Raw genomic sequence first — 60,948 nt, forward strand, 5'->3', positions numbered from 1 at the left:
CAACTGTCATTTTCCCCTCCAGAAAGCTCAGGCTACACTCTGCACAGCATGTCGCGCTGTTCGCTGGTGGTACTACCAGCCAAGGGATGGGGGTCTAAATTTCAGTTCAGCACTGCATTTACTTCCTGGAGTCATCTGCCTGTCCTCTGTTCCTAGCCTGACCCCAGTGCTCCGGTCCTAAAGCGTAAAGCAAGACAGTGTCTCAGAAAGGCTGTGCTAAGTGAGGCAGAAATGGCAAAGGACATTCTGCCCATTGACGAATGCAGCTGACTGCTTCAACACTTCACTCCAAAAACATCTGGATGTGGGCCAGACTTGGTATACTTGGCCTATATTCTAGTTATTCTTTTCCCCATGAACTATGGTTCTATTAATTACAGGGGAAATTGGAGGAAATAAATTGGCACATGAAGTTTTCAAGTCGTCCTTGTGTTATTAAGGAACTGGAATCAAGCTAGTGGTAATAACACACTGATGAGATGCACAGATGTGGAGACACGAGCTTAAACCTCCCTTTTTTTTCTTTTCCTTTAAAAAAATTTTTTTACTCTGGTAAATACACTTAACACAAAATTTACCTTCTTAATCATCTGTAACTGTATAGTTCAGTGATATTATATATTAATTACATACACATTGTAGGGCAATCATCACTAGTATCTATCTCCTGAACTCTTTTCATCTAACAAAACTGAAATTCCATACTCATTTAACAATGACTTCCCATTTCCTCCACCACCCCCAGCCTCTGACAGCCATTACTTTACTTTCTTTTTTTTTCTTTTCTTTTTTTAAAAATTTTATTTTTTTTATACAGCAGGTTCTTATTAGTTAACCATTTTATACATATTAGTGTATATGTGTCAGTCCCAATCTCCCAATTCATCACACCACCACCACCCCCTCCCACTTTCCCCCCTTGGTGTCCAGACGTTTGTTCTCTACATCCGTGTCTCAATTTCTGCCCTGCAAACCAGTTCATCTGTACCATTTTTCTAGGTTCCACATATATGCGTTAATATGCGATATTTGTTTTTCTCCTTCTGACTTACTTCACTCTGTATGACAGTCTCTAGATTCATCCACATCTCTACAAATGAGCCAATTTCGTTCCTTTTTATGGCTGAGTAATACTCTATTGTATATATGTACCACATCTTCTTTATCCATTTGTCTGTCGATGGGCATTTAGATTGCTTCCATGACCTGGTTATTGTAAACAGTGGTGCAATGAACATTGGGGTGCATGTGCCTTTTTGAATTATGGTTTTCTCTGGGTATATGCCCAGTAGTGGGATTGCTGGGTCATATGGTAATTCTACTTTTAGTTTTTTAAGGAACCTCCATACTGTTCTCCATAGTGGTTGTATCAATTTACATTCCCACCAACAGTGCAAGAGGGTTCCCTTTTCTCCACACACTCTCCAGCATTTGTTGTTTGTAGATTTTCTGATGATGGCCATTCTGACTGATGTGAGATGATACCTCAATGTAGTTTTGATTTGCATTTCTGTAATAATCAGTGATGTTGAGCATCTTTCCATGTGCTTCTTGGCCATCTGTATGTCTTCTTTGGAGAAATGTCTATTTAGGTCTTCTGCCCATTTTTTGATTGGGTGCTTTACTTTCTGTCTCTGTGATTTTGGTACCTGTGAATCTAATACCTCATATTAGTGGAATCATACAGTATTTGTCCTTTTATGATTGGCTTAGTTCACTTGGCATAATGTCTTCAATGTTCATCCATTTTGCAGCATGTGTCAGCATTTCCTTCTTTTTTAAGGTTCAATAATATTTCATTGTAATATACCATATTTTGTTTATCCATTTATCTGTTGATGGGCACCTGGGTTGCTTCCACCTTTTGGCTACTGTGAATATGTTGCTATAAACATGGGTGTAATAGCACAGGGAGATCAGCTCGGTGCTTTGCGACCACCTAGAGGGGTGGGATAGGGAGGGTGGGAGGGAGATGAAAGAGGGAGGAGATATGGGGATATATGTATATGTACAGCTGATTCACTTTGTTATAAAGCAGAAAATAACACACCATTGTAAAGCAATTATACTCCAATAAAGATGTTTATTAAAAAAAAGTGGGTGTATAAATGTCTCTTCATGTCCCTACTTACAATTTTTTTGGCTATATATGCAGAAGAGAAATAGCTGGATTATATGGTAATTCTATTTTTAATTCCTGGAGGGACAGCCATACTATTTTCCATAGTGGTTGCACTATCTTACATTCCCACCAGCAGCGTACAAAGTTCCAATTTCTACACGTCCTCATCAACACTTGTTAATTCCCATTTTTTGATAGTAGCCATTCTAATTAGTTGAGGTGGTTGAAACCCCACTCTTAATCCATAATCTTCTACTGGATTCCTTCTCCTGCCTCTGCTCAGAGACTTGGCCTTCTAAGGAAGGGACCCAGGTGGGGAATTCTCTCAATGCTTGTATCTGGTCTACAGAGTTCAAGAAAAACCAACAAAAACATCAGCTTTTCTTCCTTAGTAAGGGCTTTACCTGTCTGATTTGAATACTTGCCTCAGGGCAGAAGATGTTGAAGGACCACAGTGGAGAAAGTAGCCTATGAAGATGGAGAGTGTGGGATGAAGAACCTAGAGAACATACTGAGTATGGGGAGGCTGGTGAGAGGACCAGGGTGGGTCATGGGATGGGAAAGAGGAAGGACCAGGAGGTGCTGGCTAAAGGTGGTTATCCCAGACCCTCAGAAGCAGAGTGTGCTGAGAACCTGGTGCTGACCCAACTTCTGCACGAAATGGACAAGCACAGGGAAGTTAAATCATAAACCACAGGACTGACCGAGTATAAAACAGTAAACGGAATTATTTGGGAACCCAGTTATCCTCAGAAGCCTTGGACAGACTTTGAAAATTTATATATTTTTCCAACTATTTGCTCCATATAATTTTCAAGTGATTCTCTTACTTTTGCCTGATGTGACATAGCCTGAGGGTGACCCTAAAATTACATTGTCAGTTAATGCTCTCCTAGAAGATTCCATTTGAATTATTTCCCTAAATCTCAAGTTATTAGACAATATAATGAAAACATTTGTTAATGTCTATCAAGACAAAGGGTTCTCACTAGCTACCAGGTCTTCCATCCTTCAGGAGGCTGATTACTTCCTCCCAGGGTGCTGGATGTGGCACCTAGATTATATCTCTATTGTGGTTAGTCTTTTAAAACTTGGCTGGTATCTGTGAATTTGGTGCTTTATGATGAAGAAATAGGTGCCCCTAATGCTGTGCTGAGGAAGGTTCCTGTCTGAGGCTCGTATACAGATGCTGGGACCAGTGCTGCTCCATCCTGTACTGCAGCTTCTGGTTCCTCAAATCCCTCACCACGGAGCAGTCACATTTGTGTGAAATGTCTTTGTTGCATATGGTATCAGTGATTTTGCCAGACAGAATGCTGAGCTGAGTAGGAGTGTGATTCAGTGTAGCCCAAGGGGCTATCACTTCTGAGAGGAAAAGACAGGAACTCTGGGCGACTGTGTCAAGGACACAGGGATGTGTGGAAACTTGCTCTTTGACAAAAATGAGCCCCACCAGGGCATCAAAAATTCTTTTCAAATGTTTCCCAGGTGACTAAGTGAACAAAGCCACAACTGTGCGTGCACTTACAATCCGCCTGAAACATCGTCACCATGTAGTTGTAATTACAGTGCACTACACTACTTCGCCCCTTATCCTGGGGAAACAATCCACCACCCCTAGTGGATGCCTGAAAACTTGGATAGTACTGAACCCTATATGTGCAATCCTTTTTTCCTATGTATACATACGTGTGGTAAAGATTAATTTATAAATTAGGCACAGTAAGAAATTACCAGTAACTAATAATAGAACAAATATGATAATATTCTGTAATAAGAGTTATGTGAATGTGGCCTTTTTCTCTCTCTCTCAAAATATCTTGCACTAATTTTATGCCTTTTCCAATTTAATAAGCATTTACCACACATTGTGGCCGTAACTTTTTGTTTGTTTCTTTATTTTTGGCTGCGTTGGGTCTTTGTTGCTGTGCAAGGGCTTTCTCTAGTTGCGGTGAGCGGGGGCTACTCTTCATTGTGGTGTGTGGGCTTCTCATTGCGGTGGCTTCTCTTGTTGCAGAGCATGGGCTCTAGGCACACGGGCTTTAGTAGTTGTGGCACACGGGCTCAGTAGTTGTGGCGCACGGGCTTAGTTGCTCCGCGGCATGTGGGATCTTCCCGGACCAGGGCTCGAACCCGTGTCCCCTGCACTGGCAGGCAGATTCTTAACCACTGCTCCACCAGGGAAGCCCTGTGGCCGTAACTCTGCAGTTTGAGATCAGACAGCAAAACTAGCATGAATTTCTTCTTCCTTCTTCATAATTTCACAGACAGAAGATTCTTTCTTACCATAGATCTTAGAAACCTCAGCATACATTTTTTTTTCTTTACTTCGTAATTTGAAAACTTTCATATGAAGGAAGCACTTTACATCTTCTCTTTGGTATATCCGATTTGCTAGCATTGCTACTCTTGCACTTGGGGACTTTATTAAGGGTGATTTTAAACCCTTTTAAAATAAGGGTGATTTTAACACAAGTATCATGATAACATGATAGTGGATGGAAACTGAGGCAGCTGTGAAGTGATCAATGGGGCAGGATATGCTGGACAAAGGGGTGATTCACGTGCCGGGAGGGACCAAGCCAGACAACCCGAGATCTCACCAAGCAATCAGAATGACACTCAATTTAAAACTTATGAATTGTTTGCTTCTGGAATTGTCCATTTAATATTTTCAGACCCTGGTTGACTGCAGGTACCTGAACCCACGGAAAGCAAAACCTCTGATAAGGCGAGACTGCTGTACCTTGTAATTTTATTGTAACAGTCTTAAGCACTGTTTAAATCCTTAGTGGTGTTCGGAGTCTTTGATTATTTTAGATGGGTCATCGAAAGCGTTAATAGTTCAAAGTGTGCCATGAACACAGAAAGTTGGACAATTTTTCTGATATTGTAACTATGTTCTACTTTAAGTAGGAAAACAATACTTCTCGTGATGCTGAGAGCTGAATACCATTCCTCAGAGCTCCCTGGCTGTCAGCATAAACAAACATATTTATTGTGACTGTGTTTTGGTAAATGTGATGTTGACAAATAAAGTGCTAAGAATTTTCTTCTTTTGTACCTTGTAGAAACTCCTTAAAAAGCCCAATCTCTATTGTAACTATGAACATTAGTTTTATCTCCATAGAATCCAGAAGAAAGAATTTACAAGCTGGAGTTCACGATGAGATAAACACAGATATGGAGAGTCAGCTTTTCAACATTTTACAGCAATGTGACACAGCCACATTATTTAAGTACATGAGCAGAGGACTTGTCTCAGTGAAGAGACAGAGACTGATTTGAGCATTTCTCATTTCATTTTCTAATTTATTTTTGTTGTATTTTTAAAGTATCAGACAACCATGGGTTGAAATTAAGAAAAATAATTTGTCCTTCACCACAGGTGCCCTACCTTAGGCTCTATCTGGGGCTGAATAAATGTGTATGCTGTATGTGTGCTCAGTAAAAAACAATTTTTGGATGTTCTTGTTTTCCCAGATAATGGCAGTAGTAACTCTGTGAGCCAAAAGGTGTATGCTGGAACCATAAATTGGAAACTACCAAAATGTCTATCAATCATAGACTGGAAAATAAATTACATTTTCATACAGCAGTGAGATGAACAAACTACAACTACATTCAATATGAATCTCAAACAGAATATTAAATGAAAGAAGCCAGACACAAAAGAATGCAGACGATGTGGTTACCTTTACATAAGGATCAAAGGCAAGTGGCACTATGGTGTTAGCAGTTAGGGTGGTGGTTACCCTTGGGGTAGTGACTGGCAGACAGCACAAGCTGGTTTCTGGGGTGCCAGTCAAGTTCTGTTTCTTTATCTGCTGCTTAAATGCATATGCATTCACTTTGTGAAAATTCACTGAGCTGTGCCTTTTTCTACAAGTTTTATATTAGGTTTCAATAAAAAAATAAAAACAACACAAGCAGATCTTGGGGTCTTAACACAGCAGGTTTCAGGGAGAGCACTGAGCCACATGGCACCCACCCCAGTGCCAAACAGGGGTGGAGTGACCAGGCAGTGAGGTGTGACCACCAACTCCATAGCTGGCTTCCTAGGGTAGTCAGCCAACTCACTCATGTCAAGATGTGGTTGGATTAAAGAAACTAAGCAGGGACTCCTCTGGGGGCGCAGTGGCTAAGAATCTGCCTGCCAATGCAGGGGACACAAGTTTGATCCCTGTTCTGGGAAGATCCCACATGCTGTGGAGCAACTAAGCCCGTGTGCCACAACTACTGAGCCCGCGCACCACAACTACTGAAGCCTGTGCGCCTAGAGCCTGTGCTCCACAACAAGAGAAGCCACTGCAATGAGAAGCCTGAGCACCGCAATGAAGACCCAATGCAGCCAAAAATAAATAAATAAATAAATAAATTGTTTTTAAAAAGAAACTAAGCGGTGCCATGGCACCTTCATTTCCTGAGTGCAGGCTGAGTGTTGCAGCAGAACCAGCTGGCCTGGGTTTGAATTTCGGCTCCACCACATGACTGAACAGCATAACCCTGGGTCAGTGCCTTAAACACCCAGTGCCTTCAGTTTCCACATCTCTAAAATAGGGGTAGTGATAGGTTTGACTACGTTAAATTTGGGTCCACGTCCCACACAGAGTAAGTAGCAAGTAAGGGTTTGGTTCTGTTATATCTATGTACCAGGCACTTTAATCCTCACATCCATTGTAAGAAGTGGACTCAGTGAAGGAGGGATTTCAATGAGGCCCCATACCTAGTAAATGCAGAATTGAGGTCTGAACCCCAGGCTTGCCTGGTTCCCAAGTCCACAATCTAAGGCTTCCTGACAAAGAGTTAAACTCTCTCTTAGAAACCAGGAAATGGAAAAGATGATCAAGAAAATCATTCAAGTGTGAGGAAACATGTAAGATTTTGGAATAAGTAAAGGAAATTACTTTCCTTTACTGGATAGCCTTTCAATGAGATGTTAGAACCTTCTCAAATTATTCGATTCTATGAGGGCTTCGTGCCTTTTTTGCCTTTAGTTACTTTACAACTCTGAAAATTATAAATAAGGGACAGCAATACAAAGAATTCTTGACTAAAGACATGAAAATAAATTCTGGACCCCCAAGAAAATAATACAGCAAGTTGCAAGTCCATATGCAAAGTTACTTCAACATTTCTTTACCCCATTCAAACCTGCGGTCTTTTGAATTCTTCTTTGAACCAGTTACAATATCTTATAAGTGTCCTCATTCAATCAGTGAATTTGATAAAATCTTTCACATGTGTTTGTTTTATGTTTGCATGAGAATCATGATTTTATTTTTTTTAATCCTCTAACACACAGATGAGGACAGGTTCAGATGTGTGCCCCAGTGTCTTCTGAGGAAGGTACACTGTTTGCCATAAACACAGTATTTTAATGGACACCCAAGTAGCCTATCTTTATTTATTTAATTTTTGTCCTCACAGTGCAGCTTGTGGGATCTTAGTTCCCCAACCAAGGATTAAACCCAGGCCCTCAGCAGTGAAAGTGCCAAGTCCTGACCACTGGACCTCCAGGGAATTCCTATAAGTAGCCTATCTTTAGATTTGGCCATGACTGTTTCTATTTTATGAAAGTCTGTATTTTTTTAACTGACATAAGTTTCAGCCTATAGCCACATCTCTTTGAAATATTTTCTACATTTTTGTCCTTACAAATTAATATTTTGTCTCTCATGCTATAATTCCAGTCAAAGTTGTCCACAGTCTGAGGAACATCTACACTGGACAAGCATATTATTAGACATATCAGTGTTCAGGTTGAGGTTTTCCTTTGGAAAATAACTTGTATATTGTAGCTGGAGGATGTTTCCTGAGCTATTATGCCACTAAAACCTCTTAATGAAGAACAAGAAGTGAAATAGTTGGATAAGGGTGTTGGCACTGTAATGTGGACCCAGGTGAAGGACCTAGAAATATGGATGGAGGCTGCCTTGAAATGACTGAAATTCTCTGACCAGAGAGTCAGGAATGGGGAGGTGAAGAATTTATTGACCCTGCATTCAGGAGCAGAGGGTAGGCTCAGCCCTCTTGGATGTTCCAATCCAGGCCCTGAAAATCCTGACAGAGATTCCTGAGTCCTTGGAATACACCAGGGCCTCTTTCAGCTCCCCATCATGGAAGGAGGGCCAGAGAGCGCAGGTCACAATGCCACTCCCCACCTACGCTCAACTGAAGATGCGTCCCTCTCTAGGGGAAACGAGCTGAGACATCTGCCCCTGCCTGAAAGTTCTGGGGTCTACCACCCCTGCCCTCATCCGAATTTAGACATTCCCTGTCCCTGGCTGGATATGGCCCCTGAGATGTTCCATGGTGCTGTTTGAAACAAAGGAACAAGAAGCTTTTAGGGCCAAGGAACACACTGCACTCACCAGGAGGCCCCAGCAGCTCCTAATGGAATCAGCATGGGCCATGACACAGACTCCTTCGTTTTAACTCCTGATCTGCTACCAACTGTGAGATCTTAAGCAAGTTGCTTCATCTCTCTCATGAGGCCCACATTTCTTCATCTATAAAGTGCAGATAATACCGTATAGGGGTGTGGTGGCCATACTGAAAGTACGTACAAAGGAAAGTATTATGAAAACACCCAGTACAATTGTTGGTCTGGCAATATGTTGATGCTAGCCTTGAACAGTCTAAAAATAACTTTCTAAAAATAAAAAAGGCTGCTAGGAAAATTTTATGAGAATTCATCTTTCCACTTGTATAATTTTCATAAAAACTCTGGGAGTGTTAGCATGTAAAGAATGCCAGATACTCATTTTCTTTATAAATATATCAGCTTTACAAAACAGAACAAACCCAAGTAAATTATATGCACATGATTAATTATAAACCTTTTGTCTCATTGATAAAAGCTTATCGAAATGTGAATTAGGAATGTAAGGAGCATCCTGGAACTTTCTGATACATTTCTTCAAGCTTAATTGCAAAAATCTTAAGAACCATACAACATTCTCCCTCCCTGAACTAAATTCAAAGGAAGAGAGAGAATGGAGAATGAGCCAAACCCCAAGACTTGGGGATGTCTATGGTTAAAAAGTTGGGGAAGAATGCTCCAAGTCATTGCCATTCAAAAAAATAAAAATTAAAACTACCAGAATAGCTAAAATTAAAAGGACTGAAAATACCAAATGTTGATTAGGATGTGAAGCAACTGAAACTCTCATAAACTGCTGGTGGGAGTTTAAAATGGTACAACTTTGGAAAGGTTATTTTCTTATACAGTTGAGCATGTACCTATTGCACATCTGCACCAAAGTGTTTGCTCAAAAGAAATGAAAATGTATATCCACAAAAAGACTTGCATAAGAATAGTCATAGCAGTTTATTCATAATGGTCAAAAAAGAACACAACCCAAACTAATACCCCCAGGAAAATAGATAAATGAACTGTGGATACGATACATACTACTCAGCAATAATCATGAACAAACTACTCATAGATGATGGGTGAATTTCATAGACATTATGCTGAGTGAAATAAGCCGGTCATAAAAGAGTAGACAATGTGTGAATCTATTTACATGAAGTTTTACAAAAGACAAAACTATCTATAGTGAAAAAAAATCAGAAAAGTGGTTTACTCCGGAGAGGCATGAGGGGACTTTCTGGGGTGACGGGATGTTCTATGCCTCAGTAGGAGGAGGATGTGTGTGCTCATGTGTCATAGCAGACTGTACACTTATGATACGTGCATTTTACACTATATAAATTTTACCTAAAAAATGACTGAAAACAAATGCTGAACTACAGTTAGTAGACTGCATTTCTCAGTTCATGGGTGAGTAACTCTGAAACTACTTTCTGTGTATCCTAGTTTTGAGCAAATGAGTATATTTTTTAAGAGGACTCAGGGCCAGATTTCTTACTATCAGAGAAAAGAGTTACAAACATGGATAAAGGAAACATTAGCATGTTCCCTGAGGTTATAGATTGAAATTGGAGGTATCCATATGAACTCATGCTTTTTAACAGATAAATAGGTATATAAATAATTTTCTAGCTCTGTCCACTGAGAGCACTTAAAGCAATGACACCCCAATAGCAATGAACACATCTAGCACTTATGTCTTGTTTTCTAGCTACCATTATTCACTAAAATGACCAGGGCTCCTTGGAGAAAAGCCTTGTATTCCAGAACTGGACCATGAAAAGCACAAGATGAGCCTGGGACATCTTTTTGTACCAGAAACTAAGGAGATGCTCAATGAGTACTTGGGAAAATGACCCAGGATCAGCTCAGAGGAACTTCTACTGGCCAAATCTGCCAACAATTTGAGCATCAATAATAAAAGTGTGTTTTATTCCACTGTGTAAAATAAGAATCCATAAGACCACACAGTTATGAATAGATACATACATACATTCATAAGTAGGGGAACGGATAAAACTCTTCCTTATAGAAAAATGCTAACTAATAAATACAGAAGGAATGATGGAATTAAAAAATCATCAAAGGACACTAAAACTAGTTTGATAAGGGTGAAAACTTAATGAGGAACAGATATTTATCTAGTCTCAAAGTATTTCCTAGCAAATTATTTACTTCTTACAAAGGAAAAAATGGTAACTTTATGGTGGAGAAATTTGGCAGATGCCACCTGTTCCAGTTACTAGGGCTACATAACAAATTATCCCCAAACTCACCACCATTGATCAGCCATTCATTATGCTCATGGATTCTGGGGTTTAGGAATTTGGACAAGGTACATCAGTAATGGCTTGTCTCTGCTCCATGATGTTGGAGTTCTCAGCTGGAAAACTTGAAATCTAAAGGCTGGGATCATCCAAAGGCTCCTTTACTCACATACATCACGTACTTGATGTCTGTCACCGGGAGCTTCAGATCTTCTACGTGTGGCAAGTCGGGCTTCCTTACAGGATGGTGGCTGCCTGGATTCACTACTGTACAGTTACTACCTCTCACTTTGTTATTAATAAGTAGCTTATAGGGAGGTAGTTTGAAACTGTATAAATACTCTATATCTCAGTCATGACTTTTCCACTCTTTAGCATCTACTGATGATTTTTGCCTGCTACAATTATAGTTGTAGTAATGTTGCAAACTCTATTTTTAAAATAAATTTATTTATTTATTTATTTATTTATTTTTGGCTGTGTTGGGTCTCTGTTGCTGTGCACGGGCTTTCTCTAGTTGCTGCGAACGGGGGCTACTCTTCATTGCAATACACCAGCTTCTCAATGTGGCGTCTTCTCTTGTTGTGGAGCACCGGCTGTAGGCACATGGGATTCAGTAGCTGCAGCACGCAGGCTCAGTAGTTGTGGCTCTCGGGCTCTAGAGCGCAGGCTCAGTAGTTGTGGCGCATGGGCTTAGCTGCTCCGTGGCATGTGGGATCTTCCCAGACCAGGGCTCGAACCCATGTCCCCTGCATGGGCAGGCGGATTCTTAACCACTGCACCACGAAGGAAGGCCGCAAACTCTATTTTTAAATGGCAGTTTACTTCACAGACATCTGCATTTCGTCAAGAAGTCCAAAATCCAAACAGAGTATAGGTTGAATCTTGAAAGCATAGAATTCATTTGTTTGGCTCACTAGACTTCATCTTTGATAAAGCCCCTAGTTTTTCTAGTTTGACAATCTTTGTTAATCCAAAAGGCAACCAAAAAAGATATCTCATACATTAAATTGCATTTCTATTATTATACACTGAAGTTGAGCATCTTTTCATGTTTGAATCATTTATATTTCCTTTTTTGATAACTATTTGTTCTTATCATTTATCCATTTCATGTTTACTTACAGGAGTTTTTTTATATATGAAGAAGTAATTATCGAACAAAGAAATATATTATGGAAGACAGCTCTTTATCAGTTACACAGGTTGCAAGCATTTTTCTCAGTTCTGTGTTTGACCTTTCTCTTTTAATTTTGCTTGAGTATTCTTTATTTTTTGGGGGGGGGACCATAGCATAGTTTTAATAGGTACCACTTTGGACATTTTTTTTCTTGAATTTTTGAATTTTATTTTATTTATTTTTTTATACAGCAGGTCCTTATTAGTCATCAATTTTACACACATCAGTGTATACATGTCAACCCCAATCTCCGAATTCATCACACCACCATGCCCCCCCTCACCGCTTTCCCCCCTTGGTGTCCATACGTTTGTTCTCTACATCTGTGTCTCAATTTCTGCCCTGCAAACCAATTCATCTGTACCATTTTTCTAGGTTCCATATATATGCGTTAATATGTGATATTTGTTTTTCTCCTTCTGACTTACTTCGCTCTGTATGACAGTCTCTGGATCCATCCACGTCTCTAAAAATAACCCAGTTTCGTTCCTTTTTATGGCTGAGTAATATTCCATTGTATATATGTACCACATCTTCTTTCTCTATTCGTCTGTCAATGGGCAATTAGGTTGCTTCCATGACCTGGCTATTGTAAACAGTGCTGCAATGAACATTGGGGTGCATGTGCCTTTTTGAATTATGGTTTTCTCTGGGTATATGCGTGGTAGTGGGATTGCTGGGTCATATGGTAATTCTATTTTTAGTTTTTTAAGGAACCTCCATACTGTTCTCCATAGTGGCTGTATCAATTTACATTCCCACCAACAGTGCAAGAGGGTTCCCTTTTCTCCACACCCTCTCCAGCATTTGTTGTTTGTAGATTTTCTGATGATGCTCAATCTAACTGGTGTGAGGTGATACCCCATTGTAGTTTTGATTTGCATTTCTCTAATAATTAGTGATGTTGAGCAGCTTTCCATGTGCTTCTTGGCCATCAGTATGTCCTCTTTGGAGAAATGTCTATTTAGGTCTTCTGCCCATTTTTGGATTGGGTTGTTTGTTTTTTTAATATTGAGCTGCATGAGCTGTTGATATATTTTGGAGATTATTCCTTTGTCTGTTGATTTGTTTGCAAATATTTTCTCCCATTCTGAGGGTTGTCTTTTCGTCTTGTTTGTAGTTTCCTTTGCCTTGCAAAAGCTTTTAAGTTTCATTAGGTCCCATTTGTTTATTTTTGTTTTTATTTCCATTACTCTAGGAGGTGGATCAAAAAAGATCTTGCTGTGATTTATGTCAAAGAGTGTTCTTCCTATGCTTTCCTCTAAGAGTTTGATAGTGTCCGGTCTTACATTTAGGTCTCGAATCCAGTTTATTTTTGTGTATGGTGTTAGGGAGTGTTCTAATTTCATTCTCTTACATGTACCTGTCCAGTTGTCCCAGCCCCACTTACTGAAGAGACTTTCTTTTCTCCATTGTATATCCTTGCCTCCTTTGTTATAGATTAGTTGACCATAGGTGCGTGGGTGTATCTCTGGGCTTTCTATCTTGTTCCATTGATCTATGTTTCTGTTTTTGTGCCAGTACCATATTGTCTTCATTACTGTAGCTTTGTAGTATAGTCTGAAGTCAGGGAGTCTGATTCCTCCAGCTCCATTTTTTTCCCTCAAGACTGCTTTGGCTATTCAGGGTCTTTTGTGTCTCTATACAAATTTTAAGATTTTTTTATTTTAGTTCTGTAAAAAATGCCATTGGTAATTTGATAGGGATTGCACTGAATCTGTAGATTGCTTTGGGTAGTATAGTCATTTTCACAATATTGATTCTTCCAATCCAAGAACATGGTATATCTCTCCATCTGTCATTATCATCTTTAATTTCTTTCAACAGTGTCTTATAGTTTTCTGCATACAGGTCTTTTGTCTCCTTAGGTAGGTTTATTCCTAGGTATTTTATTCTTTTTGTTGCAATGGTAAGTGGGAGTGTTTCCTTAATTTCTCTTTCAGATTTTTCATCATTACTGTATAGGAATGCAAGAGATTTCTGTGCATTAATTTTGTATCCTGCAAATTTACCAAATTCATTGGTTAGCTCTAGTAGTTTTCTGGTGGCATCTTTAGGATTCTCTATGTATAGTATCATGTCATCTGCAAACAGTGACAGTTTTACTTCTTCTTTTCCAATTTGTATTACTTTTATTTCTTTTTCTTCTCTGATTGCCACGGCTAGGACTTCCAAAATTATGGTGAATAATAGTGGCGAGAGTGGACATGCTTGCCTTGTTCCTGATCTGAGAGGAAATGCTTTCAGTTTTTCACCATTGAGAATGATGTTTGCTGTGGGTTTGTCATATATGGCCTTTATTATGTTGAGGTAGGTTCCCTCTATGCCCACTTCCTGGAGAGTTTTTATCATAACTGGGTGTTGAATTTTGTCCAAAGCTTTTTCTGCATCTATTGAGATGATCATATGGTTTTTATTCTTCAGTTTGTTAATATGGTGTATCACCTTGATTGATTTGCGTATATTGAAGAATCCTTGCATCCCTGGGATAAATCCCACTTGATCATGGTGTATGATCCTTTTAATGTGTTGTTGGATTCTGTTTGCTAGTATTTTGTTGAGGATTTTTGCATCTATATTCATCAGTGGCATTGGTCTGTAATTTTCTTTTTTTGTTGTTTCTTTGTCTGGTTTTGGTATCAGAGTGATGGTGGCCTCATAGAATGAGTTTGGGAGTGTTCCTTCCTCTGCAATTTTTTGGAAGAGTTAGAGAGGATGGGTGTTAGCTCTTCTCTAAATGTTTGATAGAATTCACCTGTGAAGCCATCTGGTCCTGGACTTTTGTTTGTTGGAAGATTTTTAATCACAGTTTCAATTTCATTACTTGTGATTGGTCTGTTCATATTTTCTATTTCTTCCTGGTCCAGTCTTGGAAGGTTATACCTTTCTAAGAATTTGTCCATTTCTTTCAGGTTGTCCATTTTATTGGCATAGAGCTGCTTGTAGTAGTCTCTTAGGATGCTGTGTATTTCTGTGGTGTCTGTTGTAACTTCTCCTTTTTCATTTCTAATTTTATTGATTTGAGTCCTCTCCCTCTTTTTCTTGATGAGTCTGGCTAATGGTTTATCAATTTTGTTTATCTTCTCAAAGAACCACCTTTTAGTTTTATTGATCTTTGCTATTGTTTTGTTTCTATTTCATTTATTTCTGCTCTGATCTTTATGATTTCTTTCTTTCTGCTAACTTTGGGTTTTGTTTGTTCTTCTTTCTCTAGTTCCTTTAGGTGTAAGGTTAGATTGTTTATTTGAGATTTTTCTTGTTTCTTGAGGTAGACTTGTATAGCTATAAACTTCCCTCTTAGAACTGCTTTTGCTGCATCCCATAGGTTTTGGATCATCGTGTTTTCATTGTCATTTGTCTCTAGGTATTTTTTGATTTCCTCTTTGATTTCTTCAGTGATCTCTTGGTTATTATGTAGTGTATTGTTTAGCCTCCATGTGTTTGTGTTTTTTACGGTTTTTTACCTGTAATTCATTTCTAATCTCATAGTGTTGTGGTCAGAAAAGATGCTTGATATGATTTCAATTTTCTTAAATTTACTGAGGCTTGGTTTGTGACCCAAGATGCGATCTATCCTGAAGAATGTTCCATGCGCACTTGAGAAGAAAGTGTAATCTGCTGGTTTTGGATGAAATGTCCTATAAATATCAATTAAATCTATCTGGTTTATTGTGTCATTTAAAGCTTGTGTTTCCTTATTAATTTTCTGTTTGGATGATCTGTCCACTGGTGTAAGTGAGGTGATAAAGTCCCCCACTATTATTGTGTTAGTGTCGATTTCCTCTTTTATAGCTGTTAGCAGTTGCCTTATGTATTAAGTTGCTCCTATGTTGGGTGCATAAATATTTACAATTGTTATATCTTCAGCTTGGGTTGATTCCTTGATCATTATGTAGTGTCCTTCCTTGTCTCTTGTAACATTCTTTATTTTAAAGTGTATTTTATCTGATATGAGTATTGCTACTCCAGCTTTCTTTTGATTTCCATTTGCATGGAATATCTTTTTCCATGCCCTCACTTTCAGTCTGACTCTGTCCCTAGGTCTGAAGTGGGTCTTTTGTAGACAACATATACATATGGGTCTTGTTTTTGTATCCATTCAGCAAGCCTGTGTGTTCCGGGTGGAGTATTTAATCCGTTCACATTTAAGGTAATTATTGATATGTATGTTCCTATGACCATTTTCTTAATTGTTTTGGGTTTGTGTTTGTAGGTCCTTTTCTTCTCTTGTGTTTCCCACTTAGAGAAGTTCCTTTAGCATTTGTTGTAGAGCTGGTTTGGTGGTGCTGAATTCTCTTAGCTTTTGCTTGTCTGTAAAGCTTTTGATTTCTCCATCGAATGTGAATGAGATCCTTGCCGGGTAGACTAATCTTGGTAGTAGGTTCTTCCCTCTCATCACTTTAAGTATATCATGCCACTCCCTTCTGGCTTGTAGAGTTTCTGCTGAGAAATCAGCTGTTAACCTTATGGGAGTTCCCTTGTATGTTATTTGTCAATTTTCCCTTGCTGCTTTCAATAATTTTTCTTTGTCTTTAATTTTTGCCAATTTGATCACTATGTGTCTCGGCGTGTTTCTCCTTGGGTGTATCCTGTATGGGACTCTCTGCACTTACTGGACTTGGGTGGCTATTTCCTTTCCCATGTTAGGGAAGTTTTCAACTATAGTCTCTTCAAATATTTTCTTGGGTCCTTTCTCTCTCTCTTCTCCTTCTGGGACCCCTATAATGTGAATGTTGTTGCGTTTAATGTTGTCCCAGAGGTCTCTTAGGCTGTCTTCAATTCTTTTCATTCTTTTTTCTTTATTCTGTTCCACAGCAGTGAATTCCACCATTCTGTTTTCCAAGTCACTTATCCATTCTTCTGCCTCAGTTATTCTGCTATTGATTCCTTCTAGTGTACTTTTCATTTCAGTTATTGTGTTGTTCATCTCTGTTTATTCGTTCTTTAATTCTCTAAATCTTTGTTAAGCATTTGTTGCATCTTCTTGATCTTTGCCTCCATTCTTTTCCCAATGTCCTGGATCATCTTCACTATCATTATTCTGAATTCTTTTTCTGGAAGGTTGCCTATCTCCACTTCACTTAGTTGTTTTTCTGGGGTTTTATCTTGTTCCTTCATCTGGTACATAGTCCTCTGCCTTTTCATCTTTTCTATCTTTCTGTGAATGTGGTTTTTGTTCCACAGGCTGCAGGATTGTAGTTCTTCTTGCTTCTGCTGTCTGCCCTCTGAGTATTCTTTCTTATGCACACCTTTTTGTTATATATATGTAGTAGAATTTATCAATTTGTGTGTGTGTGTGTGTGTTTGTGGTTTAATAAAAGATCCTTGAAAATTCTGCTATTATTAGTCAAATCACTCATATTTTCACATACTACTTTTATTATTTTATTCTTCATGGTTTTTTTTGGTCTATCTGGAACTTAATTTGGTGCGAAAAGTGATTTAGAGATCCACCTTTTTTTTCATATAATGATCTAGTTGTCTGAACACCATTAAATGAATAAGTTACATTTTCCTTAACTGATGCAACTTTAATAATGTAACAAATTCCCAATATGTATATGCCTTACTTTCTATTCTATATTAATGATCTAGTCATGAATTTTACCATGTTTTAATTATTACAGATTTATAACATTATAATATTTGATATGACCAGTACCTTTTCATTTACAGTTTTCTACAATTTTTCTGTCCAAGAATATGTTTCTTTTTCATGTGAACTTAGATTCAATCTATATGCATAAAAATGTGAATTTTGTCATGAAAGTAATTAAGTTTCGATTAATTTAGGGAGACTTTACATCTTTTGATATGGATGTATCAGTATCAAAGTCTTCTCAAATATACAGAATCTCAAACATAGCAGACCTTTTTGATGCTCAAGGCTTCTTCTGTAACCTCCTTTCTTGGTGTGCTTAATTTAGCGTTTTAATTGTGTTTTTGGTGTATATCCATTTATATGATGACATTTATTTAGGGAGGTATTTTATCTGTTTTGTCACTCTTGCAAGTGAATTCGTTTCTTCCATCCTGTCTTCTAACTGATTGCTGCGTCTATATGGTTAAATGTTTATAAATAGTTAAAGAGTTCATAAATTCCCTAAATTTATATCACTTAACCGAAGGAAGAGAATTTAATTTCTTTCTGTACCAATCACCAACACACTTAGTAGAAAATGAACCTAGGTCTACATACAAAAACAAAAGACCATTTTGTGCCCTCTTCTTATCCAATCTTAAAACATCCTCATAAGGGAGATGTTATGATTATCCTCATTTTACAAGAAATATGAGATCAGTGCAGTTTGATGGCTCACCCCAGCTCCACAAAATCAATGATTCTGTTCAGGCAGCTTAAACAACCTTCTCAGTCCATCTCCAACTGGTTCATGAAGTCACCCGTACCACAAGGCTTTCGTCCCTGTGTTTTGTGTGACAATCTATGTAGGAAGAAAGAGGAAAACAGTGCAGTTTCTTTCAAACCTCAGAAAAGGCAGAAATAAACTTCACAAAATCCTAGAACAGAAGCTGAGGCAGATGGACAGAACTCAGAAAGAGAGCCAGCTAGAACCCTTGGAGGGATGAGTTTCTCAGGAAAAGTCAGGCAGGATAGTGCCCGGTTAGAGAAAAAAACAAGTCGCTACATTTGTCTGTATGTTTATTCTGAATGGTTTTTCCACTCCATATATATATATATGTGTGTGTGTGTGTATATATATATATATATATATATATACACATATATACATCTTTGGTAAATTTTCAACTGTTTTATATAATGAAGTTTTGTGTGGTGTTTTACAAAGAGAAATCTATTTTTATGGAGCTAGAATATGGTGAGGCTAATTTTGTAGCTTATTGAAAAGCAGGTGCTCTGCAGGGAGGCAAGTGAGCCTCTGTGGACACTTAGTGAACATTTCTAAATGGGAAACAGCAAAGGAAGGTTCTGAGGGACAGCCACTGAGAAGCCAGGGCAGTCTGGGCAGGAAACCCATACTCGTCATTTCTGAATAGAAGCACATGGTATTTGAAAGATCTTGAAAAATTGCTTGCAGTATTTAAGGTGAAGCAACACAAATAGAACAGGAGCTCTCACCTGATCTATGTGCCATGCTCCTCTTCTGCTCTGCAATACTATTTCCACATTTGCTCTTAACTAGAGTGCTGCTTTGTTGACCTAAATATCCGTATTCAGTGTACGGACCCTGTGAGCTGATAGTACTCTATGTTCAAACCTGATTTACTTGATTTTTCCACCTTCAAACCTGCCTTCGCCTGTGACACATGCCCTTCTTGTTCTCCAGCTACTGCAGTCTGTCATCCAAGCCTATCATTTTTGCTTTCAAAATAAATTAACCCTTTCTCCTTATTTATTAAACACATTTTGACTGGGCACTGACTGCTGGTATATTCAGCCACAGCACTGGACACAGGGTAGAGAAATGAGGGCGGTACCACCTGTGGTCATGGGAAAGGGCGTATTGAGAGAAGGTTTCAGGTGAAACTGTGCAGCTCAGGTCAAGAAGGATGAGGAGCTTCCCTGCTGGGCTTCCTGACATGAACTCTTTCTAATTCAATCCACCATGCCTTCTCTTCAGCCTGACTGCTCTCCTTCATTCCTGACTCAAAGCTTTCAAGTTCCTTCCTTCATCCATTCAGCTCATGCACCGAGTCTGTATGGCTCTGTGCTCAGATATACATATGGGGTGAGATCCAGTCCCTGGCCTTAAGGAGCTCAGCAGAAGAAAGACCAGCAGACCCACAATTACGGAGAGAGCAGCCTGAAGCAGGGATAACAGGTGCTCTGGGGTCTCAGAGAGGGCATGAGAAATTCTGCTAGGCAATGGAAAGAGCTGGCCTGAAAGATGACCCTGAAGAAGTTTATCAGCTAGAGGTGGGCTAAGGTTAGGCAGAGAGCATCCCAGGCACAGGGAGATACAGGTGGAAAGACACAGAATGAACGGAGGGCTCAGGGATAGTAGTCCCTCTGCACGGTGGGAGAGGAGGTGTATGGTTAGTGTGGTAATAACCCAGATTCCGACCACACCACTGGATGTGATGGCCATATGTTCCCTCCACCCTGTGGATTTACCATCCCTGAGGATGCCTGAGGCAATAACCACTAATAATAAGGTTTCAAATGAATGAAATCCCATGCAGCCACTTCTGACTCTCATCTCACATGCCGCTGCATGGACATGGCTGGGCTTGTACGGGGCTCAACAGTCACTGTGAATCAGGCTCTGGGATCAGGGCTCATATTCACAAGTCACAGTGTGGACTGAAGGAGTATAAGTTGTACAACTGAGGCATCTATTGCCCTAGCTGCAGGAGTGTTGGCATCTTATGGCTCAGATGAACTTTCCTCTAGGACTTGCTCTCATTTGAAGAGAGCGACCTCACCCAAAGCCATGACCCCTTCCCGTAACTCACATCTGGTGATAACCCACATCCAGTGATGGATGCAGGGAACAAAGCCTGGGTCCCTTACCTTGATACAGAACAACTCTAAGGGACCACTCCAGCTCCAGGGCCTCCCATGGGACTGGCTGACCTTGTCACTCTGCATGGCCATTCAGCTCCCTATTCCTAATCCTGCTTCCTTCACTCCACCATAGGTGTTCATCCCAAGAGCACTCCCAATGCACACGAATCTCTGCCTCAGAGTCTGCTCTCCAGAGAACCTGATCCACAACAGATACCCTAGGCAGCCTGGTTCCCATTCAAACAAGACCAGATAGTATTAACATAGTTTCAGAAAGACTGTATCAATCTGAAGGAAGTTGGTCAGCCATGGAAACCAGGTAAGGTAGTTACTGGCAGTGCTCACTCATGCATGTGCTGGAAGAAGGGGCCTTGTCAGGGGCTCATAAGCTGTGTTCCACCTGGAAAAACACTTCTCTCCTGGGGAGTTGGATGTGTAGGGCTACTGAAATCTGGTGCCATTAAATGAACCCACATCTCGTAACTAAATCCTCTTTCCCATTTCTCATGCTCATCAAGAAGCAGTGTGATTTTCATCTGCATTTCTGTGTACCTGCAGATAGAGAGTGCCTGGGTGCGTGGTCCTTCTGGCAGTTAAAATTTCTTATTTTCAATTATCACATTGATATTCAGGCTTGGAGCCCACCACTTGAAAACTCCATCAGCCTGAGTGGACTGATGGGTGCTGAGAGAGTGGGAAAGATATATGTGGAAGCCCACAAGGTGGAGCCTAAAATTTGGATGACAGTCAATCCACCATGGCATTGCCCTTCTGGGGGTCGCCTGGTACACAAACAGTCAACTTCTTCTTATGATATTTTAGCCTAGACTTTCAAATGTCCATAGACTTAACTCAGAGGGAACACAGAAACAGTTCTGCTTTCCCAGTGTAGCCCCTTCTCAGACCCAGCTCACTAGGAAACAAACCTCTTTTCCTTCAGATGTCAGGGGAGATGGCTGTTGGGAGGTTAAAGAGTTTTTTCACAAGCAAAGGAAAGGAAAGGAATTGAGAGCTTCCCCTGGAGTGAGCAAGGACCAAGGCCCTCCTGTTAGCAGATATGGTTGGTATATTACATCAAGATTTCTGTAAGTAATCCCTTGAAATAAAGGAGATGATTTTGCTGGTAACTGCTTTCTGAGTTCACTTTAAACCTCAACAGTAAATTGACTGATGTTGGTGAAATAAAAATTCACCTTTTAAGGCAAGACTAGAAAAATTTAAACATAAAGCTTTTTCTCTGCCCTTTGGCCCCTTTCCTCCTCTCTCATGTTCACTGTGCATCTGCATTATGCATTAACCAGACCTCCCCAATGGCAAAAATACCTGCTTAACCATAAAGATCACTTTTTCTTCTTCTGACGTCAACCAGGTAAATCCTTAGAAGATAACATTCCTTTCTCAACGCTGTAAGGTGTCACAGTGACCCACTACTCACTTTTTACCTGTGGATATCTTGGTTATTTTTATGTACAATGACATTATATCATTTCCCTTAAAGACAGCAGTTGATGATCACACTGGTCAGATGACCTGGGGAGACACTGAGCCATACCTAGCAGAAGTTCTTAGGTTAAATACTTATTGGGACCCTATTAATATTATTAGCTATATTACTTGTATTCTGCCTCTTTTAGAAGATGATTATTTCTCACATTACCAAATGTGTGACTGAGCCTCAGATACAATCATTGATGATTAGATGACTTGAATCTATTGACCAAATATACAGTCCTATAAGATCAATGATTTTAATAGTGTAACTCTAGATATGAGAAGAAGCAACAAGAGGGAACCATTTCCTGGACCATAATGGACTAGTAAGACAGGCAGTCCAGAGGCTTTTGGCAACTGTTAAGAGGGCCTAGTCCAGTAATAAGTGGCCTATCAATGAAATCCTCACCTGACATGGGCATAAACATTCCTAGCCCCTTGGGAAAAATTGGTCATGAAATGCCTCCAAACCTTGGTTGAAATTAAAACCTAAACAAAGGGAAGGGACTGTAAAATAAAGAATGTTACCCACCATCCAGTTCTACAAGAATCAAATTATTAGCCACTGCCATCACAGACATGCAATGTACCCTGAAAGGAATTCAGGGTAAGGATCAGGGTGAGGCACTCTATGCTAAGGGAAAACTGGCAGAACAAGACTTTAGATAGTTGGATATTTTCAACAGAAATTTTTTATGAACTCAGTTTCGTTTATCTTCCCATAGTTAGAAAAGCACTGAAGCCATTAACTGTTTGTTTCTCATGAATATTAGCAATCCTGTACTGAAATGAGTGCTTCATTGCACGTACCCCTTCACCAAAATCACATATACGCTGACCTCCCCACCGTGACTCTTTGAAACAGTTCTCAGAACTTTAGCAGAGACTGTCTCCTTAGTTATAAACCTCAGTTGGCTCAAATAAAAGTTTCCATTTACTGCTTAGATTGATTATTGATTAATTTTTTCATTGGCCACATTGTAAGTAAATAGCGAGTCAAAATCGTGTCAGCCCAGCTGCTTGATGCCATGAAGAACATCCACTCAGCTTCCAGTCCCCGAGAGCAGGAGGCCAGGCTAATACCTTCCAGATCCTGTCTTTGAAAAATGTAATTCTGGATGGACATTTCCTGTCTCTCACAATCTGGCATTTCTTTGTGGGGAGAGGGGTATTCTCCAAGTCTCTGATTTTGAAAACTGACTTCAAAATGGAATTTAGGAAACCACTCTCATCTCTACACCACCTCTATCTCCTCCCTAATCTCTCTCCTCAACACCGCATTACATCCTGCTCCTATATGACATGTGGGTCCCCAGAGGTCTACTGGAGGAGAACATGTATGACCTCTGGTCATTTGGTCAGTTGAGGTGACTTTCTCCAGGACAGGTGTCTATGTCAGGTGGACATGGTGACATGATGGCAGAGGTGCCGGCAAGGCCTGTCTCAGAGTGGCAGTGCTGGTGGAGAGCTCCAACTATCTCCCCAAGCCCCTCTCTTGCTCCTTAGGCAAAGGAGGCTCAGGGAGTGTCATGAGCAGAGCCCAGAACTGATTCTTAGACCAGGGCGCCTTCCACCAGGACATTTGCTCAGCTGTTTCACTAACACACTAACCAATCACACATTTACACAACTACTTAGTCCACAAATGTTCACTAAGCCCCTACCATGGGAAAGCACAGAGCTTGGGTCACTAAACGGAGTGGGAAGAAGTGCGGGTGCTGGTGGGGGGAGCCATAGATGGGCACATGCAGAAGGACACGATATAGACCCTGGAGTAGTAGCCCGTGTCTGCAGGAGGCCTTAGCTCCAGGGGACAGAAGAGGATTCGAAAGGTCATATGAAGGGCCAGGGGAAACATCCCCACCTCACAACTTGGTAGAGGGCTCCAGGTGCTTCGAACAGAGGACAGCCACTGCCAGCCAGGACCGGCTTCACAATCTGTGGGACCCAGAGCAAAATTAAAATCTGAGGCCCTTTGCTCAAAAAAAAAAAAAAGTATTAAAATCAAGACAGTAAGAGCAGAACATTAATCCAAGCATGGGGCTCTTCTAAGTACAGGACCCCATGTGACTGCACACTTCACATGCCCATGGAGCTGGCCCTGATGCTACTCATATTTACCATTTCATTCACAAAGCCAAGGAATGTCAGACCACCCAGTACCTAATCCAGGCAACTCCTGACCAAAAAAGGAAGCAGAGGCCCAGAGAAATGAAGTGACTTGTCCACGGTCTCACAGCTGGTTACTGGCAGCCAAGTCTCCTTAGAAAACAGCTACACCCTGCTTTTGCCAATCAGAATTATATCTTATAGATTTGTCTACTTGCTTGTTTACTTCCTACTGTAAAGCTGGCTAGGTGTAGGATAAAAAGAAGAAAATACGCTCCTTTGAACATAAAATAAGGCCCCCCAAACCTGAAGGCAGAACCCTTTATCTGCCCCAGATTCTCCAGTCACCACTGCTGGCTCCTCTTTCTGGGGAAGCAGCCCAGGTCCACCCAGGAAGTCTTTCCACTGTCCAGATGCTCAGGCATGGCTCATGGCACTCCACCACGTGACTGGCATCTTTCGAGGGTCTCCTGACCATCCCTGATGTGGGTGAGGGGGGGCAGAGCACAAATCACGACCTGTCACCGCTGAAAGGACCATGGAGATGAGCAGAATAACACTTCCATTCTATAGATCAGAGACCTGAGGCCCAGAGAAGGGCTGTGGAGAGTTGGGAGAAGAACAAAGGTCTGCTGGTAGAGAGCTCCCCAAATGCCAGTCTTGGCTCAGAGACTGTGTGTGACCATATTGCCAGCTGTACTTCCTTCTCTACAACATCGGGAGGTAAGCGGAGAAGAAAGACAAGAAGGTGTGATGGAAGGGGCTTCTGAGCCAGATAGACCTGGCCAGTTCTGCTGCTTTCCAGCTGTACAAGTTTTGCTATCATGGAAATACTGGTCTCAGTTTCCCCAGCTAGAAAATGAGGATAGAATGTACCCCACACATTGGATGCAATGAGATGAGATGCCTAAGAGGCCCTGATCCTGCCATTATAGCATGTGCTCAACCAAGGTTGTGTCATGCCCACCCTCCCTCTCTTCATCTGCATCAGGAGTTCCAGCTGGGGCCACAAGCAGATTTGGAAACCTTTCATGGGTGGTGTGAGGTGAAGCATCCCAGCATCTAGTTGCATCTCCTGAAAGACATGGACCCGAAGACCTTTTGAGAAAAGACTTTAACCATGTATACAACTGGGGTTCTGACTCACTGGCAAACTAGGGTTCAGTGGGAGGGAGAGGGAGAAGCAGGGAGATCCTCATTATGGATTAGCAAAGGCCTGGTGTCACATCAGACACACCCAGAATGCCCAGAAATCTTTGAGGGAAGAGGGAACCTTGAAATAGCTGCTAAGACCCTGTGCGCCAGCAGGGGAAGTTAATAAGTAGTAAAATCCATGAGCTCCCATTAAGGGGGTCTCCTGGTTACTCAGGCTGCTGAGGCCTGCAATTGCCTCCACCCCACACAATGCCATGAAGAAGCCTACAGGGGCCCCTATGGGTGGGGGACTCCAAGGATTGCCCATTGGCCATTTCTGTCACCAAAGCTGCTCCTTTCCAGCTCACCACTCATGCGCCCTCCTCTATGTACCTTTCATCTCCTCCTGCTTTCACTCCTGCTGACTCTCAGCTTAAAAGCCCCTTTGTACCCAAAGAAGTCTTCTCCTATCTCAGCGCCTCTCCTTGGGGAAGCTCTTCTCAACCCATCAGCAGGAACCTCGAACACATTTGTGGTCCTTCACACTGGCCTGGATCTCTCTCCCATGGCAGCCTCTCCCTGGCGCTGGGACCCAGGCCTTTGTCCCCAGACACTGTGAACCTCCTGGGGCAAGAAACTTTAAACTGGTCACCTCTGTACACTCCTCAGTGCCTGACACAGTGTTGGTGAATGTCTTTGGTTCAATAAAATGGGATAATTGGGTCACTAATTATTCCACACACGTGCAAGTCTCTGCCCTCTACATTTCAGTCCCAGCGTTTGAGAAAAACAGAAAAGCGGGGCAAGAGGCCCAGATGCATCCCTTCCTGTGCTGAGAGCAGCATTGGGGGAGTAAGCAGAAGCCCACGGTACCCTTCCCCACCTCCTGCACCACACACACCAACCAGCACATGCACACTGCAGAGTCTTCACTGGTTTCCGGGCATTTCATTATCTTCGCCATTTTTCCGATGGCCTATGGGTCACAGAAAGGGGTCACACATGAGGTCACTGGGAGGGTTTACACCACAATCTCCCTGCAATTCACTAGGGAAATCCACCCCTGCAGACCCACCACCTACAGGTTTTCCACAGCCCTGGTCTCCCAAGTGCCAGCCCTCAAGACCCCTTGCTTCCGCATGTCCTCAGGCACTCGGAGCTCCCCAAGGCTTCCATGTCCTGAGCAACCCCTCCTACCCAGAAGCACCTGTCTCTGAACCTGTGTATCCAGCCTTGGCTCTCTCTGCAGTGCCATGGACTCTGATTACAGACACTCCCATCAGAGTTCCTGCAGGGGACAGGGGCACATTTAAAACCATGCACATAAGGATGGAGGGCTGAGTTCTGGAGCATAGGCACTTCTGCGGAGAGAAGAGGGGGTGAGGGCTTGGACTTAGTTGTACAGTTCTAGTTCTCTAAAGTGACGGGCAGGGGTTCTAAAGCCAATGTGGCAAATAGGAGGGGTGTCCATGGTTGGCAAAATACTCTGTGTGTTGTGTGCACGCATATTTCATAATTTAAATTTTATAAAAAGAACAAAAGCACTTGAGGATATAAGTACAACATACTTCAGAAACATATGACAGCAGTAGGACTCTCCTAGACTTTCTGTTCATTCTTAGGCATTGGAATAATTTTGGCCTCAGTCTGCTCCCCAAATCAGCTCTCCTGAGGGACCTTCCTCCCCTCCTCTTCCCTAGCCAACCCTGGGCCCCTGCTCCTTCTTCCCTCCTGCCTGTGGCTGGCCTGCACCCCTTTCTTCCTGGGGCCCAATCATCTCTGCTTCCGAGACCAAGCCTGGCCCTACCAGCCCCCAAATTCTCCCCCATCCTGCACATTCTTACCTTCTTCCCAGTGGCCCTCAGGCTGCTTAGGGCTGCCAGCCACAGAGCCCACATTGAAATTAACAAAAGGAATGCCTACAGAATCCTCACACATTCCTTCAATCTCATAGGAAGGAGGGTGTGGCCAAGAAGATCCTGAACTCCTTTCCTCCCAGGGTCACGCCAAAATTACGACTATTTACAGAGCAACTACTGATGAGAAAGGTCTGAAGGCTAGCAGAAAGGATCTTCTACAACTAAAGATATAAAAAAGGAACCACAACGAGACAGGTAGGAGGGACAGGAGACATGGTTAAGATCCCTACACCCCAGGTGGGCAACCCACTAATGGGCGGATAATTATGACTGCAGAGGTCTTCCCCAATGAGTCAGGCGTCTGAACCCCACATTGGGCTCCCCAGCTGGACGTTCTACACCAAGAAGACGAGCACCCCCCCCAGAACTTCTGTATTTTTGTAATGGCTAAAATCAAACTTATTTATTTTTTTACTTAGTTTTTATTGAAATATAGTTGATTTATATGTATATACTTTTTTAGATTCTTTTCCATTAGCAGTTATTACATGATATTGAGTATAGTTCCCTGGGCTATACAGTTGGTCCTTGTTGGCTATCTATTTTATATATAGTAGTGTATATATTTTAATCCCAAACTCCCCTTTGGGATTGATCCCTCCCCCAACCCTGCCCCTTTGGTAACCATAGCTTGTCTTCTATGTCTGTCAGTCTGTTCCTGTTTTGTAAATAAGTTCACTTGTATCTTTTTCTTAGATTCCACATATAAAAGCAATATCATATGATATTTGTCTTTGATACTAACTTCACTTAGTATGTTAATCTCTAGGTCCATCCATGTTGCTGCAAATGACATTATTTCTTTCTTTTTTTTTTTTTTTTACAGCTGAGTAAGATTCCATTGTATATATATACCACATCTTCTTTATCCATTCATCTGTCAACTGACACTTAGGATGCTTCCATGTCTTGGTTATTGTAATAAATAGTGCTGCTATGAACATTGGGGTACATGTATCTTTCCAAATTACAGTTTTCTCTGGACATATGCCCAGAAGTGGAATTGCTGAATCATATGTTAGCTCTATTTTTAGTTTTTTAAGGAAACTTCATACTGTTTTCTATAGTGGCTGCACCAATTTACACACCAACAGTGGTGTAGGAGGGTTCCTTTTTCCCCACAACCTCTTCAGCATTTATTATTTGTAGACTTTTTCATGATGGCTATTCTGAGCCATGTGAAGTGATACCTTACTATAGTTTTGATTTGCATTTCTCTAATAATTAGTGATATTGAGCATCTTTTCATGTGCCTGTTGGCCATCTGTATGTCTTCTCTGGAGAAATGTCTATTTAGACCTTCTGCCCATTTTTTTTATTGGGTTGTTTGTTTTTTTTTATATTGAGCTGCATGAGCTGTTTGTATATTATGGAAATTAATCCCTTGTGGGTCACATCGTTTGCAAATATTTTCTCCCATTCCCTAAGTGGGCTTTTTGCTTTGTTTATGGTTTCCTTTCCTGTGCAAAAGCTTTTAAGTTAAGTTAGGTTCCATTTGTTTATTTTTGTTTGTATTTTCATTACTCTAGGAGACAGATCCAAAAAGATATTGCTGCGATTTATGTCAAAGAGTGTTCTGCCTATGTTTCCCTATAGGAGTTTTACAGTATCCGATCTTACATTAAGGTCTTTAATCCATTTTTAGTATATTTTTGTATATGGTGTTAGAGAATGTTCTAATTTCATTCTTTTACATGTAGCTGTCCAGTTTTACCGCACTGTCCAGTTTTCCCAGCACCACTTTTGGAAGAGACTGTCTTTCCTCCATCGTATTTTCTTGCTTCCTTTGTTGTAGATTAATTGGCCACAAGTGCATGGTCAATGCACTTTATTTCTGGGCTCTCTATCCTGCAGAACATTTGGCTTTAAGGCCAGTAGGGCTACTTTTGGGAGAGCCAGAGGTCTGTGGAGAATAGAGAATCCAGTCCTAAAAGGTGCATATAAAATTTCACATGCTCCAAGTCCAAGGGCAGAAGAAGTAATTTGAAAGAAGCCTGGGTAAAACCCACTTGTTGATCTTAGAGAGCCTCCCAGAGAGGAAAGAGGCAACTGAAACTCAGCCTAGGAACTTAGATACTGGCAGCAGTCACTAATGAGAGCACATCCCACTAAGAGAACACTGGTGCTGGTAATCACCATTGTGGAATTCTCAGTCTAGATTATTAGTGCAGTGACCTGCCCTTGTCCACTTGCGAGTCTGCCTCAGTCCCGGGAAGCACCAGTCCAGGCAGTTAGCTGGGCAGGGATACTGCCCCACTCACCAGCAGGCCTGCTGCCGAAGGGCACCCTGCGTACCCAGTAGCTCCAGGACTGGTCCTACCCACCAATAGGCCAGCAAAGCCCCAGGACCTCCAGGACCCTGACACTAGCCATCAGACCCAGGCCCACACACCAGAAGGCCTACATTAGACCTAAATCCAGCCTCACCAACCATAGGTAGGCCCCAGCACTGGTCCCAGCCACCCTCAGGTTGACGCCCACTCCTGAAACCCAGGGCACTGCAGCCAGAGACCCTGGGACCCAGCTCTGCCCACCAGAGGGTCAGCACTAGCCCTGAGGCCCCTCCTCAGCCCTGCCACTGCCCACCAGCCAGCTAACATCTACAACAGAAACTCAGGACCTTGAAGCCAGACACAGAGCCACCCACCAGTGAGTCACCCCTAGGCCTGGGACTGTCCTCACCCATCACTGGGGGGACAACAGCCCTGGGAAAACCATGGCACTGCAGCCAGTTGTGTCGGGGTCTGGTGCACTCACCAGTGGGCTATCACTAGCTCTGGGTCAGCTCGGAGCCCACGGCCACACAGGTCAGGAATTGGCCCTGCCCACCAGTGGGCGTACACCAGGCTCAGATACCCCTAAGCCATGGCTCCACCCATCAACAGGCTGATCCAACTCTGGGAGCCCTGAACCTACTGCTGGCCACCCCAAGACCAAGCTTTGCCCACCACTAGACCAGCATTAGCCCAAGGACCCCCTTTCCCAGGGCTCTGTAGCCAATCATTTCATGACACGGCCCTGCCCACCTACAGGTGGCAGCCTATGCACAAGGCAGGGCCTGACAACCAACCTGACACAGGTGCAGCTACACCAACCACCACGCCTACAGTAGTCAGCCTGCCACAACAGACAGACCCACGCAGTTCACATAGAGGGCACCACTAAAGCTTACTGCTTGGGTGACCAGTGCGCTGCTGGGCCCCATAGGACATTTGCTCATAAGGCCACTTCTCCAAGACTGGAAACAAAACCAACCTACCAAACACATAGGAATAAAAATGGTGAATTAGGCAAAATGAGGGACCAGAGAAATATGTTCCAAATGAAGGAATAAGATAAAATCCCAAAAGAAGAACTAAGTGAAGTGGAGATAAGCAATCTACATGATAAAGAGTTTAAGGTTATGGTCATAAAGATGGTCAAAAGGTCAGAAGAAGAATGGATGAAGAGAGTGAGAAGTTAGAAGTTTTCCTTCTTACTGGAAAACCTTACTCTTTGGGGGAAGTAATTTTGAACAGGAAAGGGGTGAGGGATTGCTTTTTAAAAAAAAAAATTGATTTGGCCTCCAGGGGAAAAGATTGCCTAAACCAGATGCTGATGAAGTCACAGAATGACTCCACCTCTGTAATGAGCTTCATTTTCATGTATTTTGGTAAGAAATTTGGCTCTCAGTTGAGAATTCAGTCACTCTACCTGTTCAAGGGCAAGACGATAAGGTTCTATCAGACCAAGAGTCTAAACAAAACTGAGACTCTACCAAGGTCAGAAATGCCGCACTTCAAGCCAAAAGATACTGGCTTGGGCTTGCTTGTTTTGACTTGTAACTACAAATTTGTCTTGTCTAAATGTCCAATCATATTATAAAACAAAGCACCTATCTCTACAGTACAGCATCCTCTGAAGCAACAGGAGTCCTAGATGTACCTTTGGGGATTCTCTAATTTTTCTGCCACTCTGATTTCCACAGGACTTTAAATTGCTTCCCCTGAGATCAAGCAACACGAGATGGTTTTGGAAGTGCTGAACTCAGTGCATTATAACGTCACCAGCATGGTGTCCGAAGTTGCGCCTGTTGCCAGCACTGCAATCCTGCTGCTCACTGGCTTTCTTCTCTTGGTTTGGAATTATAAAAACACATCCTCAATACCAGGTAACACAGTCATTTAGTTCTGTATCTAAGGAGAGTGTTTCCTTGGGCTTTTGGTCCATGAGGGTAAAGACAATTTTGCAAGACAGCGAAGAGTAAACCTGAGGAGATGGCTGAAGCCCAAGGCATATTAGCAAATGAACTCAGGTGAACATTTTTCTACCAATTATCTGCATATGTTAAATGAAAGCATTAAAAAATATCTTAGATAATCCCTTCCAGTCTGCATTTTGTTTCGGTAAAACAGACTTGGCAAAAGTATCCTTTAAAGTAAATTTAAGATGGGGTGGAACAAGGTAAAATTCCAGGTTTTGGATTTTTTTTAATTTAAATTCATTCCAATTTTGGTCTAAAGGTGAAAATGTCTCTGGAATGCCTTCTGTACTCCTTTCTGTCTCCCTCCCACTTTGCCTCATCCATGTCCTCTACCCTCTCCCTTCTTGAACTTATTCCTTCTCTTTATCCCACTCTTCATTTTCTTTTATTCTCGGGTGTGGAGGTGCTGTGAGTACCACCATAAGGGCTGGATGGGACCTGGACAGTGGAAGAAAAATGGGGAACACTATGGCTCCTTTGGTACCTCACACCCTGAAAGAATCTTCCACAAACTCTGTGGATCAATCAAAAGTAGAGTATAATATAATTATCCAGATAATTCCAGTAGAAACCACACCACTCTACACTATCAGATTAACTCAAAATTCCCAGAAATATCAGACGGTTTTGTAGTTTCTTGGAAATTCCTCATGGCAGGCATGTGTCCCCAGTCCCATAAAAAATTCTGTAAGTCAATCATCTACATATAATGTTATTAGAACAATCCTAAGATTAAGACCCCTTGACCCCAAGACTCCCAAACTTGTTTTGGTTATATAGACATTAACAAAGACTTTCCACTAAGGGCAAAAAGAATACCCTGATAATCTTTTCCACATTAACCCAGCTACTTCAAAGTTAAGGAATAAACCTTGTTTGCCAGATTTGGGCTTAGACATCCAATTTAAAATGATTCACTCAAAAACTTAGATTATCTAAATTATCAGCACTGTACTGTCTCAGATAGTTGTGTGAGTTTTGGCTGAACGACTATTTCACTGACAGAATGGAATTAAAGGAATAAGATACAGAAATGGTATAACTTTACAATAAAACTCCTAAAACCATTCCAACAAGCTTTTGATGAACTTTTCACCACCACCACCACTAAAATCAAGCTACCAAGTTCATTCTCTGACACAAGCAACAGCAACTCCCCTGGCTGCTCACCAGATTCACACTCTTCACAATTCTGTCATCGCCTGCGTCAGCAAGGTGTAAGGGCCACGGCTCTTCACTAAAACCACATCACTGGACTCAGACTCTGGTCTAGACACAGATCAGACCACTGCCTCATTCCTCAATGCTTAGCTTTATTTTGTCTAATGAGATTTAGCTTAATATTCTCTTCTTAAACCAAATCCTTTTTGAAGGAAATAAAAAAGGAATGCATGCTTTTTGGGACATTGTCTTTGCAGACCGTGTTTCTCACAGTTAAAAAGATGACACCCAAACCACAGACTAATTCAAACCCACCCATTCCATTGACCGGTGCTTTCAAACCCAAAGTTTTCAGACAAAACTAGGCAGCCAGACAGACCTGTCAGCTTGTCACTTGTCCTGGTTTTTGTGCCTGTTACCAGAGGGACTGATTGACTTGTATTTGAAACTCATTGACACCATTTAACACAGCAAGAATAGAGTAGACACCTATTTCAGTCCGTTCAGATGGAAATGCTTGAGACCAAATGGAACTGGAGTGGTGTAGACTCTGGACTACTTTTTACTCATGGAGCTGTGAAGAGCGTCATGTTAACTTGTGTTGTTGTTTTAATCATTTTATGTGTGTGATTCACCTATATACATCAGAAGATAAAAAAGGACATCCAGCTCAAAAGAACAAGAATAGCAGTAATTTAAAGCAATTGCTCTTTTTGGTGTTGCGGAAATACTGATTGTGATCTGATGACTTTCCTAGGTCCTGGCTACTTTCTGGGAATTGGATCCCTCATTTCCTACTGCAGGTTCCTCTGGATGGGGATTGGCAGTGCCTGCAATTACTACAACAAGACGTATGGTGAATTCGTGAGAGTCTGGATATATGGAGAGGAAACCCTCATTATTAGCAAGTGAGTCTGTTAATAATCGGGGACATATTTAAAAATCAAGGCTGGGATTTTCATATTAAAAACCAAACAAACTTATTTCGATATCTTGATGTCTGCTGCTAAAGATGTGTTTTTACTACTTTTTTTTTTTTAATTTTATTTATTTATTTATTTATTTATTCACGGCTGTGTTGGGTCTTCATTTCTGTGCGAGGGCTTTCTCCAGCTGTGGCAAGCGGGGGCCACTCTTTTACTACTTTTTAAATGAAGGATGATGCCTGCAGCTCAGGATCTAGGACAGTGCTTCTCACCCTGGCTGCATATTAAATAACCCAAGGAGTGTTCAAAACCCCACTGCCCAGGCCACAAACCCAACTTTTACAGTCTCCTGGGAAGGAGGGACCCGGGCATCAGTAGTGTTTAGAGCCCCCCAGATGATTGCAATGTGCTACAGAGCTTGAGGAGGAAAAAAGGTAAGAAGCTTCCAGAGCAGAGGGCCTTTCCCTGGGGTTGCGGAAACACCTAAGCAGGTTGGAGGGGTTCTAATTTTCTTACCCTTAAGTGTAGTTCAGGTGGTAGGAGTGCAAGACTAGACCTGGAGGGAAGAATGAAGCACATGAGAAAGGACCAGAGGACCGGGACAGAAATTGCTCTTAGACACTAGATACTTAGATCACCAGATAAATTCCCAGGAACCCTGACCAGCTGCTGAAATAGGATCCTCGTTACAGTGCAGGTAGCATCTGGCAACACTGCTGTCTTAATTAGGAAAGTGACCTTAGCGACCCTGACAGGGTCAGGTGCTGATTCACGCTGAGAACATGACAAAAACTCACTCTGCCCTTCCCCCAGCTTTCCCAGTTCTTTCCCTTTCCTGTCCTCACTGGCTTTTCTCTGGTTAGAGTCTCTAAGTTCTCCTTAATTGCCTCCCAGCTGCTCAATTTTCTTTTTTTTTTTTTTAATTAATTTATTTATTTTTGGCTGTGTTGGGTCTTCGTTTCTGTGCGAGGGCTTTCTCTAGTTGCGGCAAGCGGGGGCCACTCTTCATCGCGGTGCGCGGCCCTCTCACTATCGCGGCCTCTCTTGTTGCGGAGCACAGGCTCCAGACGCGCAGGCTCAGCAGTTGTGGCTCCCAGGCCTAGTTGTGGCTCCGCGGCATGTGGGATCCTCCCAGACCAGGGCTCGAACCCGTGTCCCCTGCAATGGCAGGCAGACTCTCAACCACTGCGCCACCAGGGAAGCCCCAGCTGCTCGATTTTCTTAAGGGATGAGCTCCCCACAGGAATAGAACATGTTTGTCCCCATCTCCTTCCCTTGTCTGCTCTTCAGATCCTTCCAGAACTACCCATACCTCTTAAAAAGACCCCACTGGACATCAGAAAGCTTTCTTTTACTTTGAATAATATGCCAGGTTTTTTCTCTTTTGAAAATTTTGACGTCTGTAGTTATTACACATGTGTAGAGATTATGGGCCAACTTTTCCAAGCAGCTTAGTTCTGAAGTGGGGGGCTGCAGAACTTTGGAGCAGGATGGGGTGGGGAGTCAGGCACCAGTGCTGCCAGGATTCTGCCTGAGCAACTGGGGGCTATGGGGAGAGGTCCATCTGATCATCTGTAGATAAAGTATGCATGATTCCCCAGGCAGAGATGCTCTAAATTATTGAGGGTCTACAGAAGTTATGCATGACACTATACGTCATGTGTATATGTTAGTGTTTGTCATGAATATCAAAAATAGAATGTGAATAGCATCCATAAAGAGGAACTGGCATTTAACATGATAATTAGGATGATATTTGGCCATATGTTAGCAATTAACATAACAATTAAGGTTATAGTATTTGTATATCTGTTTTAGTCATTTCTGAATTTATAGGAAATTTATTCTTTTATTCTGTAAACATACATTTATTAGAATTTACTCTATACTAAGCACTGGATGACCCTAAACTACCATAGAAATTATTGGCTCTCCATTCATTCATTAAATAAATATTTATTGAGAACTTATTATGTACAACAGGTATCATGAACAAATCACCCCCAAATCCCTACCCTTGTAGAGGAATATATTGTTACAGTATTAATATACCAACAATAAAAGGCTAAAACATAGTATTATCAGTAGGGTGAACAACTGTCTTGGTTTACTTGGAACCAGAGGATTTCCCACGCTGTCGGATTTTTAAGCTGGGCAAACCAGGATGGTTGTCCACACCATTATCAGGTAGATATGGGCTATATAGAAGATGAGGTGGGTGGAGCAACTTTGCGATGGGGAGAAATCAGGATTCCATTTCAGATATTCTGACTTGACTTGCCTAGTACCGCTGAATAGGATATTAAGAAGGAAGTTCTAACCATTCAGACCTTCGACTGTAGTCAGAAACTAGCAAAGGAGGCTGAGAAGGACAGCCACACAGAGAAGGGAAAACCAGGAGAGTGTGGTGGTCTGAAAGCCAAGCGAGAATGCATGTCAGTGAGGATGGAATTGTCAACTCTCCAGATAGTGCCACATGACTGGACAGAGATGTGAGCACTGCATTTAGCACCAGGGAGGTAGGTCATGGGTGACCTTGACAAGAGCAGTTTCAATGGAGTGCTGGGGGCAAAAGTCTGACCACTGTAGAGAATGGGGAGAGAAGAATTGGAGGCAGCAGGTATAGACACTCTTTCCAGGAGTCTGCCATAAAGGAGGCAGAGAAATGGAACAGAGCTGAAAGGGATGTTTGGTCCAAGGAGTTTTTATTTGTTAAGATATAAGATATTATGACATGTGTGTTTTGATGGGAATGATGAGTTACAGAGGAAAGTGTTGATGCAGCAGACAGGAGGAGTGTGCCAGGTGAGATGACAAGCGGGTCCAGGTAACAAGTGGATGTGGCCTTGAAAAGGGACCTGGAAGTTCATCCACAGTAACAGGAGGGAAGGTTGAATATATGGGCACTGATCCTGGTGGTTGGACTTGCAGAGGTTCCAGTTGCTTCTGTTTTCTCAGTAAAATAGGAAATAAAGTCTGTAGCTGAAATTAAAGGTGAGGAAGTACAACACTGGGGGACAGAGGAGACAGGATATAATAGTCATCCAGGAAAGCGAGAGAACGACTGGACTTGGGAAATGTAGCAGAATTACCAGCTGCACTAAGGGCCCACTTGAAATTTAACTGAGACCTGCCAGTGTGTGTGTGTGTGTGTGTGTGTGTGTCCATGTGCATGTATGGTTTTTTCCCCGGCCCCATTCAGCTGTCAGGTGCAAGCACAGAGTAAACTAAACTGAGAGTTGGATTTAGCCAGGGTTGAGGTTTTACCAGGCAATTAGGACAAAGTAAGCAGAGGGTCAAGGGACATGAGGATGCATGAAAAGGAGAGACTCTAAAGATCGACAAGAAAATATTTTTCCAACTTTCTAGTAAGAAAAGTTCAAATGAACAGGAAAGTTAGAAGAGCAGTCCTCCGCCTTTTTTCCCCATGACCTTGACCTTCTGAAGAGACCACATCAGTTGTCTTACAGGATGTCCCACATTCCAAATTTCTCTCAGTGTCTCATTATGGTGTCATTGAACATATTCTTCTACTCCTGGTATTGCTTATAAACTGAACACTAGGTCTACAGGCTCTATTCGATTCAGGTTAATTGTTGTGTAATAATACGTTCCTATTAGTCCTAGGCACTTCACATTGCATCACATCAAGAGACCAGGGAAGGTGGTCCCATATCAGTGATACTAAATTTGATCAGCTTAGGGTAGTTACAGTCAGATCTCTTTGTTACAAAGATTCTTCTTCTCTTGCAGTGACCTCAGTATCAAACCTGGGTAAGGATATTAGAGGGCAAAGGACAGGGAAAACGTGGTAGAATTGATGGAGTGTTAAGTCACAGGCACAGAACAGGTCTACACAAGGCACGTGTTTATAAATGTTTGGTACCAAATATTCCATTGATTGCCTCCCCCCTATTTCTAGTACTCATCAATCTTGAACCTGACCACAGGTGTGTGAGTTCTTTAACCTCAGAACGGGAGGGTGGCTTTTTCTTTACCACCTAAGGACCCACTTCCTGGCTACTTTTCATTTTGAAGAGACGTTAGGTTTGCCATCTTTGGGGATGTCTTTTGACTTCAGTCACGTTTCAAGAAGAATAATGACCCCAGGGATCAGGCATCTTACACTGCCCACTGTCCCTTCTGAGCTTGGGGACTCACTCTGTCTCTCCTCAGTGGTAAGAACTCCTCACTCTCCCAGCCAGTCAGTCAGTCAGTCAGTCAGTCAGTCAGTCAGTCAATGTAACATCTCCCTCACCTGGTGTTACAGGCCAGCCCACACTGTGGGAAGGAGATCTCTAGTGTTCTCCTGAATATCAGGGGAGCCCTGGGCTGACATCCCTAGTTCGTCACCAACCTTCCCTTCTTCACTTTCCTGATTTACTCCAGTTAGATAAAGCCAGCCTACTTTTGATAAGTGACCTTATTTTAAACTGCTCGTCCTTGGTGACACTTTGCTTGCTGTGTGTATGACTTCCGTCTTGCCTACTTTGTTCTTTGCCAAGTCAGAGCCTCTGTCTCAGGATAACTGAGATGTTGGCGCCCCCTACAGGGCAACTGATTTATTCGTTCGCTCTTTATTAACTAACATTTAATTGGGTTGAAGTTTCTAATTGACCAGTAATTCCTCAAAACATATAGACAGACCAATGTGTTTTATGATATACTCAAAAGCTCTAAAGGTCAGAGCAGAAAAATAGTATTCTGCTTGTCACCTAATCACTTAAAATTTGTAGATCCGAGTTTGTGAATAAAGAGTATACAAATTACTTACTTGCTGCTTTGATTATAGAGTGATTTAGGGGATGGTACGAAGAGCTAAAATTCTGAAGTCTATTAATTAATAAGAATTTCAGTCCTTTCTATAGCATGATGTCATATACAGGACAAAATTTTATCTATGTATCAGTCAAATTAATTCCCTGGAATACAAATTGAAGTATCTGGATTTGCATATTGAAAATACAATAGAAGAAATAAAGCCACCCCACCTTTTATCCTGAAGAGACTAACTATCCATTTATCCTTTATGCTCTCAAATGTTAAATTATTTAAATGATTGATTTATACTTCCAATGCCATAGCCTAATTTATAATCAATCTTAATAAAACGTCTTCTCAACAAAGTGAGTCTCTCTGCAGAAGAATTCTGTACCACTGTCCTAAGAAGACAATATTCTCCTCACACATGGAGGCCACATGACGTCTTCAGCTAGGATTTTACAACATGTTATAATGCTCATTGCCTTATCGTGCCCCAATTAGACTGGGATTTGGGGCAGGAAGCAAGTCCTGAAGGACGACATGGGTGGGGAGGGGCTGCCTGCTCCTTCCTAGTTGCTCTGAAGGCCCAGCTCAGGCCTTAACAGCCGGGCCTAGGGGTGGGAATAGAGGGCAGAGCAGTGGAAGAGGAACCAGGAAGTTCAAGGAAGCCTGGGTTCCTGGCAAGGTCCCAGGGTTGCCACAGCAAGGGCTATCTAATGGCTCAGCGTGTCCTATGTCCTGGGAGAACTCTGTGACCCTGGAGACCGTGATGAATCATGATGGATGCAGAGCCCCAAGACAGCTGCTGTCACCACCACAGACAGCCTTCCAGGCCAGCCCAGCCAGTCAAGTCCAGGGCCAGAGGTGCCCAGGAGATGTCCTTCAGTCCTAGAATGATACCCCCCTGGAGGGACCAGGCCTGATTAGAGCCTCTGGGGGATGGGTGGTACAAGGCAGAACTGTTGCTTCCAAACTAAAGAGATAAGACTTCAGTATTCCAGCAACTTCTGATTATGAGGCTCACTTCTACATGGGGAGCACTGTCTGGAGAGGGGCTGCTTGGGGGCTGGAGGCTCTCAGGAATATGGTGGTGTGGAGGGTTCAGTTTCTTACAGCTTTGCAGCTCTGACAACAGTAGTGGGGAGTATTTTAGTGACTTGGAGTTAGAGAAGGGGAAATAATGAATAACTCTGTGTGTGTGTGTGTGTGTGTGTGTGTGTGTGTGTCTGTGTGTCTGTGTGTTGATCTTTAGGGATGCTCAAACAGAGAGCTAGCAGGTAGAAATGTTTCAACTGGAGAAGGAAGTTCTTGCGCTAACACAAGTGCTTATTTAATCTGAATACTAGAAATTATGCACTGCATTTAGATCAACAGGCGTTTGGTATGAGAGCCACCTGGTAGGCAAACTCATCACACTGAGTTCTCCTGACCCTCAACAAGTAACCCCAAGGTTTGCTTTCTCTGCAGGTCCTCAAGTGTGTTCCACGTAATGAAGCACAATCACTACACATCCCGATTCGGCAGCAAACTTGGGTTGCAGTGCATTGGCATGCATGAGAAAGGCATCATATTTAACAATAATCCAGTCCTCTGGAAAGCTGCTAGAACTTACTTTATGAAAGGTATTCAGATGTCTGGCTACTTTCTGCTCTTTTGTCTATGAATATGCCTTCTTGAAATCATTTTTGACTTCTGCTGCTTCACAGTTTTGAAATAGTAAGAGCTAACATTCATTATACATGTACTATGTAGTAGGCACTGTTTAAGCCCTTGATAACTTTAATCCCACAGCAACCCCATGTGTTAAATACCCTTATCACCTCCATTTTAGAACTGAGAAAACTGAGGCATAAAGAGTTTAAATAACTTGCCCAAGTTTCCACCAATAGCAAATGGTAGCACAGGATACAACCCCAGAGCCTACGTATTCACCCAACACAAACTCTGTCCTTCTTGTTGACCCACAAACAATTTCATGAATGTGAAGGAGAAATGGCACCCTATATACTTAAGATCACTTCAGTTAAGAGCTTAGTATGTCAGCCATATAGTTGATTTAGCGTAACCAACATGTTTGCTGAATCATTGGCTGACATCCCAGATGTCTTAAGATAGCAATTTACAAATAAATTACAGAATTTTAGAACTGAGAAGAGTTGTATATGTCATTTCATCCAGCCTCTGAGTTTTATACTTAAGGAGTACATTTCTAGAGAGCTTGTGATTCTTCCTCCAGGCAACATAGCCAGGTATGGAGGAGCAGAGACTGGATTACAAACCTCCTTATCTAGTGATTTCCCCCTTTACTATATGCTGCTGGAATGGAAGCCTTTGGCTTCAAACCACACATTCATTATCTTACAGTTTTATGGCTCAAAAGTCTGACATGGGTCTCACGGGGCTAAAATCAAGGCACTGGCAAGGCTGTGTTCCTTTCTGCAGCCTCTAGGGAGAAAGTGTTTCCTTGCCTTTTCCAGGTTCTAGAGGCTCCCCATTCCTTTTATACGTTTGAAATGTGGTTTATACATTTGAAATGTGGTTTCAAGCTCTTGAACGTAGAGGCAAATCATACATCAGTCTGGGAGTGGCAAATCATGCATCAGTCTGCGAGTGATAAATAAAGCCAACCCTTCCATGCAAAGGATTGATTCACTGAGGAATCATTTATCTCACTTGTGAATGTGACAGTCACCCAGGAAACAGCATCCCGGCCTTACATATCTCCAGGTCCCTCCTAAAGTCAGAAATTATGCTGCCAACCCAAACTTCCTTTTTATACATGGGTGGAAATTCTTAGACTCTAGGACCACTCACCAGGTTTCCTTTCTTATTTGCAAAGTGTGCCTTCAGGGGCTTCTGCAGCACAGCTGATTTGTTTTGTTTGAGGGCTCTGACTTTAACAGCAAGTCTGAATAAAAAAGACATAAAAAAGAGAGATTACTCCTAAAGAAAGCTTAGAGCAACCTTGAACAAACAGTGAAAGGAGGACTTTAAGAGTTAAACTCATGTTAGACCATCTACCATTAGGACCACTAGATGCTCAGATGGTCAGGAGCCAAGAAAGAGAGAGATTAGAGCCAGTTCACTCTATCTGGTTTCATTCATTCATTCATCTATTCATTCACTCATTCATTCATTCCTCCTTTTGACAAATATATATCGAGGGCCACCCTGTACTATGGACTTGAAGTACAGTGCTAATAGGTTATCACTGTCCCCAGTGATCCCAGTCCTGTGAAGAAGACTGCTCAACCAACAAAGTTTTGTTTTGTTGTTATGACATTGATTGAGTACAATAAATCTAGATGTAGTTTGAAGAGAAACCAAAATTAAGAGAAGGGTACATTTGGTAATTTATAAGACTAGGACTTTACACGTATGAACTACAATTAAACAGGAAGCACCTTAGATCTAAAAGGTAAGATCCAATTTGAATAGTTCTGTAGCAATATTCTGCCACCCATTGAAACATAAAATATCACCCAAGTGAAATCCAAACCTTCTTTAGCGAGAAATGCACATAATATAGAAAATTACTGATCTGTAATTTATGATCACAAATACTAAATGTTTCATTTGCAATCTCACAAATGATTTGTCATAAGTAGAATAAAAGTTTAATTTTGAATCATTTGTTTTAAAAAGATTTTTCATTCATTCATTCATTCATTTTTAATCATAAAAGTGATACTTTCTAGTAGACAATTAGTAGAATATAGAAAAATGTAAAGAATATGAAAATTTCCACCCATTTATTGAATAAAAATTTGTGGTCAGTTAAGCTCCAAACACAAAACGCCAAAATTGCCTGATAGTTTGTGTGCCTTGGAGTTGGAGGCGGCTCACTCTGACGTGTACCCTTCAGCTTTGTCTGGCCCCGGCCTGGTGCGCATGGTGACCGTCTGTGCTGATTCCATCACCAAGCATCTGGACAGGCTGGAGGAGGTCCGCAACGAGTTGGGCTATGTGGACGTGTTGACCCTCATGCGGCGCATCATGCTGGACACCTCTAACAAGCTCTTCCTGGGGATCCCCTTGGACGGTACTGAAATTTTCACTTAAAAAAAAAATGTATTTATTTATTTATTTATTTTGGCTGTTTTGGGTCTTCGTTGCTGTGCGCGGGCTTCCTCTAGCCGTGGCGAGCAGGGACCACTCTTCATTGCAGTGCACGGGCTACTCTTCATTGCGGTGTACAGGCTTCCCATTGCTGTGGCCTCTCCTACTGCAGAGCACGGGCCCCAGGCACGCAAGCCTCAGCAGCCGCGGCAGGCGGGCTTCAGCAGTTGTGGCCCGCGGACTCCAGAGCGCAGGCTCAGCAGCTGCGGCACACGGGCCCAGCCGCTCAGCGACATGTGGGATCCTCCCGGACCAGGGCTCAAACCCGCGTCCCCTGCACCGGCAGGCGGACTCCCAACCACTGCGCCACCAGGGAAGCCCTGAAATTTTCATTCTTATGACTTGACATTCAGCCCTGTATTAAACAGGGCATGAGAAGGATAACGGACTCAAGGAAAGATATACTCTTTTGCATACTGCTCTTCTTTAAACCCTTCTAAGTATTCCCAAATATTTTTCCTGGTATGTCTGCCTTGTTCACTTATAAGGTCATAAATATCCACAGCAGGGGCCATCTTCTATTTCTTTTGTATCTCTCTTCATTGCTCTAGGAAATAGGATTCTACCCACAGCTGAAATTTAATAGATGTGATCACTTGATTTGGTCATAAATATATCCTACCACCAAACCTATGTATTTAACCATTACCAACCATTCTTTTGGGCATGATATATACATATAAATGTGTATATATGTATGTATATTTATATATATACACACACATACAAACACATATACACATTCCATCTATCTACACACACACATAAATGTACATACACACCTCTCTCTCAAAGCCACTAAGTATGAAAATTTTGACTCTATATGATGATAAGGGTACTGTTGCTGCTGGAAATGATGATAACTAACATTAATTTAGTATCTACTATGTGCCAAGCAGTATAAAAAGTTGCTTCACATAAACTTTGTCACTTAGCATTTATAACAATCCTGGCAAGATGTCTCACTCAAGAAACTGCTTTCCTCACTATATTACAGAAACAAATATTAAACACATACATGCAACTCTACCGCCAACAAAAGAACAAACATTAATCATGTGGATTCATTCCATTCTGCTGCTGTCAGCTTAATGTAATTTCTCCTGACTTGATTTCAAGCAGTGTTCATTGATTCATACATTCATTCAACTAATATTTATTGATTGCCTATTTTATGCCAGGCTTAGGTTCTGGGGACAGACCAGTGGACAAGACAAAGTCCTTGCCTTCAAAGAGTTTACATCCTAGTGGGTATATGGACAGTAAACAACTAACTATCTAGTAATATATTAGGCTATAATAAGTACCTTAAAAAAAAACAAAGCAGGGCAAAGGGCTAGGAAGTGAAGGGGGAGGTCAGTGTGAGGCTGAAGCTCTTGTGGAGAGAAAGGGTGGTCAGGAAGGCCTCTGTGGAGAGGATGTCTGAAAATAGCCCCAAATGAAGTGTGACGATGAGCCACGTGCAGATCTGAGGGAAGAACATCACAGGCATAAGAACAAGGCACGATTTTCACACTTGCCCAGACCAACTGAGCTATCACACCTGCTCCCTGATTGACCACATTTGGACAAGCAGACAAGCGATAAGCCCTCCCTTTCTCTGCTCCACTCTCCCCGCCTCATCTCCCCAGCTCTTTAATGATCCCTTACCAGAGTCATAGGAACCCCATCTGATTGACATTAGGATGGGAGCCCCATTCACTCTGAGGACATTAGTCACAGACTCTTGCCTCATCCCCTTTCACACAGGGACTCTGAAAGTCCTGTTTGCCTGTTCCACGCACATCTCTCCTAAGGTATGACAGGTACCTATTTTAGAAGTCCCTGCTCCTTGGTTCCCCACTAGCCTTGATTCTTAGGAGGGATCAAGTAAAGGGAATTGTACAGCTCTCTGTTAACTTATGGATGCAGACTGTGGTCTAAGAACCTGCATAACCCATACAGACTTATGTGTATTTCCCTCTGCTCACCGGGTCCTTACTAAACTCTCATTTGGCCTGAGGGACCCAGTGCACCAAAGAGGAAAGGACATGGCCCTGAGGTCAGATAGAACTGAGCTCCAGCCTAGGGACTTCCTGCCACTCTGGCTGTATGGTGTTGGGCAAGCTTCTTCATTTCTGTGAACTGCAGTTTCTGCATCTTCATGTCTCTTGCCTTCTCTTGTGTATAATTTGAAAAAAGCAGGGGTTTTCTTTTCTCTAGTATTCAATTTAATTCAAGAACATCCGTTAAGATCTGACTGTGCACAAGACTCAGGACAAGGCATTGAAGATCCCAAGATGAATTCCACACTCTGAACCAAAATATAAACAACAGAGTTGGGAGGCCTTTTGCCTTTCCAGGTGCCAGAATTGAGGCCATAACAGCATTAATTACTTCTCATTTCCCACGGTCAGAAAAACAGAAGGTGCTGGTGGCTCAGCCAAGGAGAAGGATGTGACATTCTAGGCTGTGTCTCTGACGCAAACATGAAAACTGGCAAATCTCTGGTTAACGTAACCAATTTAGATGCCAAGCAGAATAAATTACTGTTGATTTGTTTAGTGGCATTCATGTGGCTGAAACACCCAGTGAAGGTGGCACCTTGCCCTGCTTAGAGTCCCAGATGGTAGGAGAGTCTACAGGGGATCTTCTCTGAGCAGTGTACTGTTCTTGGGCTCACATTTTTGCTCATCTGTTCTGATCTTTTTCTGTTTTTCCAGAAAGGGCCATCGTGGTTAAAATCCAGGGTTATTTTGATGCATGGCAAGCTCTCCTTCTCAAACCAGACATCTTCTTTAAGATTTCTTGGCTATGCAGAAAGTATGAAAAGTCTGTGTAAGTAACATATTTTGGAATATTTATTGCTGAGATTGGATTGATCTGTGTTGTGTCTTAGTTATTGCTGGCCTCTTCGGCAAGCTTTCTCCTCTCCAGAACCGCAAGGGAGCTCTTAAGCTGCTGGTGAAGCACTTCGTACAGCAATTTGGCAGCATGTGGCCAGACCACAGAGGAAAGGAAGACTTTGGCCCAGGGCAGTTTTCCCCTAGGAGGCTGAGAGCTCCATCTCTGGAACTAGGACACTGCTGTGTATTTTGAGTTGAAGAGAAGGGTTGGCTGAACCTATCCTTATCATTAGTCAAAATTCTCTTTGCATGCCTGGAAAAATGGAAACATAATTCATTTTATTGTTGTGTTGCTTCTGAATGAATTTAACTTAATTCAACTTGTAAGAATTGACAGTAGTTGCAAGAGAATTTTTTCATGATGAATTTTTATAAGATGTGTTGTTTGTTTAGTTATGCATCTTATATCTTGGGGGATCCTAAATCTGTCATTAAATGGCTTTGCTTTGGTGTCAGACTAGTCTAGCAGAAGACTAGACAAATGCCCAATGACCTATTGGATAATCAATGAGTTTTTACAGTGTAAGTAGCCAGCCACTATGCATGCCACCTCTAACCACCAGTGGAAAGCACAGGGGATCTAGAGGTAGACAGATCTGGTTTGTATCCTATCTCTAGCACTTAGTAACCAAATGTCCTTGGGAAGTTCTTTAAAGTAAAATATAACATACCCTCCATGGTGGCAATATAGGTTAATGAGATCCTCTATGTAGGGCAATCAGCACAGAGCATGACACATAGTAGGCAGTAAACATGTCAGCTTTCCCCATCCCTCTGTTCATATCCTTCCCAGATGTCCCTGACTATATTAAATTCTCCATCTCTACAATTTCCCAAACTTGTTTGAAGAGCTAACTTCATCCCGTTTGCGTGTTTTGAAATTCAGTAATATTAGTCTCCAGGAAGTCAGCTTGATGTTGCTTTATATATTTCAAGTGGATGATGAGTATCAGGTGGATGATTTGGACAGTTGGCCCTTTAAACATTTCTCTTTGTTTTACTGGAGCTTATTGTGACTTGAATCGATAAGATAAATGGTTCATCTCTTCACTGCTCTCAGAATTTGTGGTCATCTAAAGAGTCTTATTGGTCCGCAGTTAAACTTGGCCATTAGTTTAGCTTCAGTATGGTCAGCAGGCCCATAGAAACTTATAACATGAAACTGTATAACAGTTTCTCTTTGGTTTCTTTAAAATTATCTCAACAACATTCCCTCTCTATATAAATTTGCCAATGGTTAGTGAACTATGTAATATCTCCTCTGATCTAGAGCAGTAAAGACCTAGAGAAACCTTTTAATCTCCTTCCCCTGCATGCCTTTGCAATAATGCCAATACTTTTTTTATTGAGGCATAATTGACATATAACATTACGTTAGTTTCAGGTGTACAGCCTGATTCAATATCTGAATATATTGAGAAATGTTCATCACAATTAATCTAGTTAACATCTTTCACCATACATAGTTACAAAACTTTTTTCTTGTGATGAGAACTTTTAAGATCTACTCTCTTAGCAACTTTTAAATATGTAATACTGTATATTAACTGTAGTCACCATGCTGTACATTACATCCCCATGATTTATTGATCATATAACTGGAAGGAAGTTTGTACCTTTGATCCCCTTCACCCATTTCACACCCAACCTACCCCCAGCACCCATGGCAATCACCAATCTCTTCTTGTAAAACTGAGGTTGGGATTTCTCCTTTTGTTATTGTTTTTTTAAGATCCCACATATAAGAGAGATCATATAGAATTTGTCTTTCATGCCAATATTTTAAAAAATATATTTATGTAAAGGTTTCTGGGACATCTACTTCCATCCCTATTTATTCAATTTTACATTTTTCCCTCTTTGAATTCCCAATATTAGAGCAGTATTGTTTTCTACTTTTTGTTTTGTCAAATGTAGGCTTTTCAGTCTCAGAATACATTAAATAAGTGTCTGTGGCCTGGACTAGAAACCTAGCCACCATTATTTTGGTACAAACAGAGGAATTCTTGCAATATAATTTGTAAGTCAGAGACTTCCTATTTCCTGGAAACTGACATTTAACTCAATTCTCTTAGTTTTTAATGACATACAAAGTCAAATACATACATTTAAGCAGAAGCAAATTTTAACCTGAATAGGGGGAATCCCAGTGGATATTCAGAGGCCCCTGACTCTGGCCCAGGGAGGAAGGAGATGCTTAGAAGTGGATGCAGCTCCATCAAGAAATTCTCTAGGAATTTCAAGTCTAGGGGCATTTCAATACAACCCAGGCCATTTGGGGGCCATTGCTTAGGTAGGAATGCTATGAGCATTCTAGCCCATTATTGAATAAATGTAGGAGATACTCAACAAATATTTGCTGAACAAATGGATGGGTAGATAAATGAATAAATGTGAATATATCCCTGCTGTATATTTGGAATGGTGTGTGTGTGTGTGTGTGTGTGTGTTTGTGCACGCGCCTATAAAGCATACTCACAGATATACACAACAGTAGGCATCCTTATTTAGAATGACACAATGAAAATACTACCCTGAAGAATATCTCTCAGAATGTTTAAACATTTTCCGTGAGATGCCCCCCCCCAAAAAACTTTCAAAGATAGGAGGTATCTTAAAGAATCCTCTGTTACTTTTCCTGCTGAACTGGAGTAAACATAGAGGCTATTTAGGTCAACAGAGTATTTAAGTGTGTAGGCAACTGTGTCAACAAGAATTTGAAAGGAAGATTTATTGTACATTTAACATAATACAGAATACTGTTCCCTGAGATTGGGGAACAATACAATTATACGTGAATGCATACACTTAAAGACAGTCAAAGATAACAGAATTGAGATCTCAAGGTGGCCTTATTGTTCATCTAGCCTGATCCCTTCACTTTAAAAGAGACATAAGACTCAGAGACTTAAACTAGGTTATGTGGAACGACAACAACCTGGACCAGAACCTGACCCTTTATCCAAGGTGCTTTTCCCTCCTCCACACTGTCAAAATGCATATGCATATTGATGCAGCCAGTCATTCGTTCAACAAATATTTACTTAGTCTTACTATGAGGCAGAAACTGCAAGGTATGAGATAAATATCAGGAAGAATACTTCCTATGTAGAAGAGGAACCTCAAACTCAATAGTCTTAGGGACTATGAAGATAAAAGTAGGCTGGGTGAATATAAGACACAGGAAATGCAGGTGCCCATGGCAGACTGGAGAGTGCATGCTCCCACTAAAGGCATTCACTGGCTTTGGTTTTTGACGTTTAATTTAAGCACTGTGCTGGCCCAATCAAATAGCAGAAAACATAATTGGATTTAGCCATTTGGTACCAGTTTTCAACCCTTAACTACAGTTACAGCCTTGATTTTGCTACCACTGCCGAGATAACTGGGCTAACTCTGGTTCCTTAACATGATATAATGTGTATGTAATTTAAGGATATCTGTGAAGAATTAAGTATAAATTCAGTTATTCATGAGCACTAATGGCTTCCACTAAAGCAGATCATTTTATTTTTAAACATGGCAAACAAATCCATTTATCTAGATGTCATACCTGTGTACAAGTAGATAATATTTTCACTGCTTTTTCCAGCAAGGAGTTGAAAGATGAAATGGAAATTCTGGTAGAAAAAAAAAGACGCAGGATTTTCATAGCAGAGAAACTGGAAGACTCTATGGATTTTGCCACTGAGTTGATTTTGGCTGAGGTACAGACCTGAACTACCCATAATTCCCATACAAGATATGTGTATGACTGTTTGTGTATCAGTGTCTAAAAATTCTCTCCTGTTAATTGTTGCATGTTTCTGCTTTTGACTATATGCTCCAGTATTTCTATAATGCCTAATCCAATAGCCCCCAATTAGACATCAGGTAAGATTGACCTTTAAGACTGAAACTTCTGTATTTCTGCACAATAAAAATATGAAAACTGGGGAGTCTAAAGACACTAAACACATAGGTATTTGGTTAAGTTCTTCAGCTTTGAGCTGAAGATTGTTAATGCAAATGTCCATCATCCGTCCCAGAGACACATAGTTTCTATGATTTCATTTTGTTGAGGTTATTAATCCTTGAGTGCCACCTCCCCTCCTGTTCTGAACCGTTCATTCATGTTGCCAAAGTTTCTCCCCACTTTCAATTGTTCAGAAACGTGGTGACCTGACAAGAGAGAATGTGAACCAGTGCGTATTGGAAATGCTGATCGCAGCACCGGACACCATGTCTGTCTCTGTGTTTTTCATGCTGCTTCTCATTGCAAAGCACCCCCAAGTTGAAGAGGCAATAATGAAGGAAATCCAGACTGTTGTTGGTAAGAATTTATCAAGCAAACAATAGAGATTAGAAAACAATTCCTTCTGAATATCAGCTTCTATGTCCTAAGAATCTTATGTCAAAATCTTTATTAGAATCCACCCAGAGAACAACAGAGCAAGTCAATGTGTCATATTTTCATTATGCCAGACAGGTTTCTGTGTTTTTCTAATATAAAAAAAAAATACATGCTCGTTGGAAAAAAATCCAAATAATAGAGACATGTATAAAGCAGAAAGTAATATTTCCTGATCCCTTCCACTCTCCTTCCCATTCCCCAGGGGGAATCACTGTTAATATTTTGATGTGTATTCTTCAAGGTCTTTTTTGATGGGCACATAAACACATATATGCAGTTCTATTTGTCTGTGTTTAAAAAAACATGGGATCATCCACAAGGATTTGCTACCTTATCAGTGACAAAAGGCTTTTGAGGGTCCCCCCAGGGAAATGGCTATGATTATTGCAGTGTTTCTGGGTTTCAAGCAGCCCGTTCTTCCAGGTGGTGGCAGAGGGAGGAGGAAAGGGTGATGATAGTAGAGGCAGGGGAGCGAGCAGTTTCCCTCCCCCACCCTCTCCTCCTCCTCTGCAGGAGAGCCTCCAGGTCCCTGCTCAGCTCTTCCCAACTCTGCCCCCTCCCTGCTCTGCCTCTGCTTCAGCATCACTCTGCCACTGCTTCTGATATCCCCACCCCTTCCCTGGAGACACTGCCACGTTCAGAAGAAGTCAGAATTGCTTTCTGGAGAAAACAGAATACCTTATTTGGAATGTGCTTCACATAAGTAATCTCTTTAGGAACACATTTCAGACACATGCGAAGGGGTATCAGTAATGATATAGATTTTTCTATCTTGACTTTACAGGTCTCTGTGAAACAACCTATTTTGTTGTTAAAAGGCACCATGTATTTCTTAAACTTTTTATCTTATTTATCTTTAAAACCATTTGAGTGCTGCTTGAAATAGATGACATGGGGAAATTTCATACACGGATTAAATATGTGAAAGTGTTCTGCAGACACGTTGCCATAGGACGGCCACTGCCTGGGAAGGTAGACAGCAAGGAGCCAGAATGACATCCAGGTTTCAAATTCTGGAATGTTTTCTCAAGCACCCTTTTCAGGTTATAGGTTCTGTGCCAGATGCAAGGGCACCGCGGTGAACAAGCCAGTGCCATCCCTGCAGTCCTGGGGCTCTCAGTCTCGTGAGAAAAAGAGAATTCAAGAAACAAGCTCAGTGGAGTGAGAGAGAGAGAGAGTAACAGAATGATGGGGATACAGGCAACACAGGGGAAATTGCTCTTGAGATCATAAACCTTTAATACAATTTCCTTGAGAGGTGAAAAGTGCTTGTGCCCCATGATATCCCCATGACACGACAGTCCTCTTGAAAGATAAAACTGGGACAACCGGGGCTTCCCTGGTGGCGCAGTGGTTGAGAATCTGCCTGCTAATGCAGGGGACACGGATTCGAGCCCTGGTCTGGGAAGATCCCACATGCCGCAGAGCAGCTAGGCCCGTGAGCCACAATTACTGAGCCTGCGTGTCTGGAGCCTGTGCTCCACAACAAGAGAGGTCGCGATAGTGAGAGGCCCGCGCAACACGATGAAGAACGGCCCCCGCTTGCCACAACTAGAGAAAGCCCTCGCACAGAAACGAAGACCCAACACAGCCATAAATAAATAAATAAAAATTTTAAAAAAAAACAAAAAAAAAACCTGGGACAACCACTAGTACCTGTATACTTGTTTCCCCTAGACCCACAAGACTAGTAATTACTTCTAAAAGTATGCCTTTTGTTACCTTCTCCATCATCTGCCTTCTAACTCCCACCACAGATAAATACACCCATTAGACTCTTACTGTGTTCAAAAAGCAGTACGTGAGGGGCTGTGTTGTTAAAGTTCTCTAACCAAGTGACACCACTCCTGAATAACCTAACTGTACAGGAGACAGAACTGCCTCAGGACCCTGGGTTGAATTTCATCCTGCAAAAACAGTACCCCATTTCAGGATGCTTTGAAGCTTTGCCAATTCTGAGAGTAATCCAAGCCTCTTTGACCAGTGTCGAGCCAAGCTGAGACAATGGAGGTGTCCATCAATCCCCAGCTCACCTGGAGCTGATGAGGCACCCCATTTGTTTTGGTGGAGAGACGGCATTCTTGCCACTCTACCACCCCAGGTTGTCCTTGATGAGATGAGAAGGAGAGACTAACAGTGATATTTTCCTCTTTTTTTTTTAAATTTTCTTTACTTTTTTATACAAAAGTTTTTTATTAGTCATCCATTTCATACACATCAATGTATACATGTCAATCCCAATCTCCCAATCCATCACACCACCACCCGCACCCCCCGCTGTTTTCCCCCCTTGGTGTCCATACATTTGTTCTCTACATCTGTGTCTCAATTTCTGCCCTGCAAACCAGTTCATCTGTAGCATTTTTCTAGGTTCCAAATATATGTGTTAATATACGATATTGGTTTTTCTCTTTCTGACTTACTTCACTCTGTACGTCAGTCTCTAGATCCATCCACGTCTCTACAAATGACCCAGTTTCGTTCCTTTTCATGGCTGAGTAATATTCCATTGTATAATTGTACCACATCTTCTTTATCCATTCGTCTGTCGATGGGCATTTAGGTTGCTTCCATGACCTGGCTATTGTAAATAGTGCTGCAATGAATATTGGGGTGCATGTGTCTTTTTGAATTATGGTTTTCTCTGGGTATATGCCCGGTAGTGGGATTGCTGGGTCATATGGGAATTCTACTTTTAGTTTTTTAAGAAACCTCCATATTGTTCTCCATAGTGGCTGTATCAATTTACATTCCCACCAACAATGCAAGAGGGTTCCATTTTCTCCAAACCCTCTCCAGCATTTGATGTTTGCAGATTTTCTGATGATGTCCATTCTAACTGATGTGAGGTGATACCTCATTGTAGTTTTGATTTGCATTTCTCTAATAATTAGTGACGTTGAGCAGCTTTTCATGTGCTTCTTAGCCATCTGTATGTCTTCTTTGGAGAAATGTCTGTTTAGGTCTTCTGCCCATTTTTGGATTGGGTTGATTTTTTCTTTAATATTGAGCTTCATCAGCTGTTTATACATTTTGGAGATTAATCCTTTGTCCGATGACTCATTTGCAAATATTTTCTCCAATTCTGAGGGTTGTCTTTTCACCTTGTTTATGGTTTCCTTTGCTGTGCAAAAGCTTTGAAGTTTCATTAGGTCCCATTTGTTTATTTTTGTTTTTATTTCCATTACTCAAGGAAGTGAATCAAAAAATATCTTGCTGTGATTTATGTCAAAGAGTGTTCTTCCTATGTTTTCCTCTAAGAGTTTTATAATGTCCGGTCTTACATTTAGGCCTCTAATCCATTTTGAGTTTATTTTTGTGTATGGTGTTAAGGAGTGTTCTAATTTCATTCATTTACATGTAGCTGTCCAGTTGTCCCAGCACCACTTATTGAAGAGACGGTCTTTTCTCCATTGTATATCCTAGCCTCCTTTGTCATAGATTACTTGACCATAGGTGTGTGGGTTTATCTCTGGGCTTTCTATCTTGTTCCATTGATCTATATTTCGGTTTTTGTGCCAGTACCATATTGTCTTGATTACTATAGCTGTGTAGTATAGTCTGAAGTCAGGGAGTCTGATTCCTCCAGCTCTGTTCTTTTCCCTCAAGACTGCTTTGGCTATTCAGGGTCTTTTGTGTCTCCATACAAATTTTAAGATTTTTTTGTTCTAGTTCTGTAAAAAATGCCATTGGTAATTTGATAGGGATTGCATTGAATCTGTAGATTGCTTTGGGCAGTATAGTCATTTTCACAATATTGATTCTTTTTTTTTTTTGCAGTTGACAAGAAAATTAGTTATTTCTGAGATATACATTTTAAAGTAACAACTAGGATTATGACTTATAACATTATACCAGAACATATAAGTTTAGAAATTTCATGTGTTAATGTAAATGTTTCAGACATTACATGAAATTTACAATACTGATTCTTCAAATCCAAGACCATGGTATATCTCTCCATCTGTCGGTATCATCTTTAATTTCTTTCATCAGTGTCTTGTAGTTTTCTGCATACAGGTCTTTTGTCTCCCTAGGTAGGTTTATTCCTAGGTATTTTATTCTTTTTGTTGCAATGGTAAATGAGAGTGTTCCCTTAATTTCTCTTTCAGATTTTTCATCATTAGTGTATAGGAATGCAAAAGATTTCTGTGCATTAATTTTGTATCCTCCAACTTTACCAAATTCATTGATTACCTCTAGTAGTTTTCTGGTGGCATCTTTAGGATTCTCTATGTATAGTATCATATCATCTGCAAACAGTGACAGTTTTACTTCTTCTTTTCCAATTTGTATTCCTTTTATTTCTTTTTCTTCTCTGATTGCCGTGGCTAGGACTTCCAAAACTATGTTGAATAATAGTGGTGAGAGTGGACATCCTTGTCTTGTTCCTGATCTTCGAGGAAATGCTTTCAGTTTCTCACCATTGGGAATGATGTTTGCTGTGGGTTTGTCGTAGATGGCCTTTATTATGTTGAGGTAGGTGCCCTCTATGCCCACTTTCTGGAGAGTTTTTATCATAACTGGGTGTTGAATTTTGTCCAAAGCTTTTTCTGCATCTATTGAGAGGATCATATGGTTTTTATTCTTCAATTTGTTAATATGGAGTATCACATTGATTGATTTGCGTATACTGAAGAATCCTTGCATCCCTAGGATAAATCCCACTTGATCATGGTGTATGATCCTTTTAATGTGTTGTTGGATTCTGTTTGCTAGTATTTTGTTGAGGATTTTTGCATCTATATTCATCAGTGATATTGGCCTGTAATTTTCTTTTTTTGGAGTATCTTTGTCTGGTTCTGGTATCAGGGTGATGGTGGCCTCACAGAATGGGTTTGGGAGTGTTCCTTCCTCTGCAATTTTTTGGAACAGTTTGAGAAGGATGAGTGTTAGCTCTTCTCTAAATGTTTGATAGAATTCACCTGTGAAGCCATCTGGTCCTGGACTTTTGTTTGTTGGAAGATGTTTAATCACAGTTTCAATTTCATTACTTGTGATTGGTCTGTTCATATTTTCCATTTCTTCCTGGTTCAGTCTTGGAAGATTATACCTTTCTAAGAATTTGTCCGTTTCTTCCAGGTTGTCCATTTTATTGGCATAGAGTTGCTTGTAGTAGTCTCCTAGGATGCGTTGTATTTCTGCAGTGTCTGTTGTAACTTCTCCTTTTTCATTTCTAATTTTATTGATTTGAGTCCTCTCCCTCTTTTTCTTGATGAGTCTGGCTAATGGTTTGTCAATTTTGGTATCTTCTCAAAGAACCAGCTTTTAGTTTTATTGATCTTTGCTATTGTTTTCTTTGTCTCTATTTCATTTATTTCTGCTCTGATCTTTATGATTTCTTTCCCTCTGCTAACTTTAGGTTTTGTTTGTTCTTCTTTCTCTAGTTCCTTTATGTGTAAGGTTAGATTGTTTACTTAAGATTTTTTTGTTTCTTGAGGTAGGCCTGTATTGCTATAAAATTCCCTCTTACAAGTGCTTTTGCTTCATCCCATAGGTTTTGGATGGTCGTTTTTTCGTTGTGACTTATCTGTAGATATTTTTTGATTTCCTCTTTGATTTCTTCAGTGATCTCCTGGTTAGTTAGTAACGTATTGTTTAGCCTCCATGTGTTTGTGTTTTTTACCTTTTTTTCCCTGTAGTTGATTTCCAGTCTCATAGTGTTGTGGTCAGAAAAGATGCTTGATATGACTACAATTTTGTTAACTGTACTGAGGCTTGATTTGTGACCCAAGATGTGATCTATCCTGGAGAATGTTCTGTGTGCACTTGAGGAGAAAGTGTAATCTGCTGTTTTTGGATGGAATGGCCTATAAATATCAATTAAATCTGTCTGGTCTATTGTGTCAATTAACACCTCTGTTTCCTTATTAATTTTCTTTTTGGATGATCTGTCCATTGGTGTAAGTGAGGTGTTAAAGTCCCCCACTCTTATTGTGTTACTGTCGATTTCCTCTTTTATAGCTGTTAGCAGTTGCCTTATGTATTGAGGTGCTCCTATGTTGGGTGCATATATATTTATAATTGTTATATCTTCTTCTTGGATTGTTTCCTTGATCATTATGTAGTGTCCTTCCTTGTCTCTTGTAACATTCTTTATTTTAAAGTGTATTTTATCTGATATGAGTATTGCTCCTGCAGCTTTATTTGATTTCCATTTGCATGGAATATCTTTTTCCATCCCCTCACTTTCAGTCTGTATATGTCCCTAGGTCTGAAGTGGGTCTCTTGTAGGCAGCATATATATGGGTCTTGTTTTTTGTATCCATTCAGCGAGCCTGTGTCTTTTGGTTGGAGCATTTAATCCATTCACGTTTAAGGTAATTATCGGTATGTATATTCCTATTACCATTTTCTTAATGGTTTTGGGTTTGTTTTTGTAGGTTTTTCTTCTCTTGTGTTTCCCACTTAGAGAAGTTCCTTTAGAATTTGTTGTAGAGCTGGTTTGGTGGTGCTGAATTCTCTTACCTTTTGCTTGTCTGTGAAGCTTTTGATTTCTCCATCGAATCTGAATGAGATCCTTGTTGGGTCGAGTAATCTTGGTTATAGGTTCTTCCCTTTCATCACTTTAAATATATCATGTCACTCCCTTCTGGCTTGTAGAGTTTCTGCTGAGAAATCAGTTGTTAACCTTAATGGAGTTCCCTTGTTTGTTAATTGTCGTTTTTGCCTTATTGCTTTCAATAATTTTTCTTTGTCTTTAATTTTTGTTAATTTGATTACTGTGTGTCTTGGCATGTTTCTCCTTGGGTTTATCCTGCCTGGTTCTGTCTGTGCTTCCTGGACCTGGGTCACTATCCTTTCCCATGTTACGGAGGTTTTCGACTACAATCTCTTCAAATATCTTCTCAGAGCCTTGCTCTCTTCTCCTTCTGGGACCCCTGTAATGTGAATGTTGTTGCGTTTAATGTTGTCTCAGAGGTCTCTTATGCTGTCTTCATTTCTTTTCATTCATTTTCTTTATTCTGTTCCACACCAGTGAATTCCACCATTTTGTCTTCCAGGTCACTTATCCGTTCTTCTGCCTCACTTATTCTACTATTGATTCCTTCTAGTGTACTTTTCATTTCAGTTATTGTATTGTTCATCTCTGTTTGTTTGTTCTTTAATTCTTCTAGGTCTTTGTTCTTTAATTCTTCTAGATCTTTGTTAAACATTTCTTGTATCTTCTCGATCGTTGCCTCCATTCTTTTTCCGAGGTCCTGGATCATCTTCACTATCATTATTCTGAATTCTTTTTCTGGAAGGTTGCCTATCTCCACTTCATTTAGTTGCTTTTCTGGGGTTTTATCTTGTTCCTTTATCTGGTACATAGCTCTCTGCCTTTTCATCTTGTCTATCTTTCTGTGAATGTGGTTTTTGTTCCGCAGGCTGCAGGATTGTAGTTCTTCTTGCTTGTGCTGTCTGCCCTCTAGTGGATGAGGCTATCTAAGAGGCTTCTGCAAGTTTCCTGATTGGAGGGACTGGTGGTGGGTAGCTATCAGTGATATTTTCTGACAGACGACTGCATAGGATACCAGAAGAGAAAATTTCTGTGAACATCATTAATCTCACCATCTCACTTGACTAGAGAAGGAATGAATGTCTTCTAGAATTTAGAGTAGGGGACAAAACTCAAGAACCACACAGGAGGGCTTCCCTGGTGGTGCAGTGGTTAAGAATCCGCCTGCCAATGCAGGGGACATGGGTTCGTGCCCCGGTCCAGGAAGATCCCACATGCCGCGGAGCGGCTAGGCCCGTGAGCCACAACTACTGAGCCTGCGCGTCTGGAGCCTGTGCTCCACAATGGGAGAGGCAGCAACAGTGAGAGGCCCACGCACCGCAATGAAGAGTAGCCCCCGCTCACCGCAACTGGAGAAAGCCCTCGCACAGAAACGAAAACCCAACACAGCCCAAAATAAATAAATAAATAAATAAAAATTAAAAAAAAAAAAGAACCACACAGGTGGCAATAAATGTTTGAAGCAGATTAGGTAGGTCTACATGATGCTGCAGAGAGGAAGTCCCTCTAAAGGGCTCATCAGCCACACACCCTCAGCCAACTATTGCCATGTGGGGATGTGAGTCCAATGTTACCTGTTTTTTTATTTTTCTACAAGTCCAGACATTTCTATGAAATCCCTCAGATGTTAAGATAATTGACTTCAAATCTAAACTTTCATAAGACACTCTGTGGGCCAAAGTATTTTAGAATTATATATATAAATTTTTTGAACCAAGACCGAACTGACCTATAACTATACTGATCTGAAACTAGGAGTTTCATGCCCATCACATGTTGAAACTAACATGACCTCCTTTGTCCTTTTAATCTGATCCCACAGGTGAAAGAGACATAAGGATTGATGATATACAAACACTAAAAGTGGTAGAAAACTTTATTTATGAGAGCATGCGGTACCAGCCTGTTGTGGACCTGGTCATGCGCAAAGCCTTAGAGGATGATGTCATCGATGGCTACCCAGTGAAAAGGGGGACTAACATTATCCTGAATATTGGAAGAATGCATAGACTCGAGTTTTTCCCCAAGCCCAGTGAATTTACTCTTGAAAACTTTGCCAAGAATGTAAGAGCCCTTCCTTAAAACTGAGTGCGCCACTCTTGAAAATGTCAACTGTTAAATCCTCTCTGTTTCTGTGTTTTCACCGTGTATATTTCATTCTATTTACTCATTCTCTTCACACCTCATCAGGAAAACACATTTCGCCTAGCTTGGAACATGGCCACCATGTCTGTCCTCAAGCCAAGGAGGCTGGCTCTCCAGCTCTCAGAAATGTCTTCATGGAGGCCACAAAATAGGTCAAACGGTGAACAATTCAGGCCCTTAATTTGCTTAAAATGAGGCAAATTTTCTTTAATCAACCTATTTAAACTTAACTTTTCCATTTAAACTTATCACCTTGTCATCATGTAGATTCAGCCGTAGCATCATCTAAGTCAAGGAAATCCACTTCTGCTTCAGATGGAAATCAAGTGAGAAGAAAAGATTTGGTTTTTGCAGTGGGTCTTTGGTCTCCCAAATGGCCCCACAAGCACTAGGCCTCATTCTATATAAGACTTTGTAATTAGAAGAGCCTCAGCTTGTTCTTTTTCTGTAATTGAGGTGTACTGGAGATTCTGCCTCCATTATGTCAATTCTAGGCAAAGATTTTTTTCACCTGAATTATCCAGATAGTTCCCTCTGTGCCCCCTTTTACCATTTGCATATGGAAATATGATCTCAGTTAAACCAGTTGTCTAATTCATTCCATTTCTATATAAGCAACCCACGCCATGTTGGCAATTGGTCAAAAATAACTTACTGAGCGTGTATTAAGTGCCAGGCACTATGTGATTACAAATGGGGACAAGACAGGCAGAGATGTCCCATTAAATATTTGTATAACTAAATATATTTAGATCCTTGGCACTAACAGACAGGGAATCCACACCTTTGCCTAAATTTGTCCTTGTCATCATGTTATATGGCCTGGCACAAAAACAATCTTTGCCTCAATGACTGGCAGAACAGCAGTAAAGCCATGGCCTTCCCACAGAGCTAGTTGAGTATTTACATGAAAAGCAAAACTGGGGATTGTTTGAAGTTGTGTCCATATCACAAAGGGTGAATCAAACTGGAGGGAGAAAGAGGCTTATCTGAGTTACAGTCATTCCTCTCCGTGAAGGAGCAGTATGGCCAAGTCGCCGAAACCGAGCATTCTGACTCACAGTGTTTTCAGGATGAATCAAACAGATATGCATGACTCTAGCCTTTACTTCTCTGGCTAATTGTCTGATCATTTTCCTAGGTTCCTTACAGGTACTTTCAGCCATTTGGCTTTGGGCCCCGGGCCTGTGCGGGAAAATACATTGCCATGGTGATGATGAAGGTCACCCTGGTCACGCTTCTGAGACGCTTCCACGTGCAGACATTGCAAGGTCGATGTGTTGAAAAGATGCAGAAGAAAAATGACTTATCCTTGCACCCAGATGAGACCAGCGACCTGCTGGGAATGATTTTCATCCCAAGAAATTCAGACAAGTGCCTCGACCACTAAAAGAGTTTGGTCAGTCCCTGCCCTGGAGCACTTCTCAACAGTATTCCACATGGAAATCACCCACCTTTGCCAGGTAGTCCTCCTCCCATGAACAACCGTGGTCTCTGGCCTTTTATACACTTACTTCCTGTGGGGTGTCAGTGAGCTGGGAGACACTGGTCATCTGGGCGCATCCAAACCAGAAACCAGAGTGCAGGAGAAAATACGGAGGCCAAGATTTGTGCAGGAAACTGCAGCTCTAAAGGACCAATTCCACAAAACATGCTTTGGAAAAGACAAGCCATCAGCAAGACTCATGCCCAACTCCTCACTGTCCTGCCCTGAGATGGGAGCTTTGTAATGACTGGGGCAGAAGCACTCAAGTCAATTACAAAGGCCAGGCTGACATTGGGTACCTAGGGCTAAACACACCCACTAGTATGAATAAAGGGATTTTGATTGTGTTTTCGGTGGGTTGGGGACTGCAATATTCACACCCTTGGAGAAATGCTTACAAATTCAGCACTTGACTTTTCCTATGAATTATGTTAAATTAACTCTTGTTTAACCACATGTGATTTAACTGTGGCAAAAGTTAAATGGAAGACTGTCCTTTCCCAGTCTCTCAATTTATGCCTCAACCAGATTATATATGTGTTCTAGGCAAGAAATTCATACAATGGGTTTGAAATTAAAATAAAATTCCTTTTTTCATGTCTGCATTGTTGTTCAGCTCCATGAGTGCACTAAGAAAGAGAATACCCTAGGTAGTAGCACCTATTAACTCTTACCACAGGTCCATGATTTGGGGGAGGGGAAGTCTCTGAATCTATATCTAATTCTACAACCCAGTGAGTTCAAACTTCTAAGGAGTGCTCCTCATATACCACTATCCTTCTCCCTCAACATTTCTCCCCATCTTACTTTCCATGGCCCCAAAAGAAAAGAGCAACAGATCAGTAGAGAACATGGCCAGGGTAGATCCCCTACAATCACATTTTATCCTAGCTCCGATTTAACAGTTACCTTAGAGATTTAACAGTTATCTAGTTTATCTAATCACTACATGTAGCCAGGGGTAAAAATGCAAACCTCGGAATTAACTCTTGAGAGAGAATAAAATAGATGAGTGAATTTTCCAAATACCAGTTTCTTTCTGTTGTATCACCAATATGGATGTGTATACTGAAGGCCACTTAAAAACTGAAAAATTAAACTCATTTAAACACTTGTAAATCTTGGCCATTGAGTCAACCTGAATATTCTTCTCATCCTGCTATTTGGCAGAGCTCTTTTCTTTTGGAATCCATGCCGGTCCCCCATTCGTTTTTTTTTTTTTTTGGCCATGCCTG

General features: G+C 41.3%; 1 protein-coding gene across 1 annotated transcript; it reads left to right on the plus strand.

Moving 5' to 3' along the window:
• The first annotated feature begins 31,094 nt into the window (after positions 1 to 31,094).
• LOC132358770 (aromatase-like) lies at positions 31,095 to 59,617 on the plus strand. Its single transcript, XM_059912117.1, has 9 exons — positions 31,095 to 31,239; positions 33,251 to 33,401; positions 39,651 to 39,805; positions 42,049 to 42,225; positions 45,005 to 45,119; positions 48,780 to 48,894; positions 49,337 to 49,499; positions 57,905 to 58,146; positions 59,369 to 59,617. Exons 1-9 carry the CDS (start codon positions 31,095 to 31,097, stop codon positions 59,615 to 59,617), a joined length of 1,512 nt encoding a protein of 503 aa, XP_059768100.1.
• Positions 59,618 to 60,948: the final 1,331 nt, after the last annotated feature.

This window comes from Balaenoptera ricei, unplaced genomic scaffold (genome assembly GCF_028023285.1).
Source record: "Balaenoptera ricei isolate mBalRic1 unplaced genomic scaffold, mBalRic1.hap2 scaffold_354, whole genome shotgun sequence".
NCBI lineage: Eukaryota > Metazoa > Chordata > Mammalia > Artiodactyla > Balaenopteridae > Balaenoptera > Balaenoptera ricei.

Excerpts from the sequence above, each read along its gene's own strand:
- LOC132358770 (XM_059912117.1), top strand. The coding sequence starts at position 31,095 with ATGGTTTTGGAAGTGCTGAACTCAGTGCATTATAACGTCACCAGCATG. Across the intron at positions 45,120-48,779 it reads AGAAAGTATGAAAAGTCTGT|CAAGGAGTTGAAAGATGAAA; the intron begins GTAAGTAACATA and ends TGCTTTTTCCAG. Across the intron at positions 58,147-59,368 it reads TTGAAAACTTTGCCAAGAAT|GTTCCTTACAGGTACTTTCA; the intron begins GTAAGAGCCCTT and ends TCATTTTCCTAG.